This window comes from Rhinolophus ferrumequinum, chromosome 16 (assembly GCF_004115265.2).
Source record: "Rhinolophus ferrumequinum isolate MPI-CBG mRhiFer1 chromosome 16, mRhiFer1_v1.p, whole genome shotgun sequence".
Classification (NCBI taxonomy): domain Eukaryota; kingdom Metazoa; phylum Chordata; class Mammalia; order Chiroptera; family Rhinolophidae; genus Rhinolophus; species Rhinolophus ferrumequinum.
This window is the reverse complement of record NC_046299.1, coordinates 67,316,473-67,388,561: the sequence shown is the minus strand read 5'-3', so window position 1 is coordinate 67,388,561 and position 72,089 is coordinate 67,316,473. Positions and strand designations below refer to the sequence as shown.

The window sequence follows — 72,089 nt, the reverse complement described above, 5'->3', positions numbered from 1 at the left end:
ATACAGATAAAGTAGTACCTGGAGGGAAATTATTCCATCTCTTTAAAAATTCCCCTGGGGCCGGCCCGGTGGCTCAGGCGGTTAGAGCTCCATGGTCCTAACTCCGAAGGCTGCCAGTTCGATTCCCACATGGGCCAGTGGGCTCTGAACCACAAGGTTGCCGGTTCAATTCCTGGAGTCCCGCAAGGGATGGTGGGCTGAGCCCCCTGCAACTAACAACGGAACCTGGAGCTGAGCTGTGCCCTCTACAACTAAGACTGAAAGAACAACAACTTGAAGCTGAACAGCACCCTCCACAACTAAGATTGAAAGGACAACAACTTGACTTGGAAAAAAGTCCTGGAAGTACACAGTTCCCCAATAAAGTCCTGCTCCCCTTCCCCAATGAAATCTTTAAAACAAAATAATTCCCCTGTATTTCCCCTCTGTAGTTAATCATTCCCTTTCCCCAAATCCTGGCAATACTGATCTGTTGTCATCCCTATAATTTTGTGTTTTCTGAATTGTCATATGAATGAAGTATTTTGAGGGTGGCTTCTTTCACTTAGAAAAATGCATTTAAAATTCATCCATGTTGTGTGAATCAATAGCTCATTCCTTTTTAACACTGAATAATATTGCAATGTCTGGATGTACCACAGTTTGTCCTGTTGTCCCTCACCTGTTGCTTCACTTTTAGGTGATTATGAATAAAGCTGCTACAAACATTTGTGTACAAGTTGCTGCATGGACATAAGTATCAAATAGGGTTTCTGGGCGGGAATTCCCCCTTTCCCCCTTCTCGTGAATATTTTTCGCTTTCCCATTTCCAAATCCCGAGAAAAGTTGGTTGGGAAAGCGGGAAAATTAGCTGCTTGAATCCAGTAATACCCACAATGGGAAATAAACATACTACTCACAATGTATCTCTTAGACATTTTTCCTATTTATCGCTAGGGTTTCCAGGCAGGAATTCCTGCCCATTCTTGGGATTTTTTTTCGCTTTTCCATTCCTGAATCCTGAGAAAAGTTGTTCGGGAAAATCGGCTCCATGAACCCATGTGGTTGGTAGTATCGGCCGTCACTTTGTGTAAATGATTCATTGTGGAGAACAGAAAACAGTTTATTTCTCGGGATTCAGGAATGGGAAACCGAAAAAAATTCCTGAGACTAGGCGGGAATTCCCACCTGGGAACCCTAGTTTCAAAGCAGTTGGCTAAATATCTGGAAGCACAATTGCCATATTGTATGGTAAGAGTATATTTAGCTTTGAAAGAAATTGTCAAACTATTGTTTGGAAAACTGAACAGATACATGAAAAAAGAAAGAAAGAAACTAGACCATTTGTGTACCATATACAAAAATGAACTCAAAATGGATTAAAGATTTAAATGTAAGACCTGAAACCTTAAAACTCCTAGGAGAAAATATAAGAAGTAAACTCTCTGATATTGCTCTTAGTAATATTTTTTTGGATATGTGTCTTTGGGCAAGAGAAACAAAAGGAAGAATAAACAAATGGGACTACATCAAAATAAAAAGGTTTTGCACAGCAAAGAAAATCATCAACAACATGAAAAGACAATCTACTAAATGGGAGAAGATATTTGCCAGTGATGCATCAATAGGGGTTAATATCCAAAATATATAAATAATGCATACAACTTAACACCAAGAAAACAAACAATCCAGTTTAAAAATGGAACTGTCATACACTATTGAGTGGGAATGTAAATTGGTACAGCCACTATGGAAAACAGTATGGAGGTTCCTTAAAACATTAAGAATAGAATTATCATAATACCCAGCAATCCCTCTCCTTGGTATCTACTCCAAAAATCTGAAAACATTTATCCATAAAGATATATGTAATCCCATGTTCATTACAGCATTATGTATGGTGGCCAGGACATGGAAACAACCAAAGTGTTCTTCAGTAGATGACTGGGTATAGAAGATGTGCATTATGAACTGTGATCAAAACCTACAGTGAATGTTTAAATTTTTAAAAATGATTACAGTAAAAGACAAATTGCCATTAATGCCCCTCAAAATACTTCCCCTCACTTCAAACACACTTATCCCATTTTTCTTGCCACTTTTTGAAGCAGTTCTGGAAGTCCTCTTTTGTGAGGGTCTGTAGTTGCGCTGTTGTGGCTGCCTCAATGTCCTAAATCATTTTGACTTTGGAGAAGAGCCAGAAGTCACATGGTGCCAGATCCAATGAATAAGGTGGATAAGGACACAGCATAATGTTTTATGCTGTGTTCAGAAATTGCCATATACCAGAAGCAATGTGTGAAACGGAGCGTTGTCATGATGGAGGATGATTTATGGCACACTTTAAAACACACCTTCTCTCAACTGTAGCTCACACCCAACTGACTGCATTCAACAAATTAAAACTTGTCACACACTGTTACTAAGGTTTGATGCGCCACTTCCTTTCCGTTGGAAGGCACTCGGCAGCAGCATTCACTGTATTTTTTGACCTTGTATATACACAATGGAATACGACTCTGCCATAAGAAAAGATGAAATACTGCCTTTTGTGACAACATTGATGGATCTTGAGATGATTATACTAAGTGAAATAAGTCAGACAGAAAAAGTAGAAAACCACATGAGTACGACTTCACTCTATATGTGGGATATAAAACTGAAAGCAACAAGGGAACAAGACAAACAAACAAAAACTCATAGACACAGACAATAGTTTAGTGGTTACAAGAGGGTAAGGGAGGGATGGTAGAAGAGGGTAAAGAGGGTCAAATATATGGTGATGGTAGCATTGATGGCTACGGGGGAAAGACTGTGACTGTGAAAGCTGTTTCCTTACCACTGGGTATAGGAAGGCTTCCCCCTCGTACCTACAAGGTTTATGTCTCCCCCGTTCCGGAGTATATTCTAGGGGTGCATGTGCTACATGGCCTCAGCTTACAGACGTCGGTAGGAGAGTTCCATCTCCGGATCCGGGTGGTGGAAGCGGTGACATGCGGGCATTGAGCCATTGACCACTAACATAACTGCCGTGGCTGCGTTGCGGAGTCGAGTAGAGGGGAGTCCAGGAGAGTCAGTCGGTTGGCAGAGAAGTGGACAACAGGTCGCACGTCATGTGAATCCAACCTCCAGTGAGACTATAGTGGTATGACTCCTCCCCTACCTATGGCTCCGTGGGTGTTCCTTTTTGGCCTAGCCACATCATGCGTTCTTATGTGGGGAGCGGGAGCAGAGACCCCACAAGCCGCCCCACGTTACAAGAACTTCCCAAACTTGTGGACAGAACTGAATACTCGAATCCCAGAAACAAATAGAACACCTAATTACCTCAATCCCAACAGGCCTTCTCCAAGGCACATTGTATTGAAGCTGTCTAAAAACAATGACAAAGAAAGAATCCTCAAGGCAGCCAGGGAAAAGAAGACGGTAACCTACAAAGGAAAGCCCATTAGATTATCATCAGATTTTTCAGCAGAAACTCTACAAGCCAGGAGGGAGTGGAACCAGATATTCAAATTATGAGCCAAGAATAATATATCCAGCAAGGATATCCTTTAGATATGAAGGAGAAATAAAGACCTTTCCAGACATACAGAAGCTGAGCGAATTTTCTAATACCTGACCTGCACTACAAGAAATGCTAAAGGTGGCTATTTGACCACCATCAACAGGGACAATTTGTGGCAAGCAAAACATAAAAAGGGGGAGAGTAAAGGCCTCAACCGGAATATGGGAATGGAGAAAGTAAGCGTGCTGAAGAAAATGAAACACTCTAAATATCAAACTTTCTTTTACATAAACTTAAGGGTAACCACTCAAAAAAAATCCAGAACTGAAATATACACTGTAATAAAAGAACAAACAGAGGGAAACATCATAGAATACCACCACACAGAAATAATAGACAACAACAAAAAGGCAAAGAAACAATGGAGACACAGCCTTACCAGAAAACTAAAGATAGAATGACAGGAAATCCTCACATATCAATAATCACCCTAAATGTAAATGGACTGAACTCACCAATAAAAAGGCACAGAGTAGCAGATTGGATCAAAAAACTAAACCCAACCATATGCTGTCTCCAAGAGATACATCTCAGCTACAAGGACAAGCATAGACTCAAAGTGAAAGGGTGGAAATTGACACTCCAAGCAAATGGTATACAGAGAAAATCAGGTGTAGCCATAATGATATCAGATGAAATAGACTTCAGTGTGAAAAAGGTAACAGGAGACAAAGATGGACATTTCATAATGGTAAAGGTGACTATACAACAAGAAGACATAACATCAATATTTATGCTCCCAGTCAGGGAGCACTGAAATATATCAAGCAACTACTAACAGAACTAACGGGAAAAATTGACCAAAACTCAATTATACTAGGGGACTTAAATACATCATTGACAGCTATGGATAGATCATCCAAACAGAAAATAAATAACGAAATAACAGCCCTAAATGACACATCAGATGAAATGGGCATAATTGACATATATAGAGCACTTCATCCTAAAACATCAGACTATACATTTTTTCCTAGTGTACATGGAACGTTCTCAAGGATAGACCATATATTGGGACATAAAACTAACCTCAGCAAATTTAAGAAGATTGAAATCATACCAAGCATATTCTCTGATCACAAAGCTTTGAAATTGGATATCAACTACAAAAACAAAGTAGGAAAAAACACAAATACATGGAGATTAAACAACATACTTTTAAAGAACGACCGGGTCAAAGAAGAAGTTAGAGGAGAGATCAAAAGATACATAGAAACAAATGACAATGAAAATACATCCTACCAAAATTTTTGGGATGCAGCGAAAGCAGTTTCAAGAGGGAAATTTATATCATTACAGCCTATCTCAAGAAACAAGAAGAATCTCAAATAACCTCAAATAACGTTACACCTTAAAGAACTAGAAAAAGAAGAACAAATGAAACCCAAGGTCAGTGGAAGAAAGGAAATAACAAAAATCAGAACAGAACTAAATGAAATAGAGAACTAAAAGACAATAGAAAAAATTAATGTGACAAAGATCTGGTTCTTTGAAAAGATTAACAAAATTGAGAAACCTTTGGCTAGACTCACTAGGATAAAAAGAGAGAAGACAGTAATAATCAAAATCAGAAGTGAAAACGGGGAAGTTATCACGGACACCATAGAAATACAAAGGATAATCCAAGAATACTATGAAGGACTATATGCCACCAAATTCAATAACCTAGAAGAAATGGACAAGTTCTTAGAAACATATAGCCTTCTTAGGCTGAACCATGAAGAACTGGAAAATCTAAACAGACCGATCACCAGTAACGAAATTGAATCAGTCATCCAAAACTTTCCCAAAGCAAAAGTCCGGGACCAGATGGTTTCACTAGTGAATTCTATCAAATCTTCAAAGAGGATCTAATACCAATCCCACTCAACCTCTTCCAAAAAATTGAAGAAGAGACAGTACTCCCTAACTCATTTTATAAGGCCAAAATTACCCTGATACCAAAACCTGGCAAGGACAACATAAAAAAGAAAACTACAGACCAATATCTCTTACGGTGTGATAGGTCTTTTGAATACAGATGCAAAAATCCTAAACAAAATTCTAGCAAATCGAATACAACAATGCATTAAAAAGATGATTCATCACTACCAAGTGGGGTTCATCCCCGGAGCACAAGGACGGTTCAACATCTGCACATCCATCAATGTGATACATCACATAAACAAAATAAAGAACAAAAATCATATGGTTATATCAATTGATGCAGAAAAAGCATTTGACAAGATACAACATCCATTTATGATTAAAACACTTAATAAAATAGGTATAGAAGGAAAATACCTTAACATAATAAAGGCCATATATGACAAACCCTCAGTTAATCTCATAATTAATGGTGAAAAACTGAAGCCCTTTGCTTTATGTTCAGGAACACGACAGGGCTGTCTGTCCCCTATCACCTCTGCTTTTCAACATAGTGTTCGAAATCCTTGAAAGAGCAATCAGGCAAGAGAAAGAAATAAATGGCATCCAAATTGGGAATGAAGAAGTTAAATTGTCACTCTTTGCAGATGACATGATGCTATCTATAGAAAACCCTAAAGACTCCACCAAAAAGCTATTAGAAACAATCAACGAATACAGTAAAGTTGCTGGCTACAAAATCAACATACAAAAGCATTGCATTCCTGTATACTAACAATGAAATCTTAGAAAAAGAAATTAAAAAAAATAATTCCTTTTGCAATTGCAGCAAAAAGAATAAAATACCTAGGAATAAACTTAACCAAGGATGTGAAAGACCTATATGCTGAAAACTACAAGACATTTTTAAAAGAAATTGAACAAGACACAAAGAAATGGAAAGACATTCTGTGCTCGTGGATTGGAAGAGTCAACATAGTTAAAATGGCCATATAACCCAAAGCAATATACAGATTTAATGCAATCCCCATCAAAATCCCAATGGCATTTTTAAAAGAAATAGAACAAAAAATCATCAGATTTGTTTGGAACCACAAAAGACCCCAAATAGCCAAAGCAATCTTAAGAAAAAGGAACAATACTGGAGGTATCACACTCCCTGACTTTAGCTTGTACTACAGGGCTACAATAATCAAAACAGCATGGTATTGGCAGAAAAACAGACACATAGACCAATGGAATAGAACTGAGAATCCAGAAATAAAACCACATAAATATGGACAGATAATTTTTGACAAAGAAGCAAAAGACATACAATGGAGGAAAGACAGCCTCTTCAATAAATGGTGCTGGCAGAATTGGATAGCCACGTGCAAAAGAATGAAACTGGACTGCTATCTGTCACCATGTACCAAAATAAATTCAAAATGGATCAAAGATTTAAGCATAAGACCTGAAACAATAAACTGCATAGAAGAAAACATAGGTACTAAACTTATGGACCTTGGGTTCAAAGAGTCTTTTATGAATTTGACTCCAAAGGCAAGGGAAGTAAAAGCTAAAATAAATGAATGGAGTATATGAAACTTAAAATCTTCTGCACAGCAAAAGAAACCATCGACAAAATAAAGAGGCAACAAACTGAATAGGAGAAGATTTTTGCAAACAGTGCCTCTGATAAAGGGCTAATATCCAAAGTATACAAGGAACTAATGCAACTCAACAACAAAAAAACAAACAACCCAATTGAAAAATGGGCAGACGACCTGAAGAGACATTTCTCCAGAGATGACATACAAATGGCAAATAGACATATGAAAAAATGCTCAACATCACTAATCATCAGAGAAATGCAAATAAAAACCACAATGAGATATCACCTCACCCCAGTCAGAATGGCTATCATCAACAAGACAAATAGTAACAAGTGTTGGAGCTCTGTGGAGAAAAAGGAACCCTCATACACTGTTGGTGGGAATGCAGACTGGTGCAGCCGCTATGGAAGGCAATGTGGAGGTTCCTCAGAATATTTCGAATAGAATTATCGTATAACCCAGCAATCCCTCTCCTGGGTATCTACCCAAAAAATCTGAAAACATTTATCCATAAAGACACGTGTGCTCCAATGTTCATTGCACCTTTATTTACAGTGGCCAAGACATGGAAACAACCAAAATGTCCTTCGATAGATGAATGGATAAAGAAGTTGTGGTATATATACACAATGGAATACTATTCGGTGTTAAGAAAAGATGAAATAGGACCATTTGTGACAACATGGATGGATCTTGAGAGAATAATGCTAAGCGAAATAAGTCAGACAGAAAAAGCGGAGAACCATATGATTTCACTGATATGTGGTATTTAAACCATACACAACAAAAGAACACAAACAAATGAGAAACAAAAACTCATAGACCTAGACAATAGTTTAGTGGTTACCAGAGGTTAAGGGGGGCGGGGGGTGGGAGATGAGGGTAAAGGGGATCAAATATATGGTGATGGAAGGAGAACTGACTCTGGGTGGTGAACACACAATGGGATTTATAGATGATGTAATGCAGAATTGTACACCTGAAATCTATGTAATTTTACTAACAATTGTCACCCCAAGAAACTTAAAAAAAAGTATACCTGAGTCCTATGTAATTTTACTAACCATTGTCACCCCAATAAATTTAATTAAAAAAAATAAAATAAATAAAAATGGGCATTTCTTCAAATATGACATACAGGTGGCCAATAGACATTGAAAAAACGTTCAACATCACTAATCATCAGAGAAATGCCAATTAATACTGTAATGAGATACCACCTTTCAGCTGTCAGAGCAGCTATCATCAATAAATCAACAAACAAGTGTTGGTGAAAATGTGGAGAAAAGAGAACCCTCATGCACTGTTGATAGTATTGCAAATTGGTTCAGCCACTGTGGAAAACAGTATGAAGGTTCCTCAAAAAATTAAAAATAGAACTACCTTATGATGCAGCAATTCCACTTCTGTGTATTTATCCAAAGAAATTCAAAACAGTAATTTTAAAAGATATATGCACCCCTATGTTCATTGCAGCATTATTTACAGGAGCCAAGATATTGGAGCAACCTAAGTATCCATTAGTAGACAACTGGATAAAGAAGAGGTGGTACATATATACAACGGAATATTACTCAGTCAAAAAAAAAAAAGAAATCTTTGCATTTGTGACAACATGGATGGATCTAGAGGGTATTATGCTGTCTTGCAGGGCAGCATGTGGAGTCTCTGGTCCCCACATAAGAACACAGGATATGGTGAGGCCACAAAGGAACACCCATGGAGCCATAGATACGGGAGTCATGCCACTATATTCTCGCTGGCGGCTGGGTTGGAGACACAGGAAGCAGGAGCTGCACTGTCCGCAACCCACCGTCCTAACTGCAATCCATGCTTGCCAGTCACCATCTTCTTGCTAGTCCCCATTTGCTGCTAGCGTAGCCATGGCAGTTATATTCGTGGCCAATGGCTCACTGGTTACAGCTGACGGCCAACTAGCCACAGCTGATCGCCATCCAATCACAGTTGATGGCCATTTACTAGCTGAGCCAGCACCTTTCGATGTGAGGCCAAGAGCCTGGAAACTGCTCTCTGGGGCTCTGTCCCCACATATGCTAAATGCAATAAGTCAGACAGAAAAGACATATACTGTATGATTTCACATATATGTGGAATCTAAAAAACAAAATAAATGAACAAACAAAAGATAGACAAATTGATAGATACAGAAAACAACCTGATGGTTGCCAGATGGGAGGGGTTTAGGGGCTGCGTGAGAAAGGTGAAGGGATTAAGAAGTACAAATTGGTAGTTACAAAATAGTCATGGAGATGTAAGGTACAGCATAGGGAATATAGTTAATAATATTGTAAGAATTATGTATGGTGTCAGGTGGGTACTAGAATTATCAGAGGGCTGGATGATAACCTTGTAAGCTATATAAGTGTCTAACCATCATGCTGTATATCTGAAATGAGTAGACTATTGAATGTCAACTGTAATTGAAAAATAAAAAATATTCTTAAAAAACCTATAGGCAAGTAACGTGTAGACAAATAATTTACACAAGATCTCACAGCTAGTAAGTGGTGGAACTAAGATGTTTAATTCCCTTATTCTTTAGTAACTGAAAAAAATATATAAACAATCCAAGATACTATAACAGTGTTCCTTAAATATGAGAAATGTGCGAACCTCTGTTAAAGGAATAAAAAGGTTCTCACAGATTTCATCATCACAACATCCAGAGTCAACGTGTAAAAGGGGTGACATAGTAGACCTGAGAATCTCAGGGGGCAACATGGCAGGCCTGACAAGCTCAGTGACCGAAAGTAACCACACGAGATGGTCTGATCATAAATTACTAACTGGGCAAGGCATGGTGGGTAGTCACATCCAAGGCCAAGAGTTTCCTTAGGTCAATCTTTACCTTAAGTGAACCCTGTTCATTGCAGCCCTTATGCATCAAGGATAACTTATCTTTCAAATGTCAAAATCATTTTCTTTTCCAGACCCCTTGGACGCACAGCCGCTGAAACCAAAGCATAAGACCATGGAACTCCTCATTGTTATCTTGTAGATGTTAAATTTAGCTATCCTATACCCACCAAAGTAAAAGAAGTATGTATCTTTCCACTTTACTTTTTATCCAGTCCTAGAAGTTTCCCCACTTTGCTTTCTCCTGCCTCCCTAATCTACCACCCATGGATTTCAGGTAGATCTTTTGTTCTCTTCTTTGATTCTACATGCATTAAAAAAAGTACAAAACTGCCATTCGCAGGAGCATTTTCTCAATCCTTTGAAATCTTGCTTGCAGGCATGTCCTCATATTTGGCTTGAATAAACTCTTATAAAAACACTCTTAGTTAAAAAAAGGAATTGCCAAGCTATCTTCCAAAGTGGCTGTATCACTCTGCATTCCCAACAGCTACAAATAAGCCTCCCTGTTGCTCTGCAACCTCACCAGCATTTGTTCTTATGATTAAAAAAAATTTTTTAAATCATTCTAATATGTGTGTAGTGGTATCCTGTTGTCATGGTCGACTTACTTTTGAAAATAATTTGTCAGTATTCTACAAGCTAAAGATATAAATATGTATTATGATCGGGCAATTTCATATATGTACCGTGTTTCCCCCAAAATAAGACCTAGCCAGACCATCAGCTCTAATGTATCTTTTGTAGCAAAAATTAATATAAGACCCAGTCTTATTTTAATATAAGACTGGGTACAATATAACATAATATAATGTAATACAGGTCTTATATTAATTTTTTGCTCCAAAAGATGCATTAGAGCTGATGGTCTGGCTAGGTCTTATTTTCGGGGACATGGTACTAAGGAGACATTGTTAAGAGCAAAATAAACAAAACTGGGAGCAACCCAAATGTTTGTAGACAGGGGAATGAACAAATTTAAAATGTTCTATTAATATAATAATAGAATACTATGTAGCAGTCCAAAATTATTTAAAACTTAATGTATTATTTATGGAAGTGTACATAGCAATAAAACTGTAATGAATATTTGGGTAATGATAAACACAGAATTATAAATAGTGGTTATTATTTTTCAGGACTTTTTTTGGGAGGGGTACACAGAGAGCTTTAAAATAATTGGTTATGAGTTCTGACAATTAAATTCACGAACTTATCCTAGAAAAAGTGCTACATACCTCATTGCTGAATATCACTATGGTCACCTTCCAAGTACTCCCCTTGGGAAGCTATGCACTGATGCCAACGCCTAGTCCATCCTTCAAAGCAATTTTGGAACTCTTTTCCTGGAATGGCCATCAGAGCTGTTGTCGCTTATTACCATTGATGTCCTGAATGTCATCAAAATGTCTTCCTTTCAATAATATTTCCTTAAGCTTTTGGTAAAGAAAGAAATCATTGGGGGCCAGATCAGGTGAGTAGGGAGAGTGTTCCAATACAGTTATTTGTTTACTGGCTAAAAACTCCCTCAAAAACAGTGTCGTGTGAGCTGGTGCATTGTCATAATGCAAGAGCCATGGATTGTTGGCAAAAAGTTCAGGTTGTTTTCGTCTTTTTCACACAGCCTTTTCAGCACTTTCAAATAGTAAAGTTGGTTAACTGTTCAGTTGGTACAAATTCACAATGAACAATCCCTCTGACATCAAAAAAGGTTAGCAACATCATTTTGACTCTTGATTTGAACTGATGGAACTCTTTTGGTTGTGGAGAATTGGCTGACTTCCATTGTGCACTTTGACGCTTTGTTTCAGGGTCATATTGGTACACCCATGTTTCATCACCGGTGATAACACAGCCCGAAACATCATCTTGCCTCTCCAAAAGGTGTTGGCAAACTTCAACTCTCCTTTGCTTTTGTTCATCAGTGAGCTCCTTTAGGACCATTTTTGCACATACCTTTCTCATGCCAAGATTTACAGTTAAGATTTTCCTAGTAACTGTTTTTCTATCAATGTTTATTTGATCTGCTACGCTTCTCACAGTCAGCTGACGATTTTGATGCACAACTCGACGAAGTTTTGCAATGTTTTCGTCAGATCTGCTCGTTACTGACCGCCCTGACCTCTCTTCATCAGTGACACATTCTCTCCCCTCAGAAAAACGTTAAATCCATTTGTACACTGCCGTTTTCTTCATGGCATTATCCCCATAAACCTCGACTAACATGTCCCTGATTTCACTTCCACTCTTGCCACGTTTAAAAGGAAATGGAATGTTTGTTTGTTGCTCTAATTCAAACTCAGACAGTCTTGCAAGAGCACACAAAAACATGCAACAACAATAATAAACACCTCTCAGCAAGACTGCCAGCCGTTTACATGAACACAGCTGTGAGACACTGATACGCCAAGGCTACGAAACCCGAACGAGCTGTTTGTACAGCGCTGCCCACGTAAGCGCACCGTGGCAAGTTTGCAGACTTAATTGTCAGACCTCCTGTATCATTTTCCTTAAGTTAGATCATGTGTACACTGGTGTTTATTTTATTCTTTGTATCTTATACACATATTATTTACATTGCAGGACGTTTTTATAGTGGAGGCCAATGGCACTGCATTATTTCATAATGAAAAGAAAGAAGTAGGGCCAGCGGGTGGCTCAGCTGGTTGGGGCGACATGCTCCTAACACCGAGGTCGCCTGTTCGATTCCCACAGGGGCCAGCGAGCTGCGCCCTCTACAGCTAAGATTGTGAACAACGGCTCTCCCTGCAGCTGGGCTGCCGCGAGCTGCTGACGGCTGCTGTGTGCTGCCGCGTGCCTCCATGAGCGGCCGGTGCCCAGTGTGAGTGGCCGGCAACTGCCGTCAGCTGGTGTGTGCTCCGTGGGCTACCGTGTGTGGCCAGCAGCCAGCGTGAGTGACTAGCAGCCAGTGTGAGCTGCTGTGTGCTGCTATGAGCTACCGTGTGCTGCCATGAGTGGCTGGTGGCCAGTGTGAGTGGCCGGCAGCTGGCATGAGTGACCGGCTGCCATCGTGAGCAGCTGGGGATGGGAGTGGGGGTGGGGAGCGCAAGGCTCATAACACCAGCAGCATGGGCCAGGGAGCTGTGTCCTACGCAACTAGACTGAGAAACAATGGCTTGAACCAGACTGGGGGTGGGGGAGGTGGAAGAAAGGGGAGGAAAAAAAAAAGAAAAAGAAAAGAAGTGAGTCGAGTAGGTCCAGCTCACACTCAAGGGTGTAGTCCAGGGCATGAATACCAGGGCGTGGGGGTCCTTGGGGCCACGTCAGAAGCTGCCTACCACTTTTTCATTTTCAAGTCCATTCATTATTCAACAAATAGGTATCAAGCGCTTACCATATGCTAGGCAGTGTTCTAGTCACTTGTGATACGTCAGTGAATAAAACAGACAAAATGGCCAGCCTGTAGGAAGGAGAGAGAGTTAATTACATGTATGTAATTCAAGGTGATAAATGCTATCAAACATAGGGCAGGGTAGCAACACTGGGAGAGTTAGGGGTGAGGGTGGGGAGTCAGGAAAGGCCTCATAGAAAGGGGCAATTGAACAGAAGCTGAAAGGAGGTGAAGAAGTTCGATACATGGGTATCTGGAGGTACAGGAACCAGTGCAAAGACTGCAGGGCAGGAACTCACTGGCATCTTTAAGAAAAAGCACGGAGGCCACTGGCACCGAAGTCCAGCAAGGAAGGGCAGTGTAGTAGGAGACGAGGTCTGAGAAGGAAGGGCCAAAACCTGCTGAGCAGGAGGGTATCATAAGGATTTTGACTTTTTCCTGAAATGAAATGGATGCCGTCAAAGTGTTTTGAGCAGAGGAATGACATCATCTTATATATTTTTGTTTTATAAACTTAAAAAAATTAAAAGACTATACACTCAGAAAGCACATAAAACACAAGTGTATAGCTTAATAAATATTTACCAAGTGAACAATCCGTCAGCTAGTACCCAATGAGGAAACAGCATCACCAGCACTCCAGAAGCTGCCCACATGACCCCTCCCGGTCATACCTCCCTTCTTCTACAAAAGTAACATTATCTTGACTTTTATTGCCAGATACCAATTTTGCCTAATTTCAAACTTTATATAAATGGAATCATACATGTTCTCCTTTGTGTCTGGCTTCTTTTGCCAAACCTCATCAATGTTGTTGGTCATAGTAGTTTATTTTCACTGTTATATATTGCTCCATTGTATGAATATACCAGCTTAGTCATGCTTTTGCTGCTGGTCTTTTGCAGTTTTCTCAGTTTGGACAATGCTATGAACATTCTTGTACATGTCTTTCAGTATATATCTCTGTCACTGGCTATAGGTATACATAATAAATAGGCTGGACCATTTTCCAAAGTGTTTGAACCCGTGGTGTTTAGATTCCCAGTGGTGCTTCATGTTTTAACAGGATCACTCTGGCTGCTGCACTGTGAAGTGAATGTACAAGGGGAAGGGTGGAAAACAGGAAGACTGATCAAGAGGTTTTCCAGTCATTCCTAGCAGTGATCAGGTGGGGTTCAGCCCAGAGTGGTATTACTGGAGATGGTGACGATAAAAGGTTGGGTTCTGATTATATTTTAAAGGTAAAGTCAACAGGAATTTCCTGACAGGATGGATATGGAGAACAGAAAAAAGACATGGGGCAAGGATGTGCCTGAGGTGTTTGGCCCAATCAACTTTATGGATGGAATTGTCATCAACTGAGATAAAAGCTGTGCAGCCAGTTTGAGAGGGAGGATCAGGAGATTTGACATGGGCATGTCACATCTGAGATTGCCTATTAGCTATTCAAAGGGATGTGTCAGGGAGGCAGCTGTCATTCAAGAGAGAGGCCTGAGTCATTGATAGAAATTTGGGAGTTGTTGGAAAATTGGAGTGGAAAGTTGTTGGAAAGGTTGGAGTGGAAGGCTTCGGGAGTTGCAGTCCTTGGACCTGACAAGGTCTAGGGTATGATCACAGGGGAATGGGACTGAGCTAAAACAGAAGACAAGAGTGGGATTCATGGAGCCAAGGAGATGTTAGGAGTATAACCTGTATACTGAAATCTCCAAGAAGTAAGAGGGGTAGTGCTGGAGTTACAAAATTCTAAGCTCATCACCGATGAGGGAAGTCTGTGCCCTGTAGGGTAGCCTCCCTAGCAAAGCAAAGTGTATAGTGAAGCAGAGTGAATACCTGTGGGATGCTGAGGGAGAAATCAAGCTTGCTGTGAAGGGCGTGCATGGGGGGTCTCCGTTAGTATAGTTCTGTGGGGCAGAAGAACTGAGCCCTGAGGAGGCACTGGTAGGATTATATTGAAAAGAAAAACCTCCAAGACAAGAGGGAGATACAAACTCTGAAAATGTACCTAGTTTTGTAGGCACAGGGCATCCACCTCACCTGAGATGGGGGCTAGGAAAACTCCAAGACAGTCCCTCAGGTGGGACTGGGCAAACCTGTGCTAGAAAACTGCAAGAGGTTGCGTTCTCCATGCAAAGTCCCTTCTAAGAACAGAAAGGCCGAGGCACTTCATGCCGGGTTAGTTCGTCCCTGCCCTCAAAGTCTGTTGGTCCTGGTAAAGGAGGGAATTATAACACTAAAAGAGCCCGAGAAATGCCCAGTTCTGCCATCGGTAAGTATGAGCAAGATGACGAGCCACAGCGACTCCCGGTCGAGGGACACTCCTTTAGGCCAGGCGGGAGAGGTAGTGCCTGGGGCTTTCGGAGGGGACGGGAGCGGGGGCCAGGCCGCACGGTCGCCACGGCCCGCGGGGGGCACGCCGGGACGCGCAGTGCTGGTGCTCAGAGTCCCGGCTCTGTACACAGGACTTGCTGTGGAACCTCGCTTCCCGCCCGGACCTGCGACTCCCGGTGCGCGGCTCCAGGTGGAACACACCGCGCAGACGTCACGTGTGCCCACCCTCAGCCAATCACGAGTCTTCCTTCCGGCTTTCCCCGAAAGTCTTCCCTTCCCGGTCTCTTTCTTCTGCCCCAGCCTTGTTTCCCGCCGGCGAGTAGAGTACCCGCGTTGGGTGCCTTTCCGTTTCCGGCGTTGCCCATGCGGGCCTGAGGAGGACTGGCAGCTGTGAACCCGGTAAGGGCTGTGGGCTTGGGGAGGCGGCGGCAGTAGGATCTCCCGGGCTGGGGCTCTGGGAGGATCGCGAGTCGCGCGCATGGTAGGGTCTTCATTCGGTCTCTCGGGCAGTCTGTCTCCGAGGAGTGCCTCAGGCGCTGGATAGACACAGTTCATACCTGCCGGAGATGTACTCCCAGGTCTTTGGGGGACTGGCTGAATGAATTCGTGCTGAGAGAGGAGGTGGTGGGGAGAGTTAACAGGTGGTTTCGGGCCTTGGTAATCGTAGCAGGTAACAACTGAGTCAGGTCTGTTGACTTCAAATTGTGCTTTTTCTCCTCCCATCCCCCACCCCAAAAGGAGAAAGGCATCGCGGACGTACAAGTTCAAAACCCAAATATAGTAGAGAAGAAAAGTAATGTCCTGAAATCACATAGGTATTTATTTTCAAAGCGTTCCTAGAACCCAGCTCTCCCAACTCCCTGCTGGTTCATGCTGGTGCTTGTGGACTTTATTTCCGCTGGCGCGAGTCTGGGGGAAATCTGACTGAGCTGCGGTGCAGCCTTCTGATGTGGCCCACACTGCCTGGCACGGAAGACATTAGTTTGAATTTCCTCCGCTAGTCAGAGCATAGCTGTAGCCATCTCCTGGCACAGTGCCTAGCACATCATAGGCAGACACAAATATTTATTGAACTGAAATTAATTCAATACCTTAATTGAATGACGTGACCTCCCAATACCCCCCGCCCCCACCCTTTCCAGCGGTTCTCAGGTTATGGGCCGTGAATTCCTGGGACGCTCAGAAATCCTTGTAAGAGGTTCTCCAAATCCATGTGGTCTCCAGGCATTATCCACAACCAATCATATCTCACACGCAGATATTACTATTTTTTTAAGTGTATATAGGTGATTGTTATAATTGAAAAGTTTTACAGAATCAAACTAAAAGTAATACCGCTATCATGTTGGAGTGTTACTGAAATTCTTTATTTTTTTAAATAAAATACCTTAAAAATAGTTTAAGTTTGGAAGCAGCTGATATTTAGGGCTGAGCTGTCCAGTATATGGTAACCACTAGTCACATATGACTATTTAAATATAGAGTTGCATTAAAATTAAATTTCAGTTTCTCAGTTTCATTTGGTACATTTTAAATTCTCAGTAGCCACATGTGGCTACTGTGTTGAGAAAGTGTAGCTATAGAATATTTCCATCATTGCAGAAATGGACAGTGCTGATGTAGACACTTAAGATGAATAAACAGTAATCTAAGCAGATGTAACTAATCTAATTTATAGCATAACAGAGGAGTGAAATTGGGGATAATATTAAGCAGTTTCTACCCCTGTTAGGTCAACAATTGCATATCTCTTCATAAAGAAATAAATGTATTGTTTTTCCTTGGTTGTTGTCTAGAGTGTAAAATGCTTTCCACCCCTTCTCCCCGCATTCAGTGTAGTTTAGGGTTACTTGTGAATTGGTAAAAAGCCACTATGGAAACGAAGGACCAGAAGAAACACAGGAAGAAAAACAGTGGGCCTAAAGCTCAGAAAAAAAAGAAACGGCATCTGCAAGATCTCCAGCTTGGAGATGAGGAGGAGGATGCCCAAAAGAGAAATCCCAGAGCTTTTTCAGTCCAGTCTGCTGTGCGGATGGCTCGATCCTTCCATAGGTATGTGAGCTGGATTCATGTTTTCTTTTTAAACAGTAGGAGCCTCTCCAGATGATGTTTGGATTCAGTTCTAAAGGACATGGAGATGTGTGCCATATTTTTTTTACTAAAGCATGAGGAGTTTTTCCTTTGGAAGCTCCCTTGCCTCCAGCATCTGCACAGTGATGGCTTTTTTTGCCCAAGAGAAAAGCTGAGGAGTTTTTCTTTACAGAATTTGTTTGCAAACTTTAAACAATTTTTGTGGTAATGCCCTGTTTCCCCGAAAATAAGACCTAGCCAGACAATCAGCTCTACTGCATCTTTTGGATCAAAAATTAATATAAGACCCAATATTATATTATATTATATTACATTACATTATATTATATTATAAAGACCCGGTATTGTATTATATTATATTATACCTGGTCTTATATTACTATAAGACCCAGTCTTATAAGACTGGGTCTTACATTAATTTTTGCTCCAAAAGACACATTACAGCTGATTGTCGGGCTAGGTCTTATTTTCGGGGAAACACGGTAGATGTGCTTGTGCTTTTTTTCCCTGGATATGAGTCATATAATTGTAATATATATAGTATTAAATAGCTTTATTTAATGAATCCTAATATACTAAGTAGTATACTTTAAACATTATTGAATTGAATTCTCCCAGTAAGAGGGTCACATTTAACCCCAAAGCCTCTGCTCTTACTCATTGTGATACACTGCCTCCATGTTGGCCTTTTATTTTCCTTTTAAACTATTATAGTCAACTGAAAGCAATCAGATTTAAGGTCTGTATAGTTTTCATTCTACTAATGAAGTCAATCTGTTATATCTGTTATATGTTTACTGAAGTGGTTATTTGGATTGGAGCCAGAAGTTAATAAGTTAATTGTATCCATATACTGCGTTTCCCCAAAAATAAGACTGGGTCTTATTTTAATTTTTGCTCCAAAAGATGCATTAGGGCTTATGTTCAGGGCCTGTCATCCTGAAAAATTATGCTAAGGCTTATTTTCGGGGAAACACGGTATTGTCCTACTCTCTTTAAAATCTTTACTTATAAAGGTAATAACTTTTATATTTTGAAAATGAATTTACTTTTTTTTTTTTCATACAATTAGGACTCAGGATTTGAAGACAAAAAAGCATCACATTCCAGTGGTTGATCGAACTCCACTAGAGCCCCCACCAATAGTGGTGGTAGTGATGGGGCCTCCAAAAGTCGGAAAGAGCACGTTGATCCAATGCCTCATTCGGAACTTCACCAGGCAGAAGCTGACGGAGATCAGAGGCCCTGTAACGATTGTGTCTGGTACGTGGCAGGTGTTGTCATTTTCTTGACTGATAAATGTTAATATCGTCACTTCGTACTACCTCTCTTGTAGTTTTACTAAGTTGGCTGTAGCTTCAGAAAAAGATAGATTCCCAGAGATAATAATGATGTAGCTGTATACCTTGTTCTGACTGCTGTATGGATTTGCCAGGTGTGTTCTTCTGAAAGGCTTGGCAGGCCTGGGCACGCTGGCTTTGTTGTGGTGAGCACCTTATTTAACAGCGAGTACCTGCTATGTGCCAAGCATGCCTGCTTTCCCTCATGAAGCCACAATCTTGTGGAAGTGAGGGAGTTCTCTCTTTTTCCTGTGGGACTTATCTGTTCTGGGAGATGGTGACTTTTCTCAATTTGAGGGAAGATGAAACAAATTTCCAAAATGGCAGTGATAGAATCTGAAATCTCTTGTTAGAGCAGTAACGTACAGTTTACCCTTGACCTGCATTGGTCCACTAATATGTGGATTTATACAGTTGGCTGTCTGTATCCCTGGGTTTTTGTAATGACGAGCAGGGAAAAGAAGGAGGAGGGACACATGCTAGAGTGGGGCTAATGAATTTATTTAGCAATATCTAATCAATTATTTAGCAATATGTAACAGTAAAAGAAAAAGGCAATTAATAAAATATGTTAATGTCAGAAAGTATAGGTGGTTAAAACTAAACTATATACATTGATAACGAGGTCATGTTAAAGGAGTACACATACATGTAAGTTTAAGAGATCCCAACATATGTTTACTATTGATCAAAAATCACTTGGCTAAATATACAAATAACATCAGTGAGGAGTATCCAAAAGCAGTAATAAGCTTTATAGGATAGTAACTATTACAGTAGATGCCAAAAGCTCACCAAACCGGGGGAGAACAACACTGGAAAAGTCATAAATCAAAACCTTGCCAGGTCTGTAGCTGAGACAAACTCAGGCCTCTCCCACATTGGTGTTTGCTAGTTCCCAGGAATGTTGCTACTATTGTCTTTGATTTTGTTAGAAGTCAAGCTGTCTTCTGATGTTATAAGCTACATGCTGCATATAAGTTTTTAAGGTGTTAACAATCTGAAGAACGTTGCTGGTGGTGGTGGTGGTGGTGTTGTTGTTAGAAGTTAGGACGTCTTCTGATGTAAGCTGCAAGCTGCATATAAGTTTTCTAGATGCTGACAAGTTCTCAAGAAGGCTAACCGTGGGGAACAACACTGGAGAGGTCGGGAACCAGCCAGACCTCACCAGGTTCGCTGCTGAAAGTCAGGACATCCCCTGGTGTAAGCTGCATGTTGCTGGAAGTCTTCAAAATGTTAGAATGATGAGAAATCACCAATGACAAATGACCAAATAACGAAATAATAATAATAATGATAATTGTCAACTGAGGTCTGTCTTACATATTTTCTCAGATGTACCTTAGAGCCAAGTTCTTTGTTTTTGCCTTCCCCTCCGGGAATAGCCAGTTCCGGGAGAGTCCGGCTGTTACTAATATGAATGTTGTCCATCCGGCCAAAGGGCCAATTCATCTGGATAAGTAATATCTGCTGTTCTTGCTTGGGACCATCAGCCCAAGGTCTTCCAAAGCCTGTCATGTCACCCTGATATAACTTAGCTACTTCTTCACTTTGTCTGCTGATGTGGGCGAAACACACAGAACAAAGAGGGAACTCTCTCAACCCCGGATCAAGAATTTCTTTAACCCTAAGCTAACCATCACCTCACAACACAGACGGAACAAAACAACATCATCTCATATCTCCCCTATTCGAGAGAATGAGACCAAACAGAAAAACAACCTCATCTCATGTCTCTCCTGCTGGGCGAATGAGACCAAAGGGGGACAGAAAAACAACCTCATCCCATATCTCCCCTGCTCAGGAGAATGAGACCAAAGGGGGAATTTACTCAACCCCTGATCACAGCACAGAAATCACCTCACATATAGGAACAGACAAAAGCTAATAGACAAAAGCTCACATCAACCAATGAAGGCAAACTTTCCTCAACATCTACTCTACAGTTTTGCATCCACAGATTCAACCAACTGTGGATCAAAAACAGTATTTTTCAGTCTGCAGTTGGGAGTCTGCAGGTGTGGAGGGCTGACTATATGCATTGTTCTATACCAGTTTGTATAAGGAACTTGAACACCCACAGATTTTGGCATCTGTGGAATTCCTGGAACCCACCCCCCATGGATACCAAGGGAAGACTGAGGTTTTGGGGAAGTCAAAAGTTATATATGTGGATTTTCCACTTTGGGGAGGTTGGTGCCCTAACCCCTCGTTGTTCAAGGGTCAACTGTAGTTGGATTGAGGTTTTTCTTTGTCTTTAAGGCATTTGTAGCATGGTGAGTGATTTCTTTTAACTTAATTTAGAAATAATAATTGTTCCATGCACATTCGGTTACATTAGGTCTGGTGATGTTTTATAGTGATAATGGGAACTTTTGGTAGAGAGAGAAGCATTGGCCCACTGCTGAACAGCAGGATCAGCGTCATCATAAAACCTACTTGTCTGCCTATTCTAGTCAGAATGTTATCTGTTTGAGCACTTTATTCATATGAGTAGACTTTTGATATTTTAAAAACAGAGAACATAGTGAAAAAAACCCAAGAAGGAATATATTTGATCAGATTTCTCCTATAAAAATGAACTTTTGACATACTCTTGTAAGTGTGTATGGTGTTTTACTGGATGCAATTAAAAATGATAATTAGAGTTAATGGATATATTTTTTCAAGATTTGTTTAAAAATAAAATCTTTGTCTTTTCGATTATAGGTAAAAAACGCAGACTTACCATTATTGAATGTGGGTGTGACATTAACATGATGATTGATCTGGCTAAAGTAGCAGATTTGGTAAGTCAGTGAGGGCAGTGTGGATTTTCGATGGGGACTTACAAAAGTGTGGTAGGTTATTTATCTCATATTGACGGGAAGAAAGGTGTATGGTTATTAAAGGCATGGTGAGTATCATAAGGGATGAAAGAGATGTATTTGAATTGATGATTATGATAATTATTGTTATAATAAAAATGGAATGCGTACAATAAAATGTATTCTAAAATCTAAAAACAAGTACCACTTCTCGGACCCTCCCTGGGCACTGTGCTAACAGTTCTCTATATATTTAGCCCATCTAAGCTCTAGTGCCGTAGAGCTAAGTCGGTATTATCTCCCATTTACATATGATGAAAGCAAGGCTCCCAGAAGTTAAATAATTTGTCTGAGGATGGGAACTCTGCTCCTGATGGTGCCAGACCCTCTGTTCTAAATGATTATGATAAAATAAATACATGGATTGCCCTTGAGAAGTTGTCAGAGTTTATAATAAAAAATCTATACAGTACTTAGCATATGGAAATTGTGCCGCTTTGATTGCATTTACAGAAATGATAGTTTATTAATTATTTTTTAAGCTAGCAAAAATAAAGCCAATATGATAAAAAATAAGCCATATTGATTAGTAAGTGATACCTTGGTTTTTTTTTTTTTTTGATTCAACACTTCCTGGATAGTTGTTTGGTAACTGAGCTACAGATATTGTCCTTTGGCCCAGGAACTCTTCTAAAGTATAAAAAGTAATTTAATGTAGATGTTATGGCTATGCCATTTTAATATCAGAAAACTAAATACTACTCAAATTTTGAACATGTAATGCTACCATTAATAAATATAAGTGTGTTATTGTCAACACAAAATAGTATAAACTTATTAAATCTTGTATATTTGAAATGATTGAAATAGTTTAGCATATGAGTCATTAGTTTCTCTTTTTTGTAGAAGAGAAACTTGATATAAGTCCCTAATTTTGAAAGCGTGTACATATTAAGAAAGATGTCTTTCATATACATCTTTTTAAGATTTAAAAAGGAACACATGCCTTTGGTAAAATATTCAAACTGTGCTACAGGGTACATACAATGCATGTTTTGTCTTTTTTTTACTCTGACCCCTAATCTCTCAGTTCCCCTCAAAGCAGTATCTTTTCAGATACGTCTAAATACACATACAACCCTTTTAAAGCATGCACTGTTTATTATACACTGTTTTGTGCTTTGCTTTTTTCACTTAATATGTCTTGGAGGTATATAATAAGTACTATAGCTTAGCCTTATTCTCTTTCAGTATTCAATGTGTATACCTTAATTTATTTAAATTAAGTTGGCGTATGTTGATTGCTTTACTCTGGGTTGTTATAAAGCCTCCACATCACAGCAAAGGCACACATAATACATGGTTTGTGTATGCGTGCACACATGTGTGCATTGAAGGAGTAATATGGCCTTCATTTAGCTTTAGTTGATGCAGACTGTCAGAGAGGAGACTATTTGCCACCTACTCTGATCCTACAACTGATTGCTTGCCTCTTGGTACTCCATGGAGTCCGATGGGGGGTAGGGCTGTCCCACAGCCAGCCCACTGACTTCAGCCTGCTCTAGTGCTGCACAGCCCTGTGTGTGGCTTAGCCTCTACTCAGCAGCAGCAGCCATGCCTTTCTGCAGTGCTCCGTGGCCCACCTTCATGTATTTTGAATATTATGAATATTCTGTAATTTAATCAAAGACATATTTTTCTGGGTTTTTAAAACTACTTTTTGTTAGCTACAGAAAGATGAGAACAGAGATGTCTTTACTGTCTTAAAACTAAAAATCTCCAGGAATCAACTCTGAAATTATTTTGCATATTTGAAGAGTCATAAATTTTAAAAATTGATCTTCTTCTGTTTTCTTATAGATTACCATTTATAACTTCACTGTCTTTTGACTCAATTCTAAACTGGTAGCTTCTTTTTTTAGTTTTGGGGCAATTATATATTATAAATTAACATATAAGATAGAGCTTTCCTACTTCATACTTTCCAGCAAAAAAACTTTTTGAGAAGATTGAAACAAAAATGTTTGGTTTTTCTGTACATTTTTTATATGTTTCATTTATTACCACTTCCTCCCATTTTTTGGATTTCAGAGATCTGTTATTTGGTTTCCTTGTTAGAGACCTGTTATTTGGCTTAAAAACACCTTACGAAAAACTTAATTTCTTGAAGTGAGGACTTTTCAGGTAAGGGCCTAATTAGACCCAGCTTTTTCTGAGTTATTTCTTATACATCCAAATTCTTGAAATGGAAGTTTCTATCATGGTGGACATTTTCTCATGGTTGGATTTTAAGAGCAAGTCAAAGGGTGGGTTTTCTTCTGTGTCATGGTAATCCCTAACTAATCATTTGATTTAGTCTAGAGCAGGAGTTGGCACTTTTTTTCTGTAAAGGGCCAGATAGTAAATATTTTAGGCTTTGGGGGTCAGAGTTTGTGTTGCAACTACTTAACTCTGCAGTTGTAGTTCAAAAGCAGACGTCGGTAATAAGTAAATGAAATAACGTGGCTTTGTTCCGGGATAATGTGAGTTGGATTTGGTCCACATGCTGTAGTTTTATGATGATCTGTTTTGGGTAATTTCCTTGAGAAATTGTCTTCTGCTTTTAGGTTCTGATGCTTATAGATGCCAGCTTCGGGTTTGAAATGGAAACGTTTGAGTTTCTAAACATCTGTCAAGTACATGGCTTTCCCAAAATTATGGGTGTTCTCACTCACCTAGATTCCTTCAAGTATAATAAGCAACTGAAGAAGACAAAGAAGCGATTAAAACACAGGTTCTGGACGGAAGTCTACCCGGTAGGAGGAGAATAAATTATTGAATGCTAATATTGTAATCTTTTAAAAATAGATGGAATGAGTAAGAGAGATTAACAAGCATCTCTATAGGACTCACCCCCCTGAGTTTCCTTTATATATCTGTTCATAGTCCCTGGCATGTTTCCCCGAGGTAGTCTTTAGTCTGGACTGTTATTGTGTCTCATTTGTCTCTGTCTTCCCCAGCACCAGGCAGTGTTTGGCTCTAAGTGTTTTAGATTTGTGGCTTAGTGGAGTTCATCTAAAGTTTCTCACAGTTACAGGCCCGTTGGTCATAAGGTTTTTTTCTGTGCCCACAAACCTCACTGCCCTCTGTGTGCAATACTCCAGACAGATGCCACTGCTTGGTTGGAGAGCAGCCTTGGAACTAAATGTATTTGCAGTTCTGCCCCTATAGAGCCCTAGCAGGATGATTCCTGAAAGAAGCGAGAGAAGTTCTGGAAGCTTTGTCACAGTGGTTTGCTAGAAGTCTCCCTTTCTTAGGTTGCTTCTTGGTTAGAGGCCTTTATTTTGGTGCAATATTGAATTTAGTTGAAATTTATTTGTTTTTATTTTTTTTAATGCTTAGGGTGCCAAGCTGTTCTACCTTTCTGGAATGGTACATGGAGAATATCAAAACCAAGAAATTCACAATCTAGGCCGTTTTATTACAGTTATGAAGTTTAGGCCGCTTACATGGCAAACTTCTCACCCTTATATCCTGGCAGACAGGTAAAAAAGGAAATGTACATCTTTTTCTTTCTTGCCCATCTATTTCAAAGCTAAGAAGGTTAAAAAAAGAACAGCTTGTTTTATGCTTATTTTTGAATGGGGGGGGGAAAGGTGGTTGATGGAGATACCTACTTTTTTGTATCATTACTTAAAGATGCTGTGTTGTGGGAATACAGTATGAACTGTCTAGAAACGTGAGTACTTCAAAGCGTTTAAGGCTACAGGATGTGGCCCCATCCTGCTTTTCCAGCCTTAATTCGGACCACAGTGCTCCAGTCACTCAAAAGTGTTTGTCCTGTGCTTTCCTTCCTTTGTACTTTTTCTCATCCTGGAAGACCCTTTTTCTACCTTCCAAAACCCAAGCTACACTAAAAAACCCAGATCAAAGCTTAATCCTCCTCTATAAAGGGTTTTTCTGGACATGTTCTATATGTTTCCCTGACCCAGATGCGTGCATTTCCCATTTCTGATGTCTTACTTATGGAATATATATCACATAGACCCTAAGAGAGACGCAGCCATATTTGCTCCTTTTCCTTTGGTAGGTGGTGAACTGTACTTCCTTTTTCTGTTTTTTCTGTAATTTTCCAAACATGTTTGGTGAACTAGTGAATGTGATGAATTATTGAGACGTGAAGTGAGGTGCAGGAACTTTGGCATTCATTTCTGCCATATGATTGGGTTTTATTTTTCTAGGATGGAAGATTTGACAAACCCAGAAGATATCCGAACAAATATCAAGTGTGATCGAAGAGTGTCTTTTTATGGTTATTTAAGAGGAGCACACTTGAAAAATAAAAGCCAAATTCACATGCCAGGTATCCTTTTGTTGTAAAATGTCTTGTATTTGTAGAACTCTTGGGAAAACTGAAAAATGGCCAACGCAGACGGGCCACCTTGCTGAGGTTTTTAGAGTAGCACAGCATTGCGTTGGCAGCAGAGGTATTGAGCTGGCCAGTCCCCTGCTCCCACTGTGCAGTTTAGCTAGAGAGGCACAGTACTATGTCAGATGAGACCCTTGTCGTGGGTGAGCCTTCTGACTGGGCCATTTCTGCCACCAGTTGATAGACTTGTCAGCTGAAGCCATCTTCCTGCCTCTGTCCTCCAGGTGTAGGAGACTTTGCTCTGAGTGACGTCAGTTTTCTTCCCGACCCCTGTGCCCTTCCTGAACAACAGAAGAAGCGCTGTTTAAATGAAAAGGAGAAGTTGGTTTATGCACCTCTCTCTGGAGTCGGTGGGGTGCTGTATGACAAAGACGCTGTCTATGTTGACCTTGGTGGCAGCCATGGCTTCCAGGAATCGGTGAGAAGGCAGTTACAGGAAGTAATATAATCAGCTTTTATTTACTGAAGCTTTTTGTCTCTGTTCATATTTCTGAGGAAGGCCACAGTGATCATGTAAATATGCAGAACACCTAATTGCACGGAACAGAAAGTAAAAGTTATGTCCTCCACGTCCCCCGTCCCCTCCCGCCGTTCTGCTGGGATGCACAGAGATCAATCCCAGGTCTTCCCAGCTCGAGCATTGCAAGCACTCGGCACCTGGACTCTCTCTTTACACAAAATCAGTGTTTTCTAGGCTCTCTGGTCTTTTTCTTTTATTTCTGTTTCTTTCTAAACATACACATAATTTTTTAGGTTATGTTACATATGTTTATATTATTATATATTGTGTGTAAATACTATACATGTGGTATTTGTGTGTGTGAGAGAAGTATTATTTGTTACATGAGATCCAACTATATATGCTTTTACACCTTCTGGGGGCATCTAAGAATGTACGATTGCATTGCTCCCTGTTGGTATTTGTGGAGCTGCTTCCATCCATGTACAGCGGTGCACTACTTCATGGTATGGACAAACCTCATTTACTGAGCAACCTTTGGAGCACTGAGGGGCTCACCCCGTTCTCCTTGTGTGAACAGTGCTCCTGGTATGCAGCGAGCACCCTTGCCCGTGTAGCTCTGTTCACTGGGTGGGATCTTTCTATGCAGTAAATTCCTTGAAGTGAAATTTTTGAATCAAAAAGGAGCAAGTTTTTTTTAAATGGACTCTAGATTTTTATTCTTTTATTCTCTTGAAAGGGATATGATTGGGCTAAGTGCTTTCTGTAGCTTTGGCACCTAAGGTTTTTCTAGCTAAGCATTTAGGTTATCAGATTGTATATTCTATGAACTTTGGAAAAGCTTAATGAAGACAGAGATCCATTTTAGGCTTTGTTGTAAGAATTTTGTTTTATTTTTTGAGGCAGTTGGAAGGGTTCTCAGGCACTATGTTTAAGGGTAATTTTGAGAAAATAATGGACAGCAGTGTGTCTTCAGGATCCTTGTGCATTCCTCACTTTCCGTTTCTTGGTGACCTTAACAGGGCGAGGCTAGACCCACCCATGAACTGGTCCAGAGTCTCATTTCCACCCATTCCACTATTGATGCCAAGATGGCTTCGAGCAGAGTGACACTTTTTTCTGATTCCAAAGCACTGGGGTCAGAGGATATAGATAATCAAGGGTAAGTTTGCTATTTTTCTATTTTTGATTAAAAAATATTGTATAACAGAAGATTATATCACCTATAACTGCCATCATAACACACTTTGGTCGTTCCAGGTTTTGTTTAGCTTTGCTTTGTATATGTTTTTTTGTTTTGTTTTGATTTCTATTGAGGAAGGACAACAGGACTTTACTGGGGAACAGTGTGTACTTCCAGGGCTTTTTCCAAATCAAGTTGTTGTCCTTTCAATCTTAATTGTGGAGGGCACAGCTTAGCTCCAGGTCCAGTTGCCATTGTTAGTTGCAGGGGGCATAGCCCACTGTCCCTGGTGAGAGTTGAACCGGCAACCTTTTGGTTGAGAGGATGCGCTCCAACCAACTGAGCCATCTGGAGCTCAGCAACAGCTCAGCTCAAGGTGCCGTGTTCAATCTTAGTTGCAGGGGACGGAGCCCACCATCCCTTGCCGGAATCAAGGAATCAAACCGGCAACCTTATGGTTGAGAGCCCACTGGCCCATGTGGGAATCGAACAGGCAGTCTTCGGCGTTAGGAGCACAGAGCTCCAACCGCCTGAGCCACCGGTCTGGCCCCCTGCTTTGTATATAGAGGGCTCTTCACTTAGGTGACGTTGCACAGAAATATTCTTGAAATAATATGCAGAATTCAGTTTTTAACAGATTCACAGTATTCCTCAGCTGTCACAAAACCTTTTCCATAGGTTGTTTTTTACTTAGGAGACCTGAGGCCACTTGGCTTTCTTTTAGTGGTCAGAACACAGAACAGTGGTATAGGCAGCGTCAGGGAGCTTGTTCAGATGGCTCTCCAGAGCCATAGACCTTGTGTCTAAGAGTTTTACTCTGGTTGTTTTGTAGTGTCTCCTGGGGTCCACTTCTAATATCTGGCTTATCTGAATTATTTTCAGTCTTGGTTGGGACTTTGTATGCCTTGTACATAGTGGGTGTTTTGGTTTTGTTATAGTGATTTATGACTCCCAATAAAAATCAATCTGAAAATGATTGAGATTATCTAGTTTATAATTTATTACAAATATATACAAGTGAAGGAAAAAATCATCTGCTGCCCTCTAGCTAGTAGATCGTACAGCATGGTAGTTGAGTGCAGTATAGGTTATACTAGTTTGGGGAAATCCTCTCTCTAAGCCTCAATTTCCTAATATCTCATAGGAGTTTTGATGATTGAACATAATAGTGTACATAAACTATTTAGCATGATGCAGATGACAAGTATTCAGTAAAAAATGCCTGCTATGATCAGTGTTAATTTTTTGAGTATTCCTCTATTCATTGTTGTCCGCGGATACTTTTTCTAACGTAGTTACAATCATAATACATGTAAAATTTCTATATATTGTGAGCATTTCCTTTTTCTATAGTCATTTTTAATACTCGTAATTTTGTTATTATGGATGTATTCTAACCTGTCCTTTCTCTTTCATTTTCAGTACAATTTTTAGTACTTTCCTGATTGCTTTTTTCACACTTTTATATAAACTGCTATATTAAGTGGCTTCATAATTCATCCCGTGGTTTTAGCATCTCGATGATGATTCTTTATCAAGTATTGCATTGGTGACTTGAAAATGGCAATATTCTTAATCTATTACTCTTGTACATTTGTTAGCTGGCATTCTTTAACAAGGAGCTTTCACTTCCACCCCTTATTTTAGTATTACTGTTGACTAATGGACTTTTGTTTATTCCAGTTGTTCTTGTTTCATTTCCTGTCATTATTCTTTCTGATGCCTATGTTGTCCTTTCAGTGTGTCTCCTGTGTCCTTTTGGCACATTCCTAGGGTGTTTAAGCACTCCTGGCTTTCTGACACAAGAGGACGTTCTAGGTTTACTTTGTACTTTCTCTGCCTTGGACCTGGAGTCAGCCATTTCTCTAAGGGTCATCTGTTTCAAGTTTGGAAATGATCAGTCTTCTGAAAGATTTGTTAAACATTCACTTGCGCTTTGAAGTTATCTCTATTCTCTTAAGTTCTTTTGAAGAGTGTTGTTAGGGAACTGTGCATGAGTTTGCTTATTAACTATTCTAGTATTTATCAAATCATTACTTCCTAGGCTATGTCATTTAAAACCATCCCTTGACATTTTCTATTTCTTTGCATGTTTATTGACTTGCCATTTCTAGATTAGTGGATTGTCTTACAAATTGAATTATTTTGCATTTACTTGGTAATATAGGCTGTGGATGCCAAAAGAGGAAAAGCATGTAGATTTGAAAACTGGTCGAGTACGTCGGAAAGCCATTTTTGGAGATGAAGAAGATGAGTCTGGAGATAGTGATGATGAAGAAATGTCTGAAGGTGACAAACTGAAAAATAGCTCTAGTGATGAGGAAACAGAGGAAGAAAGAGATGCTGAAGTCTCTGATAAGGTGTATGTGACTGGCAGAGGTGTCAAACGGCAGAGACTCGAGGAGGTGGAAGAAGACGCTGAGGTGGATTTGCCAGCATTTGCTGACAGTGACGATGACCTTGAGAAGAGCTCCGAGGGTGGAGGAGAAGCAGAGGAGGCTGATGAAAGCAGTGAAGAAGAGGAATCCAGTGTGGAAGGAGAGAGGCATGCTTTAGAAGCTAAGGCTGTAGAAGGAGGCGGCAAAGCAGGTCTTTTACAAAGTAATGGCGTGAGTGGCAGCTTGAATGTGGAGAAAACAATGAAACAAGCAACCGTCACGATTTCCGATTCAGGTCATTGCACAGCTGAAGAGGCATTTGCATCTGAAGATGAATCTGAAGAAAGCTCCTCTCTCAGTTCAGAGGAAGAGGATTCAGAAAACGAAGAGGTTGTTAGGAAAAAGTTTCGAAAGCCTTTTGCAGCGGTCAGTGGTCAGAAACTGGGGTCAGAAAACTTAATTGATGAGACCAGTGATGTGGAAGACTTACTCAAAGAGGAAGAAGATTACACAGAAGAAAACAATTTTTCCATAGGAACTTCAGGTATGCTACAATTTAATTCAACTGATATTATAAACTCGGCACTGAAAATGTTCTACAAGTAGAATGTCTACATTTGGGGATCTGCTGTTTTGGATATTGTTAACTGTTCAAATATTGCACCTCATAAAAGGATTTCAGGATGAATGAGCAGTGAGCTTGTAGCAGAGACGACAGATAAACTGACTTCACTAATGTTGGCGTTGTCCTTTCAGGTGCCCTCAAGTGGAAGGAAGACCTTTCCAGGAAGGCAGCGGAGGCCTTTCTGAGGCAGCAGCAAGCAACTCCAAATCTGCAGAAGCTCGTCTATGGGATAGGTAAAAGAGCTCTGGTCACGTCTGGGTGCATTTTAGTTTCTGAGATTCTTTTCTAAAAAGGAGATGAGGAAATTGGTTGGAAGTTTTGAGTGGTACTTGTGATACTCAGATATTTCTGGCTGTTAGAGTTTACATTTGATACATGTTTCTAATCATCAGCTCATGAAGACCATAAATTGGTCGTATGAGATAGATATATGGCCATAAAACTTTTAATGAGAATACTCCCTATTATGTTGTTTTGTGCCCCCTATACAAAGTCCTTCATGAGAATTTCTTGGTAGAATTTAGTGCCAGAAAAATACAAAGTGATGATCTTTATATTGTGGTTCCCAATTACTACACGAGTAGAGCAACGCCAAAGGAGTATATGTGAGCTAGGAAGTCGAATCAGAGGTGGTGAGTACTCATTTCTGTTCAGGTTTTGACTAAGTACTCTTAGTGATTAGAGACTCAGCATTCTTCCTGAGAAACTTTATAATTGAAAGCTCGGCCTATAAGTATGTCCCTTCCCTTCCCCATCCCCCAGTATTCCCCCTCCTCAATGGACTCTTTGTGGCTGCCTTAAAGGAGGGCAGAAGTTCTCCAGAAATGTTGAGCAGAAGTTTCCTGGCTTTTCTGTGGCTCATGTGCTCAGGGGCACACCATACCTACCCCAGACAGGGGCCCTCAGTCCCATGTCCCCTAGGGTGTACATTTGTTCTCACTTTTCCATCATGGTGGTGTCTTTAGTGACAGAGGATAATGAAGAAGATGGTGATACACAGGAAGAGCTTGGAGGGTTATTTCGTGTCAGCCAGCCTGCCAGAGAGAGGAAGCACAAGGCTGACTCTTTGGACTGCTCCAGGTTTCATGTGGAGACGCCCCATGACTGGGATTTAGACGAGGTAAGGCTGACTATGAATAGCATGTTTGATTTGTGAGAGAATTAGACAATTGTTCTCAAAGATCGTGTGATTTCAATATTGCCTGTCTGTTGTATTAGCTTCTTATTTTAATAAGGTCACAGGGTATTTTCCTAGATATTGGAGTGGCTATCTCATGCATCCTTAGCAGCAACACGTTCTGAGTTTAGTCAGACCATGGGCACGTGTTATGGAGGAGAGGAAAATGTTCAAGTTTTAGTGTGGATAGTAGTGTCAATCTTTAGTTTGAAGCATTGCACATAAGTTTTATACATTTAAAAAAATTGTTTTGTATTAGGATAAGCCTAGTGTCCCTGAGTTAGCATTTATAATTTCTGCTATTTGTAAACAAATCTACAGCACTGCTAAATTTTCTTCTCTGGTCACCACTACACAGTCACACTGGAATTGATTCAGTTCTCAGATTTGCCAGGCTTAATCCCATCTTAGACCTCTTGCCCCTCTGTTTTCTCTTCTGGAATGTTCTTCTGCTCTTCCCAAGGCTGGCTTCTTTTGATCATTTAGTTTAGCTTAAGTGTCACTCCTCAGAGAGGTCTAGCTAGTCACTATCACATTACCTGTTTTAATTCACTGAGTAGCACTTACGCATTTTATGAAATTGTATGTAACCATTTTTTATGGTGACGTTTAATACAGATTTTAGAAGACCATATAAAACAGTTGTTTAACTTAATAGGTTACCAGGTGAGTACCTTGTACCCACCATGTGTCCGTCCTAGTTCTAGTCCTCTCCCTCCCTGCAGAAGGAGCCACGACTGTTATGTTACAGTGATTATTTTCTTCATAATTTCACCCTTCAAGATTGCATCAATAAACAACATCGTTTATTTTTACCAGGTTTTTGGGGATTTGTTTTTCGCTGTGCCTTTTAAATCTTTAATTATATAACCCTCTTCTCCAAGTATCTTTTTTTCATCCCTTGTATTTAATTTGTTTAATAATTCAAATATTTGGTGTAGAGACTTTCTCATATTCTGGATTTCGTGGATTCCATTGCATCCCTTTGTGCAGTTTATCAGACTCCTCTGTCCTCTGTTTTCTATAGATCAGCACAGAGCACTAGCAAAACAACTCCTGATGATGGAGATGACACACATGTGAGCTGTTCGGTACGGCTGCTTGTGGCTGTGGAGCACTTTAAATATGAGCCAGAACTAAATTTTTAATTTAAGTTTTATTTAATCTTAATTAGAATTTAAATAACCACCTTGTGGACAGCTCATCTGGAAGTTCGATTGGATTTAGGTTTGATTTTATTTTATTTTATTTTTTAATCTCGGCAAGACTGCTTCCTAGGTGGTGGTGTTCTTTTCTTTAGGAGGCACATAAAATCATCTTTTGATGTTAAAAGTTGTTGATCCTCTGTGCCTAGATCCATTAACTAATAAGGATGTAAAGTAGTGATACTCTGTTCAGATTTCTCTGTAGTATGTATCAGCTGGCATAGTTCTATAAAGAGAAACTTCCCCTCATCTACTCTTTGGTTACCCAGTCCCATGTAAGCAGGATAAATGTTTGATTCTTTTCATCAGTTTCAGAATGATTATCCAAAGGCTACTCTTTTTTTCAAGCATTTTGAACTCATGGAATTTAAACATAGTTGAGTGTTTCCTTCACTGTACTTGTTATCCTTATTGATGCGAGCTTCGATTTTTTTCCATCTGCAGCCAGTGGGAGTCTCTTCACTTTGGTCCCTGTGTTCTCTTGACGTGATCCTAGCCATCCTTGATTGCTTTGTTGCTATCTGACAGGATAAGGTGTTCCAGTATCATCTTGTATTTCTGATGCCAGACTTGGAGGCAGCCATAAGAAGTCCTGATTTGTTTTAGTACAAAATGGGATTTCAGCCTCACAATCTAGGCAAAGGAATACTCATTGCTGTGGCTTGTGACCAGAGTTAGAAGTTATACAGATATTTCCAATTCAGGTTCAGAACTTCAGGGTTTTTCACTTAACCTCTTTTATCTTGCATTTGTAACTGTTTTTCCATTGGACAGTTAATCTCCTGTTTGAATCTGAAGATGAAGAAGTTACAAAATTTGCTTTATCCAATATATTACACATGAAATAATGTCAGCATAACATTACACATTACTATTACTATTACTGGAAACAGTTAAAGTTTTTTTCCGTATATGTTTTCCTGTTTCTCTTTTCAAAAGTGGCTATACCATTTTACGTTCCTACCAACAGTGTGTGTGGCTTCTGATTTCTCCACATCCTCACCAAGACTTATTATTGTTTTTTTTTTGTTTTGTTTTGTTTTTTTTTTTAATTATAGCCTTCCTAGGGGTATGAAGTGGTATCTCATTATGGTTTCTATTTGCCTTTCCCTGATAGCTAATGATTGTCAGGCATCTTTTCATGTGCTTATTGTCCATTTGTATGTATTATTTGAAGTTATGTCTATTTGTTACATTTTCCTATTTTTAAAAATTAGGTTGTCTTTTTATTATTGAGTTGTAAGAGTAGTTTATATATTCAGGATAGAAGTCTCTTATCAGGTATATGATTTACAAATATTTTCTTTCATTCTGTAGCTTGTCTTTTCTGTGCCCTTTGAAGCACACGTTTTAAATTTTGATGAAGTCCCAGTCTATATTTTTTTGTTTGTGTGTTGGGTGTCATATCCAAGAAACCATTGCCAAATCCAACATCATAAAGTTTTACTCCTATGTTTTTGTCTAAGAGTTTTATAATTTAGCTCTTTCATTTAAGTCTTTGGTCCATTTTGAGTTAATTTTTGTATTTGGTGTGAGATGACTCCAACTCCATTCTTTTGCACGTGGAGCTCCAGTTGTCCTAGCACTATTTGTTGAAAAGACTATTCTTTCCCCAGTTGCATTGTCTTGGCACCCTGGGCAGAAAAATCACTTGGCCATAGATACATGGTTTTATTTATGGACTCTTACTTGTATTCCATCGATCTCTATGTCTTTCATTACACCAGCACGATAGTGTTTTGATTACCATTGCTTGGTAGCAAGTCTTGAAATTGGTAATTGTGAATCCTCTGACTTTGTTCTTCTTTTTCAAGATTGTTTTGTCTATTCTGGATCTTTTGGGTTTTCTGTATTTTAAGAGCAGCTTTTCCATTTCTACAAAGAAGCCAGCTGGGATTCTGATAGGGATTGCATTGTCTGTAGGTCACTTCGAATAGTACTGATTATCTTTAACAATTTTATGTCTTCTTATCCATTAACATGGGATACATTTCCATTTATTTAGATCTTTAATTTCTTTCAAGAATATTTTGTAGTTATCAGAGTATAAGCTTTGTACTTCTTTGTTGAGTTTATTCCTAGCATTTTATTCTTTATAAAAGGAATCATTTTCTCAGTTTCATTTTTGAATTGTTCATTGCTAGTGTATAGAAATCAAGGTCATTGTTGTATATTAATCTAGTACCTCACAACCTTGCTGAACTCATTTATTAGTTCTGATTGTTTTTCAGTGGATTCCTTAGGATTTTCTATATACCAGATCTTATCATCTGTGAATAGAGATAATTTTCCTTTCTAAACTCGGTGCTTTCAATTTCTTGCCTAATAGCTCTGGCTAGAACAGCTAATACAACGTTGAACAGAAGTAAGAGCAGGCATCCTTGCCCTATTCCTGGTCTTAGGAGAAAAGCTTTCATTTGAATCACCATTAGATATGATGCCAATTGTGGGTTTTTTAATGGATGCCCTTTGTCATGTTGAGGAAGTTTCCTTCTATTCCTAGTTTGTTGAGTGCTTCTGTCATGGAGGTTGTATTTATTTATGTATTTTATTTGTTTGGCCTTTGGTTCTCCTGAGTTGATTTTTAAGCTTCATGAAATTAGGATCTCCTGGAAACAGTTTCCTTACAGAGCTTCTCGGCGTAGAGTAAGTGTTCAGGAAGTGTTCAGTGAGTGACAGCAGACATAAAGGAGTGAGTAAATGAACATGTGTGCTTTTGCATCCATTGTAATCATGCTAGCCTCAAGGCTACCCTTTGAGAGTGAGGTTGTGTGTGAAAAACGTGATTCTAACCAAAATGTGACTCAGGTGAAAGCCAGGACCTCTACGACTTCTGTAAGTGTGCTTTTGTGCCCTTGGCAGTGCATGACATGTGCTGTCTTAGGTCAGGTGCAGCCAGCATCCGCTGCATGTGCACAGCAGATGATTGAGCAGATCCGACACGGGGACACCTTCAGCCCTCTTCACACGACTGTGCTCATGCAAGACATCTTGTTTTTGTCAGAATAGTATCATTGGTCAAAGAAACTAAGTTTTCAAACAGCCACGAGAAGTCTGAAGTAGCAAATAGCAAGATCAGCTTTCTAAAAATGCTGCTGTCTAACTGTATTGCCTTAATACTAATATGCTTTGCAAATCAGTTGAATTGGTAAAGACCAATTGATATATGAGGTCAGTGAGCTGGTAGCGCTCTCCCTGTCCACTGTCAATTAAGTGCCGGCTTTTCTGTGTAAGGTTATGAACAGCATCAGAGATTGCTTCGTGACTGGGAAGTGGGAAGAGGATAAAGATGCAGCCAAGATCTTAGCAGAAGATGGTAAGTAAAGGGCTGTATTGTTCAGAGAAGCCTGCCTTCTCTATTCTTTATTTTCTTCCACATCTTTGATAGTTGAAAATAATAGTCAATTGTGAAATGCTTTGGGGAGCTCTGACAGGAGTTATGGGTCATATTCTGGTTCTTCTTTCATGGTGATCTTATTTTCCACCTTTGGTTAACTGACTTATTAGATACAGACCTTGAAAAAAAGTGGAAGTTTTCCATAAATTTTATCATGTATTTGTTAAAAATAAATTTTTTGTGCGTGAAAAATGTACTCGAATAACATTTGTATTTTTCTTTTAATGATAAAGATAGTATGCATTGTAGAACATTTAGAATAAAAAGTTACTATGATACCATAAACTCTACTTTTGTTAACCTTTTCAGGTATTTCTTTCCTGTCATTTAAAAATTTTATATATATGTATATATAAACTTTTCTACTTATAATCATATTTTATGTAAATTGTGTCATTAAGTTTTTTTAAAGATTTCCTGTTTATGATTTAAGTGTTCTATCATATTAAAATTCAATTTATAGTTTTATTGTTTGATATATAAGCAATTTGTTTTGTCCATATTATAAATAACTGCACTGGACCACCTTGAATAACTCTTGTATCTCAGTTTTTATTTTCATAAGATAAATTCATAAAAGAATTGTTATTTTTATGGGCCACAGTTGCCATGAAGTTTTTCAGAAAGTCCTTCTAATTATGTTCCCCTGAGCAGTGCTGCTTGGTCCTTATCAGTTTATTGCTTTCATTCAGTATTTAGTGCTGCCCATAAAAAATGTTTTTTTTTCAATTTGATAGATGAAATGGTTTCTTGTATTTGTAACTGACATTTTTGATTAAATGTAAGTGAGAATATTTAAGCTGTGTTGGCTATGGCATTTCTTTGGTGAATTCATTGTGTCCTTTGTCCATTTTTCTGATGGTATGTTAATGTGTCTTTTTACTGATTTGTAAAGTTAATCTCTAAAGGATATTTATCCTTCATTTGTTTCATGTGTTTTCCTGCTTTTTATGATTTAATTTAAAGTTTTGTTTAGTATTACAGGAACCAGACATTTAAAAATATTGTGTAGTTAGTTCTATCTGTCTTTTTGGTGAGATTTCATTACTTTTATTTTTTCTATAGACATTTCCTTTTGCATTACTGCAAGAGCTGGGGCATTTTTATAGGTTTCCATTATTAAAAATCACACATCCCAAAATGACAGGACTTTCAAATCTATAGTTTATTACAGGAAAAGGATGCAATCTAGCAGCATCAGTACAGGCTGCCACACAGCCCAGGGTCTGCAGAGGTCAGGTGCAGCTGTAGCCTTCTTCCTCAGGGAGGGCCGTTGGCAGCATGCACTTCCATTGAACACCAGGAACCAGCGAGCCCAGCAGTCCTGCCCAGTGTTTGCATGTTGCTTTTCTCAAGAGGCCTCTCATCTCACCTCCTTCATCTCATTATCAATAAACAGTGCTCCGGAGCAAACGGCCCCCAAACTCCCCTGGTTCTAAAGCAACACTGTTGATCTATTCTGATCCACGTGTTGACCAAGGGTGCTTGTCTTCAGGGAGCTTTAGCCAAAGAGCTCAGGCCAGCTCCAGGCCCTTGAATGAACCCTCACAACACAGTCACTGAAGCACTTAAATCTTGTCTGACGAGCCCTAGAATCGTTTTTATACTTTGATTTTGTACATTTAACTTGATTCCATCTGGAACTTCAGTAAGAATCAACTTCATTTTATTTGCAGATCGTCATTTTTCTATCACTGTTGGTTCGATAATGTTGGTTTATGATGCATTCTTACTGTGTGTGTGCACGTGCGTTCACCTATAGATGTGTACATATATCAGGGTCAGTTACAAGGTCATCTCTGCACTATTGGGTGATTCTTATCGTGATTTTCATGCTATTGTCCTAGTATTTTCTCTGTTAAATCTTTATGATACCTTTTGAAATCTAAGGCAACTCACTTCCTTTTCTATTTTCTTAATTGCCTTCACATTCACACCTGTTCTTTTAGATTAACTTCTATTTAATTTTTATATTTTTGTTTAAATAACAGTAACAGCAACACTTGCAGGTTATTCAAACACAAAAACTTTAAATATGGGAATGTGGAAAGGACAGAATTGCTGAGTCCTCCTTCCCTGCCATTCCCAGCCTGTGGAGGTGTAGTCACTGTGGTATCATTTTTGTTTCTATAAAAATGCTGTTTAACCAAACATGTTGTATAGCATGCTTGTTTTACTCGAATACATGTGACATAGACATCCTGTATTTGGAACAACCTCATTCCTTTTCATGGCTGTGTGTTGTGTGGATGTGCCATTACTTAGGGAACATTGACTATCATTCAGTTTTTGTTCAGTTTTTTATTCTTAAAAATAAAGTCACAGTGAGCATCCTTATATTTTGTGGAAATATTTCTGTAGAGCAGATTTTTAGAAATGGAATTACTTTGTCAAGAGTATTTACATTTTAATTCTGAATTTAAGCTGCCCTAGACAAATGTCCTGAATTTCATATACCTACTTACGACAGCATATAAGAACAGTTTTCCCTGTATCTTGACCAAAACTGGATATTATCACTTATTTTTAGTTTTGACAGTTCATAAGTCAGCAGTGGTCCAAATTAACTTTGAAAACCACTTTGGTAAATTATAAAACATATTTTGTTTTTTAATTGGTATTACATTAAACTGAAAAATTGCTTCAGGAATAATTGAAATTTTATGCAGTACTCAGTTCTCTCCAGGAACACATTCTACCTGTTTAAATCTTTTCTATGTCTAATTATAGTTTTGTGTGTCACCATATATTTCTTATTATTATTCATAGGAATTTGATAGTTTTGACTAATTTTTAATGCCTTTTTGTCATCTCTTGAGTTACTGTGTTTTTTCCTTATTAAACTTGTTGATGTAATTTATTATATTAATAGACCTCCTACCCCAAATTTGGTTTGGATATTGAGACAAATGACAGCACATATGCATCAAGAGGATGTGGACTCACATAACGAGGCTTTGCTTGGAGTAGGGCAAACTTCCCAGGCTAGTTCAGATACAGCTTGAGAGAGCACGTTGGGGAAGGAGACGCGCTGGGGGTATTAATGGTGGTTAAATGTGGAGCTTGGATGACAGCAGGGGTGTGTGTGTGGTTTCATTGCATATTTCCCTAATGGCTAGTGAGGTTGAGCTTTTTGCATGTGTTTATTTGCCATCCGTATGTATTCTTTGGTAAAATAGCTATGGATGTGCTTTTTCCTTTTCCTAATTTGATAGGTTTTCTTTGTTTCTTTGTTTTTTTACTGTTGAATATTGAGAGTTCTTTATATATTTTATTCCATTGTTTGTTTGCAGTGATATGTGGTTTGCAGATATTTTCTTCTATAGTTTGTCTTCAGTTTCTTAATAGGGCCTTTCACAGAGAAAAAGTTTTTAATTTTGATGAGGTCCAATTTATCACTTTTGTTTTAGGGATTGTGTAATTGGTGTCAAGTCTAGGAACTATTTCCTATTCCTAGATCCTGAAGATTTTCTCCTATGTCGTTTTCTAAAAGTTTTATAGCTTTTCTGTTTTCTGTTTATGTCTGTGATCTATTTTGATTTTTTTTATAAGGTGTGAGGTTTAGATCAAGGTTTATATTTTTGCCCGTGGGTGTATATGCGTAATTGTTCCAACACTTTTCATTGCATTGAATTACTTTTGCACCTCTGTCAAAAATTATTTGAGCATTTTTGTATAGGTCTGAATTTCTAGGTTTTTCTGATTCATTCATTCATTCATTCATTCATTCATTCATTCATTCATTCATTCATGTGTTAGTCCCTCCACCAATACCAACTATCTTAGTTACTGTAATTATGTAATAAACATTAATATCAGGTAGAGTGACTTCTCTCGCTGGATTCTTTTTTAAGGTTGGTTTATCTGTTCTAGGGCCTTGCATATAAATTTTAAAATAAGCTTGTCTGTGTCTGCAAGAAACTGCTGGGATTTTGATAAAAGTCACATTAAAGCTATAGATCAATTTGGGGAGAATCTTTACTATTTTGAGTATTCTAATCCAGGAACATGGTATGTCTATCCATTTATTTTAAGTCTTCCATGTGTTTTCTCAGCACTTTGTAATTTTCAGCATACTAATGGGGAATATTTTTTGGTAAGTTTATGCTTCTTTTATTTTGATTAATTTGATTTCATCTTCATTGAATTTTTTGTGTGTTTGCCTTTTATTCTGCTGAACTCACTTGTTCTAGGAAGGTTTTTTTTTCTTGTAGATTACTTAGGATATTCTACATAGACAATTGTGATGCTGCAAATAGAGACACTATTATTTCTTCCTTTTCAACCTGTGTGTCTGTCTTTCTATATTTTTAAAGTTGTTTTTCTCTTCTTGTAATGGCTAGGACTAATACTAAGAGTGAAAATCCTGCCTTGTTCCCAGTGTTTTTCACTGTTATGTATGATGTTTGGTTTTTCTGTAAGATGCTCTTTATGTGCTCTATTCCTAGTGTACTGAGAGATGTTGTTGGTTTGTTTGTTTTTTAAATCATGAATGGGTGTTGAATTTTGTCCAAATGCCTTTCAGTGTCAGTTGATAATATCATGAATTTTATTCTTCACACTTTTGATATAGTGGTTACATTGATTAATTTTTGAATGCTGAACTAACCTCGCATACTTGGAATAAATCCCACTTAGTCATGGCATGTAATGCTTTTTATATGTTGTTGAATTTCATTTGATAGTATTTTGTTGAAGAATTTTGCGTTGAAGTTCATGAAAGATACTGGTCTGGAGTACTGTTTGTTTTGTTTGTACTGATTCATCTGGTTTTAGTATCAGAGTACTACTGGCCTCATAAATTGACTTGGAAAGTGTTCCAAATTTTTCTGTTTTCTGGAAGAGATTGTGTAGAATTGGGATGAATTCTGTAAATGTTTGGTATAATTCTCCAGTGAAACTGTCAGGGACTGGAGATTTCCTTTTGGGGAGATTATAATTACAAATTTTATTTCTTTATTGCTTATAAGACTTTAGGTTATCTATCCCATCATGCCTAAATTTTGGTAGGTTATGGTTTTCAAGGAATTTCAAGGCCTATTGAGGAGGTGAAAGTTCCATTAAGTGCCTTCTCCAGAGCCAGGTTGGGTATTCTGAGTGCAATGTTCATAGTAGTCTCTTAATACCCTTTTAATAGTTGGAGGATCTATTGTGATAATCCTGTTTCATTCTTGATATTTGTGATTTGTGTCTTCTCTCTTTTTATCTTTGTCAGTAAGGTTTATTAATTTTGTTGATTCACCCCCCCAAAATAACCAGCGTTTGGTTTCATTGATTTTTCTCTGTTTTCTAGTTTTCAGTTTTGTTGATGTATGCTCTTTATTATTTCTGTTCTTTGCTTGTTTTAAATTACATTGGACTTTTCTTAGATTATTGGTTTGAGAGTTGTCTCATTTCTAATGTGAGTGTTTAGTGCTGTAAATTGCCCTCTCAGCACTGTTTAGCTGTTCCCCAAAAGTTTCATATTGTATTTTTATTTTCATTCACTTCTATGCATTTTTGTGTTTTCTTTGACCCATGTATTATTTAGAAGTGTGTTGTTGAATTACCAAATGTTTAGAAATTTTCCTGTTGTCTTTCTATTATTGATTTCCAGTTTAATTACGGTTTTCTTTTTTTCCTTTTTTTTTTTTTATTTATTGGGGTGACAATTGTTAGTAAAATAACATAGATTTCAGGTGTACAATTCTGTATCACATCATCTATAAATCCCATTGTGTGTTCACCACCCAGAGTCAGTTCTCCTTCCATCACCATATATTTGATGCCCCTTACCCTCATCTCCCACCCCCCCACCCCCCTTACCCTCTGGTGACCACTAAACTATTGTCTGTATCTATGAGTTTTTTGTTTGTTTGTTTGTTTGTTTTTTTACTTAGATGTTTCTCATTTATATCCCTCACACTGTGGATCCCCTGCCCCCCATCCACTATCTCTCTGACATCGCACCGAGCCATCCCATTTCCACTATCTCCACTCCCAATGCTGTACTCCGCCTGTTGTAAATGTATACATACCTATATATACATACATACATATATATATATATATATATATATATATATATATATATAATATTATAGTTGGCATTCATTATTGTTCAGATTCAGGTGTACAGTGCAGTGATCAGGCATCTACATCTTCCCTGAGATGATCTCCCAAATGGGACACGTGTCTATCGGGTACCCTACAAAATCTTATTGATTATGTTCCCCAGATCAATTTTCAAAACCCTGTTGCCATCTTGTGGTTACCGACTGTTTTCTAATCCCCTCACCTTACCCCTTACCCCCACCCCCCCCACCCATCTAGCAACCCTCAGTTTTTCCTCTTTGTCTCCAAAACTGTTTCTGATTAGTTCATTCACTTATTCTTTGCTTTAGATTCCGCATATAAGTGAGATCATATGGTATTTGTCTTTCTCTGTCTGACTTATTTCACTTAACATAATGTTCTCTAGGTCCATCCATGTTGTTGCAAATGGTAAGATTTCTTTCTTCTTTATGGCTGCGTAATACTCCATTGTATAAATGTACTACAGTTTCTTAATCCAGTCATCTACCAATGGCCATTTCGGTTGTTTCCATGTCTTGGCTATTGTGTATAGTGCTGCAATAAACATAGGAGTGCATAAAGATTTTTGAATTGGAGTTTTGGATTTCTCCGGATAGATACCTAGGAGTGGAATTACTGGATCATAGGGTAGTTCCATTTTCAGATTTTTGAGATACCTCCATACGGTTTTCCTTAGTGGCTGTACCAATCTGCAATCCCACCAACAGTGCACAAGCGTTCCCTTTTCTCCACATCCGCGCCAGCACTTGTTGTTTGTTGATTTATTGATGATGGCCATTTTGACTGGGGTGAGGTGGTATCTCATTGTGGTTTTTATTTGCATTTCTCTGATGGTAAGTGAGGTTGAGCATTTCTTCATATGTCTGTTTGCCATCTGTATGTCCTTTTTAGAAAAATGTCTCTTCAAGTCCTCTGCCCATTTTTTAATTGGGTTGTTTGTTTTTATGGAGTTGAGTGAGTTTTTTATAGATTTGTGATATTAATCCCTTATCAGATATATCATTGGCAAATATCTTTTCCCATTCAGTAGGATCCCTTCTTGTTTTATTGATGGTTTCCTTTGCTGTGAAAAAACTTTTTAGTTTGATATAATCCCACATGTTTATTTTTTCTCTTACTTCCCTCGCGCAAGGGGATATATCAGTAAAAATCTTACTCCGGGTAATGTATGAGAAGTTTCTTCCTATATTTGCTTCTAGGTATTTTATGGTTTCAGATCTTACATTTAAGTCTTTAAGCCATTTTGAATTTATTTTTGTATATGGTGTAAGGAGGTGGTCCAGCTTCATTTTTTTGCATGTGTCTGTCCAGGTTTCCCAGCACCATTTATAGAATAGACTGTCATTACTCCATCGTACATTCTTGCTTTCATTGTTGTAGATTAAATGGCCATATAGGCATGGATTTATTTCTGGACTCTCTATTCTGTTCCATTGATCTATGTGTCTGTTTTTATGCCAGTACCATGCGGTTTTGATTACTGTGTAGCCTTGTAGTATAATTTGAAGTCAGGTATTGTTATACCTCCCACTTTGTATGGACATTTTAACTATATTAATTCTTCCTATCCATGAACATGCTATGTGTTTCCATCTATTTATATCTTCTTTCATTCCTTTCTTCAGTGTCTTATACTTTTCTGAGTACAGGTCTTTTACTTCTTTGGTTAAATTTATTCCCAGGTATTTTATAGTCTTTGGAGCAATTGTAAACGGGATTGTTTTTTTAATTTCTCCTTCTGATGTTTTATTATTGGTATATACAAATGTAACTGATTTCTGAATATTAATTTTATATCCTGCTACTTTACTAAATTCATCTATCAGCTCTAATAGCTTCTTGGTGGAGTCTTTAGGGTTCTCTATATATAGTATCATGTCATCTGCATATAATGATAACTTTACTTCCTCCTTACCGATTTGGATGCCTTTTATTTCTTTTTCTTGTCTGATTGCTGTGGCTAGAACTTCCAGCACTATGTTGAATAGAAGTGGAGAAAGTGGGCAACGTTGCCTTGTTCCTGATCTTAGGGAGAATGGTTTTAGCTTTTCCCCATTGAGTATGATGTTAGCTGTTGGTTTGTCATATATGGCCTTTATTATGTTGAAATATGATCCCTCTATGACTACTTTCTTAAGGGTTTTTATCATAAATGGCTGTTGGATTTTATCAAATGCTTTTTTCTGCATCTATTGATATGATCATGTGATTTTTATTTTTCATTTTGTTAATGTGGTGTATCACATTAATTGATTTGCGGATGTTGAACCACCCTTGCATACCAGGGATGAATCCCACTTGATCATGGTGTATGATCTTTTTAATGTATTGGTGAATTCTGTTCGCTAATATTTTGTTGAGGATTTTTGCATCTATGTTCATTAGAGATATCGGCCTGTAGTTTTCTTTTTTTGTGGTGTCTTTGTCTGATTTTGGGATCAGGTGATAGTGGCTTCATAAAAAAGTGTTTGGGAGTCTTCCCTCCTTCTGGATTTTTTGGAAGAGCTTGAGGAGAATAGGTGATAATTCTTTTTTGAACGTTTTGTAAAATTCACCTGTAAAGCCATCTGGTCCAGGGCTTCTGTTTGTTCGGAGATTTTTGATTACTGATTCAATTTCCCTGGTGGTAATCAGTCTATTCAGGTTTTCTGTTTCTTCTTGAGTTAGCCTTGGAAGGTTGTACGCCTCTAGAAAATTGTCCATTTCTTCCAAATTGTCAAATTTGTTGGCATATAGTTGCTCATAGTAACTTCTTAAAACTTTTTGTATTTCTGCGGTGTCTGTTGTCACTTCTCCTCTTTCATTTCTGATTTTATTAATTTGGGTCCTCTCTCTTTTTTTTAATGAGTCTGGCTAAAGGTTTGCCAATTTTGTTTGTCTTCTCTAAGAACCAACTCTTGGATTCATTGATCTTTTGTATTGTTTTTCTGGTTTCTATTTCATTTATTTCTGCTCTGATCTTTATTATTTCCTTCCTTGTGCTCCCTTTGGGCTTATTTTGCTGTTCTTTTTCCAGATCCCTTAAGTGTGACGATAAACTGTTGATTAGTGATGTTTCTTGTTTATTTAGGTAGGCCTGCAATGCTATGAATTTCCCTCTTAGGACTGGTTTCATGGCATCCCATAGATTTTGGGTCGTCGTGTTTTCATTTTTGTTTGTCTCGAGATATCTTTTGATTTCTTCCTTGATCTCCTGCTTGACCCATTCATTATTTAGTAATAAGTTATTCAGCCTCCATGAATTGGTGTGTCTTCCAGTTTTTTTCCTGTAGTTTATTTCTAATTTCATAGCATTGTAATCAGAGAAGATAATTGGTATGATTTCAATTTTCTTAAATTTATCAAGTCTTGTTTTGTGGCCTAACATATGGTCTATCTTGGAAAATGTTCCATGTGCGCTTGAGAAGAATGTGTATTTTGCAGCATTGGGGTGAAATGCTCTGAAAATATCGATTAAATCCAAATAGTCTCATGTATCATTTAAGGCTGTTGTTTCCATATTGATTTTCTGTCTGGAAGACCTATCCCTTGTTGTCAGAGGTGTGTTGAAGTCCCCTACTATGATAGTGTTACTGTTGATCTCTGTCTTTATGTCAGTCAGTACCTGTTTTATATATTTAGGTGCTCCTATGTTGGGTGCATAGATGTTTACTAGGGTTATGTTCTCTTTTCAAATCGATCCCTTTATTATTATATAGTGCCCATCTTTATCTTTTAATATGTTCTTCATTTTAAAGTCTATTTTGTCAGATATAAGTATTGCAACTCCAGCTTTTTTCTCATGTTCATTTGCATGAAATATCTTATTCCAACCCTTCACTTTCAGGCTGTGTGTGTCTTGTTCTGAGGTGAGACTCTTGTATACAGCATATACAAGGGTCTTGCTTTCTTATCCACTCAGCCACCCTATGTCTCTTGATTGGAGCATTTAATCCGTTTACATTTAAAATGATTATTGATAGGTACATAGTTATTGCCATTTTTAAATTTGTAGTTAGATTGTTTTGATCTTCTATTTACAGAAGTCCTTTTAGTATTTCTTGCAGTACTGGCTTGGTTGTAATAAATTCCTTTAGCTTATTTTTTTCTGGAAAGCTCTTTATCTCTACATCAACTTTAAATGATAGCCTTGCTGGATAAAGCAATCTAGGTTGTAGGCCTTTGTTTTCCATCACTTTAAGTATCTCCTGCCACTCCCTCCTGGCCTGCAATGTTTCTGCAGAAAAGTCATTTGATAGTCTTATAGGAGTTCCCTTGTATGTAACCCTCTGTCTTTCTCTTGCTGCTTTTAGGATTCTCTCTTTGTCTTTAAGCTTTGCCATTTTAACTACAATGTGTCTTGGTGTGGATCTGTTTGGGTTTATCCTGGTTGGAACTCTCTGCACTTTCTGGGCTTGTATGTTGTTTTCCTTCATCAGGTTGGGGAAGTTTTCAGACATTATTACTTCAAATATGTTCTGGATCCCTTGCTTCCTCTCTTCACCTTCTGGTATTCCTATGATGCGCATGTTGTTGCGCTTGATGTTATCCCAGAGCTCTCTTAAGCCATCCTCATAGTTTTTTATTCTTTTTTCTTTCTGTTGTTCTGTTTGGGTGATCTCTGCTAACTTGTCTTCTAAGTCGCTGATTCGATCCTCTGCTTAATCTAACCTGTTGGTAATTCCTTCAAGTGAGTTCTTAATTTCGGTAATTGTGTTCTTTAGTTCTAATTGGTTGTTCGTTATGATTTCTACATCTTTCTTTATGTCTTCTCTAAGCTCCTTAAACATTCTTATCACCAGTGTTCTGAACTCTGTCTCTGAAAGGTTGGTTACCTCTGCTTCATTTGGTTCCAGTTGTGGAGGTTTCTTCTGTTTTTTTATTTGGGACGTGTATCTTTGTTTCCCCATTCTGGCTGACTCTCTGTGTTTGCTTTGATGTATTAGGTAGATCCCCTAGAGTTCTTAGTTCTTGCTAGGTTATCTTATGTAGTATGTATCCTTTATATTTGACTTGCACTACTTCGTTCTTCTCCTCTGCGTGTGCTCCAAAGATGACTCTTGTGTTGTGTATATTGTGCTGTTCAAGAAGATCTTTAATTGCTTTTTGCTTGTGAGTAGGTGGGGTTAACTCCTAGGCTGACTCGTTGTGAGACTTGGCTCTGCCCACCGCAGGGCATTCTGCTGCGTGAGGGTTGACCACTTAAATGTGGTTTCGCCTCTTTGGGCTCTTGTGCCTGCAGAGAATTCCCTCTGGGTGTGTGACTTGTAGGTCAAACCCGGTGGTACTCTGGTTTGGTCTGGAGTTGGCCTCTGGATATGTTGTTAATTATGTTCTATATTAAGAACATATTCATGATTTCAAACCTTTAGATTTGTTGTGATTTGTGTTATTAACCAGAATGGGCTGTGTCTTGGAAGATGTACTGTGGGTGCTTTAAAAATTATATATTCTGCTGTTGTTGGGTAGAGTGTTCTATATGTGTCAGTTAGATATTGATGGGTTGACTGTGTTCACATCTGTATCTTTACTGATTTTCTGTCTAGTTTTATCAGTTGCCGAGCGGAAGACGTTGAAGTCAACAAGTATAATTGCAGATTTACCTATCCTTTTAACTCCGTCAATTGTTGCTTCATATATTTGAGACTTTGTTTGGTATATACACATTTGGGATTATGTCTTTCTGGTGGATTGATCCTTTTGTAATTATTTATTACAATCACCTCCTAGTCACCCCCTCGGTGAGGGAGGGATTCCAGCCCTAGGATTATACGTGTAGCAGAATGGCTAAAGCTGACAGTGGCCGAATGAGATCAACAGCAGTTTATTAATCCTGTGCACTCATGACCTGAGGAAAGAGGACACTGTGTGCCATGCAGGGATTGCATTTGGGAGGCGGACTTTGTACTTAAAGGATCCTGGGATGACCATTGGTTCCCTTGGGGAGATGTGCTTAGCTTCTCTGAATAAATTCATGGGCTGGCAGAGAGGAGAAGTGAGACTTCTCTGTTAGGGTGAGGACTAGCTGAGAGCATCTGTCCAACTGATAAAAGAACTAGTTGGGTGAGGATCCTTTTTCACAGGGTAGAGGCATAACTGGCAGGCCTGCTCACAGCTAGGCCTTTGGGGCCTGTGAGGCTCAAAGGTGTCAGGGAATTTTAAGTCGTACAGTTCAGTAAGTCCCACTCTGGCTCTGATAATTTTCTTTGCTCTGAAGTTACTTTATGAGAGCACTTTTAGCACTTTTATATATACCACTTTTGCTTTTTTAAAAGATGAGTTTGCATGGTATATCTTTCTCCATCCTTTTACTTTCAACCTGCTTAGGTCATTAAATCTGAAGTGAGTTTCTTGTAAATAGTGTATAGTAGGGTTATATGTTTTTATCCTCTCTGTCAATCTGTCTTTTGGTGTGTTTATGCCATTTACATTTAAGGTATTGTTGATATGTAATTGTTTAAGTCTGATATTTTAATATTTTTTGTCTGTTTATTCTGGTTCTAGTTCTGTTTTTTTTCCTGTTTCCCTTTCCTTCTATCTTGATTTGTTTACAGTATTTTTGAGTGTATTTCCTTGTACCATGTTTCCCTGAAAATAAGACCTAGCTGGACCATCAGCTCTAATGTGTCTTTTGGATGCATTATACCTGGTCTTATAGTAAAATAAGACCGGGTCTTATAATACAATACGATACAATACAATACAATACAATATAATATAATGTAGCCTAGCGTAGCGTAGCATGACAACATAACATAACATAATATAATACCATATCTTATATTAATTTTTGCTCCAAAAGATGCCTTAGAGCTGATAGTCCGGCTAGGTCTTATTTTCGGGGAAACATGGTATGGGTTTTGAGTGTTTGCTCTGGGTATTACAATATTCATGTTGTAATACAACAGCCTCTTGGTACCAGCATTTTACCACTTTGAGTAACATGTGGAAACCTTTCTTTCATTTTGGTTCCTTTACCTTCCATACTTTTAAATCATTAAATATAATTTCAAGAGCTCATAAGAAAAAGGATAGTTTACGTGTCCATATTTCTGGTCTCTTTTTATTTTTTATTTTTTTCCTGATGGTCCCAGATTTCTCCTTTTATAATTTCCTTTCTGCTTAAGAACTTTCTTTAGCCATTTTTAAGGGTAAATATGCTAATGACAAATTCCTGTAGTTTTCCTTTGTCCGAGAATGTCTTTCTTTCCCCCTTCATTTCTTAAGAATAGTTTCACCAGATACAGAATTTGTAGATGACAGATCTTTTTGTTCAGCACTTGAAAAATGTTGTGCTACCTCCTTCTGATCTCCATGATTTCAGAGGAGAAATATGCTATTATTTGAATTGGTGTGGCCCTACAGGTAATCTTTCATTTCTGGCTGCTTTCAAGACTTTTTTTCTTTGTATTTAGTTTTTAGAAGTTTGATTGGTGTGAATTTCATTGGGTTTACTCTGTTTGAGATTTGCTCAGCCCCTTGAGTCTGTAAGTTTATGTCTTTCACCAAATTTGGGAATCTTGAGGCATTATTTCTTTCAACCTTAGTCTCTTTGTGACACTCTGATGATATAAGTGTTGAATATTTTGTTTCTGTCCCACATGTGGCATGAGGTTCTGTTTATTATTTTTAGGCTTTTTTTCTCAAGGTTGTTCAGACTGGCTGAATTCTGTTGATCTGGCCTCAAGTTCTCTGATTCTGTTCTCTGTCATCTCTACTCTTATTATTGAGCCCATCAGTCTAGTTTCTCCTTCCTTCCTTCCTTCCTTCCTTCCTTCCTTCCTTCCTTCCTTCCTTCTTTCCTTCCTTCCTTCCTTCCTTCTTTTCTTTCTTAGTGTATTTTTCAGTTCTGTAATTTCCATTTGGCTCTTCAGTTTCTTTCCTGAGGTTTTCAGTTTTTTGGTTGTTGCCATAGGGTATACAGTTACTTGCTGAAGTATTTTTATAATAGCTGCTTAAGATATTAGTCAGATAGTTCCAACAGCTGATTCATTTCCATGTTGGTGTCAGTCAGTTGTCTGTTCATACTCAAATTACTACAATTTTCCTGGTTGTGCATATGACAGGTGATTTTCTGTTATATACTGCACATTTTGTTTGTTATGTTAGGACAGTGTCAGCCCTGTGTAATTTTTTTACATTTCAGCAGGCATCATCCAATTTAGGTTGTGTGCAGGTCCTGGTTTACTTTGTGGGCTGGGGTTCCAATGACAATTGAATTTCAGAGCCTTTGCAGAGCTGTTCTTGTCTGCTTCATTGATCTGGTACCACCAGTCCCTTGAGGGAGCAGAGGAGCTTCCCCAGTCTCGGTCATCTGATGCGGCTAGGTGAGAGAAGGTTGTCTTGGCTTATGGAGCCAGTTTGCTTGTTGTGGGGGACTTCCTTTACTGGTCTTGCCCAGATACACATTGTTTTAGGTGGAGGAAGAGAGTCTCATGCCTGTGGCATCCCCCCTTGCTGATAACCCTTGGTCACCTGGTATGGATATCTTGGTGAGGGAAAGGAGATTGAGGCTCCTCAGGGAAGGTGCGCACTTTTCCTCTCACTTATTGTCGCGGGCCTCCTGATCCATGCCTTCTGCCACTGCTGCCTAGGGTACCTGGTATTGCTAGCGAGGTTGGTTTCATCTGGGAGGAAGAGTGAGCCTATCTGGGCTGCCCTCTATTGCTAGCTTTCGGGTTGAGAACACTGACCCAGAGTCGCTTTTCTGTGGGTTTGGTGTAGTGAGACACTGGCCACTATGTCATTTCTCTAGTGCTGGGGACCACTGCCAACGCATCTTTTACTTTCTACCTTTGGTTGTCTCTTATGCTTTTGTGTTATTTGTGGAGCTGATGGTTATATGTAGTTGGTAGCAACAAAGGAAATGTGTAGATACCATCTTGTCCAGATCAGAAATCGTTGGTGGTTTTTTCTCTTATAACTGTGTCAAAGGATTGGTGGTGTCTTACTGATACTGAGTCTTCCTTTCCTAACACATGGCAGTCTTTATCTGTTCAAGCAGATGATTATTAATAATGCCTTCTTCATTGGGCCGTGCTGAGGAACGTAGGTAAGGCATACAAAGCACTGAAGAGTGTTCACTAATGTTATTTCCTAGGTCTTTGGTACCTTAGTAAAGCTCTTACAATTTTTGGAATAAAGATCCAGCACATTTCTTATGCATTCTTAAGTATGTTATCCCTTTTTGTTTTTATTACAATGAAATCTTCCCAACTTTTATATATTCCTTGGCTCTTTGGTTCTTGGCTCTTACATGAAAATGCTTTAATACCCTTCTAAAGTTGTCTCCCAAAGGAGTTTTAAGTTGTCTATTTCTGTTAAGGGTAAGACCCATAACTAAACTTAGAGCTCCAAAAATGAATGAATGAATGAGTGAATGAGCAAGCTCTTCATGTGGATTCAGCACTGTTTTATGTACTACTCTTACTCTAAATGATGTCTTTTATGTAATCTAAGGTTTTCCCTAGGTATGTCACACGTTTATGTTGTGTTGATCTTACTGTTGAGACTCTTTTTCAAATGTGCTGTTATCTAAGTGGCTTTTCAAGTTACTTGTTTTCATATTTTTTATTAGTTTCAGGTGTACAAAACAACATAATGATTAGACATTTACACCCCTCACAAAGTGATAACCCCCCTTCCAGTCTATGACCCCTCTGACGTTGTATACAGCTGTTACAGTACCATTGACTGTCTTCCCTATGCTGTACTTTATACCCGTGACTGTATATACACAGGGTGCCAAAAAAATGTATACACATTTTAAGAGAGGAATAAACTGTATTAAAATTGTAATACTCAATATATATCGATAACAAAAGATGAATACAAGTCACGTTTGGCTTCTGCAATTACAAGAGGTGCTCAAAGAGGTTACCATCAGCATCCAGACATTTCTGATTACGGCGAACTGCTGCTTGAGCAATGTTAACCAAAGTGTCCACGCGTATACATTTTTTTGACACCACCGGTGTTTACTTACAGTTGACATTCAATGTTATTCTACTTCAGCTTCAGACGTGCAGCGCAGCGGGCATCTACACAGTCTGTGACGTGATCCCCCTGATAAGTCCAGGGCCATCTGCCACCCTATATAACCTTTACAACATTGTGGATGATACTCCCCACACTGGATTTCATATTCCTGTGACTATCAATTTGTACTTCCTAATCCCTTCACCTTCTCCCCTACCCCCACTCATCTCCTATCGTTACTCTTTGAATTGTGTTAGGGTCTCACCTACAGGGCCATATAGGTCATTTCTGTGCGTCCCTGTTTCAGTGTCTATTAACTACACTGGGAACATGTCTATGTGGGATGTCAAAGTGAAGTATAGAAATGTGGACTAGGTGTGTTTACTTAACCTAAACAGATGGTGATACAGTGTAACAAAAAGAGAAGTCTATGCAAGGGCAGCAAGAGGAACAGTAAAAATGAAGTTTGGGAAGCAGAATGCACTGTCCCCGGTGCTGGGTGGTACTAGAGTGTCACGTGCAGACCCTACTCACAGAGGAGCCATGTGGGTGTTCTTTTTCCAGATGAGCTCTATGGTGACTTTGAAGACCTGGAAACAGGGGACATGCACAAGGGAAAACCAGGCCCGGTCACTCAGGTATGACTTTTTCTGTGGCCTGCTGCCAACCACGGGTCCTTGATCTGTTTCCGTGTGTCCTGAGAGAGGCCTGTTTTGAGAAATTCACATCTTGTTATCTGTAGTTCCCAGACTGAATGGAGTCCTTCCTAAACAACGGAGGGTGGGGACAGATTAGAGGCTGTTGGTTTATTTGTTATTCTTGATCTTTTGGTCAATACCTATTACTTCTTTTTGTCATGATTCTTCAGTCACTGAAAGTTTTAGCTCCTGAGTCACTGTCTTCCTCTCCACTATTCCTTCTGCCATCATTCTCCTCTTCTTAAATTTAAGTGCCATTTGGAAAAACTAATTCCCTGTTCTCCCTAAGATTTCCATAGAACAGTATCTGGGAGCACCTAGGCTGGGGACACTTGCTGTTATTTTTATTCACGTTTAGCATCCCAGACAGATTAAGGAATGGCAATTAGTTGTAATGCAGATGTCTAAATGTCTCTTGTAGCAATGCATGTTATTTAGAGCTGAAGGCTTTGGTTTGTTTTATGTTTATGATGATCATAACTAAGGTTTTTGCAGCTCAAATAGATCTTTTGATATCTGGTTTAAGTTTTAAAAAACGATCTCCACAAACTTTTACAAAATTTTCTCTTCTGGAAATTTAAGATTGAAGATGTAGAGGAAGAAATTAAGGAAGAAATTGACCCAGAGGAAAGTGCCAAGAAAAAGCATTTGGATAAGAAGAGAAAATTGAAGGAGATATTTGATGCAGAATATGATGAAGGAGAAAGCACATACTTTGATGATCTTAAAGGAGAAATGCAGAAACAAGCGCAGGTAAGAAATGAGATCTGTCAGCCTCATTCCAAGGCTGTAATTCAGGGTTGTTGATGCCTGACCTTCCTCAGATCTCTGCTCCCTGGCCTGCCTCTGTGCCTCTCATTTGGACCCTATGCCAAGATGCAGGTGAGTGTTTACTCATGCAGCCATCTACTTGTTTCTTCAGCCAGAAGCTCACCAGAAAGACCTAAGCAGTAAGTGCTGAGGAAACAAAAACGGCTGAGACATTGCTGCCTCTATTGAGAATCTTACAGTGTAGTGACTTGAGGTAGCATGTTTATTTAAATGCCAGCATTGCCTTAACCTTCTGATGCCCTGGAGCCATAATTAAATCATTTGGATGAGCAGGTGATTCTAGGTCTGTGTGGCTTATGCACACACCAGTGCTCTCTAGGAAAGGTGTCCTGAAAACTCAACCTTGGTCAGAGTTCAGGGAATATTTCGAGTTAAGGGCAGATGTGGAGAAAAAAAGAGCATGTGGAATGCTGAAAGGGAGAGAGTGTAGCCCTCTTGTCTGGGTGTGCTGAGAAGGCTGGTGAACTCACTCTGAAAGACACATGGAGATGCGTACACAGGTGATGGTGAGTGTGTGGGTTGTGCTTTGACAAGTGGGACACCAGGAAGTTCTATAAGCCGGACCATACTTGATATGCCTTGTGCAAGATGAGCGTGTGAAAATGTCGTCCACAGGCTCTGCTCAGCCGCGGCCTTTGTCAAGTCAGAGGAGCATCTCCTGCTTAGTCACTAAGTGGTTCCGAGTCTGTGCTAACCTTTGGCAGAAGTGACCAGGATATGTAAAGCTAGTTCTGAAGTCTTTGCTTCAGGCATTTACAATGTAAAACCACCTGGAACCTGTGGGCGTCCTAAATGACTTTGACTTTTCACTCTGAGTGAAATGGAAGTCCATCTGAGCAGAGGAAAGACATGTGTGACGTAATTACCTCTTAGAGGAGTGCTCTGGTAGAGGCCAGCAAGATTAAGGGAACTCACTCTGGGGGTGGGGAGGCTTGTGGCAGGGGAGCTGGAAGAGGCAAGTTCTGGGTGTACTTTATTTAAAAGGCAGACCAGTGGGATTTCCTGGTGGCTTGAATGTGGAATATGTGAGAGAAAATCAGGATGACTTACTGGAAGAACTGGGTTGTCATGAATAAGACAGAAAGACTTCTAGCTGGTATAGGTTTGTCCAAGAAGATGAAGTTTGGGTCTGTTAGGTTTGAATTATCTTTCAGACAATTAGGGTGTCAAGTAGGCAGTGAGGAGTTGTGGAGAGAGCTGGGGACCAAGGACTTAGCTGTGCAGTTCTCAGCGGCTAGAGGCTCCCTGGCGCTGTGGCAGGGATGGGGTGACTTGGGAGCTGGTGCAGACAGGAGAGGGGCGGCCCAGGACTGACACTCGGCGCCCTGTGTAAGGAGGCTGGGTGGCGAGGTGGACGCAGCAGTAGGGGCTGAGTAGGGCTCAGGAGACTGAAGAAATCTAAAAGAATATGAGGTGTGCCAGAAACTACTATAGATGGAAGTGATTAATTGTTTTAAATCTCGCGATATGTTTATGATTAAGACAGAATTGACTCCTGGATTATGAACGCGGAGGCCTTTGAGTTACTTTGGCAAGCATTTTATGGAGTGTGGGTTAATGACCTGTTTTAAGAAATTTTAAGAGAATGGGAGCAGAGGAACTATAGAAAAGTTATGTGGGATTTTTCTTCAGAGAGAAGCAGAGAAATGGGGGACTAGTTGAAGGAAGTGGAGTCAAAAGGTTTTAAGATGAGAGGAATAACAGGCAAGATATGTTGGAATAAAGTCCAAGAGTGGATGATTTCTATCTGGTGTGCAAGTGAGGCTTGACATTAAATAGAGGTGTTGAAAAATAATCTGTAAGAGCCACCAGTGGAACTTTCTGTGATAAGAAAAATGTGTATCTGTGCTGTACCGTATCGTAGCCACTAGCCACTTGTTGATACTGACCACTTGAAATGTGGCTAATGTGATTAAGGAACTGAACTTTTTTATTTTTTACTGAATTTTAATTAATTTCACTTTAAAAAGCCATGTGTAGCTACCATATTGAACAGTGTAGAGCTATAATAAAAGGCTGGATATGGGTGTAAACCCTGGTAGGGAGTTGGCTATGGAAGTTCTTTTAGATTGCTTAGTTTTTGAGTGAATTAGGAAACAGTCAATAGCTAAGAGTGAAGATGGGGGGTAGGTACTGGGTGTTTGAAGAAAGGAGAGAAAGTGGAGTAATTGTTTGGAGAGTAAGAAAAGAAAGTGTGCCCTGGGGAAGTTGACGGTGTTTGCTCACGGCATTATGGGGCCCTGTCAGAGTTGTTCACATTTGCTGTACCCTGGAGTGACTGAAAAGAAAATTGTTGGGACATATCTGGAACAAATTTTGAAGATGAAATGTATATTATTAGGATAAAGCCTACATAATTCTGTTCATGGGTCCTTTATTTAGAAATTGCTCATTTTTAAAATGTCCATCTTACATTTATCAAAGATAACAGCATTTTGGGTTTTTACTGTTTGTTCCCCCTCTCATGTATAGCTTAACCGGGCAGAATTTGAAGATCAAGAGGATGAAGCCAGAGTTCAATATGAGGGCTTTCGACCTGGGATGTATGTCCGAATTGAGATAGAGAATGTCCCTTGTGAATTCGTGCTTAACTTTGATCCCCATTACCCAATTATTTTGGGTGGTTTGGGCAGTAGTGAGGGCAACGTTGGATATGTACAGGTAGGTACCCTTGCTTCATGCTCGACAGTTAGTTGGGCTTTTGGACTTACTTCCACTGGTAATCTTACTGAAATCTCTTCTTCCCTCAGGTGCGTCTGAAGAAACATCGTTGGTATAAGAAAATCCTCAAGTCCCGAGATCCAGTCATTTTTTCTGTAGGGTGGAGGAGGTTTCAGACAATCCCACTCTATTATATCGAAGACCACAATGGAAGACAAAGGCTTCTAAAATACACCCCACAGCACATGCATTGTGGAGCAACCTTTTGGGGTAAATGATTAGAATAATTTGCTTTTAGGTTAATTAAAACCTTTTAGGCTTTATCATTATAGTTTTGTCTTTCTCCTTTCATAAAATTCCAATTCATAGATTTTTCTCTTTTTTGGATTGGAGCTTGTATGTGAAACAGATTCCAAATTTTCTGGTTCATTATATATTTTTTCTGTTTTATTTAAGGTCCTATCACTCCACAAGGAACTGGGTTCTTGGCAGTACAGTCTGTCAGTGGCATAATGGTAAATATCTTAGATGTTTCATTTTACAGCTTGTGTTTCAGAAATATGTCTTGAATATCGACTATGTACCTGAAACTTTAAGTTAAAAATTACTCCTTTTGAGTGTATAAGTTAATTTCTTTGCTTTTAATTTTTCTAAAGTAGGTTAGAATCTCTTAATCTCTTTAAGTAGGTTGTGGGAGTGGAGCGGGGGTAGAAGAAGAATTGTGATGGTATTGATGACATATTTTTATGTACTTTTTGGACTTATTTTTCTAAATATATTTAAGCAGTGCTCGCCATGTGCTAACTGCTGTCCCAGGTTCTGGGGGTGAATCAGATACCAGCTGGACATGCAGCTAGCCCCGTGATGTCAGGTTAGCAAAGTGTGTTCACACAGTCTTGATCTAATCAACCAGAGCAGGTTTCATTGGTCCCATTTAACAGAAAAGAAACAGAATAACAAGCAGATGGAATCCACCCTGGAGGTCCAAAATTAAATTTCTTAAACATTGTAACCAAATTTTTATAGTCCTTTTCATTCCAAATAGGTCATTGTTGTGAAATTATGTTACTATAAAATCACCCTCAGGAAAATACTGAAGATGTACATTGTCACTAGTTGGGCTTATGTGTATTATAGTTTCAGATTACTTTTGTTAAAATACTGTTCTGCATATTCAGATATTCTTTCTTGTTCTTTCGTAGCTGATTGTAAGTGAAATGTACGTAGGTAACTTGTTGTATCACAGAGAATTGTAGTTTTTCTCCTGCTGATGTTATTCCTTTATTCAAATTTTGGGGGTTTCCTTTTTAGCCTGATTTCCGGATTGCTGCCACAGGAGTTATCCTTGATCTGGATAAATCTATAAAAATTGTGAAGAAATTAAAGCTAACTGGTTATCCATATAAAATTTTCAAGAACACTTCATTCATAAAGGTCTGTTTATCTGTATACTCACATATCTATAAATTGTTGAAGGAGGAATGAAATACTTCTAAAATATAGGCCTAAAGTTTTCAGAAAAGTATTTGAAATCTTTTATAAACTTGGTCTTTGATATTTTTAGTGGTCTCTCTGTATTACCTAAATATGTTCAGAAATCTTAAAGTGAAGTGAAATAGAGATATTTAGTAATTGAGGCTGTTACTTATTACTTTCATGTGAGACTATCACAGAGCTAACACTGAAATCTGATTCACTGGTTTTGTTTCCTACCTTTTTGGATTGTGTTAAGAAAGGGAAACTCATAGGTTTGTCAAACAGATGAGTAGAAAAATAGACAAAGCAGTTCTCAAAATACTTGTTGGCAGCGGTATAGAAAAATGGACACGTGTAATATAACATGGGAGGGTGGTTTGAGCGACATTTATTGAAAATTTCATTAGTGGGGATGTTTCCATTAACACAGAGCTAAGATGATCATAAAATGTTCTTATAACGCAACATTTATCTAGCTCTTTTTGTTTTCCTGAGTGTGTGCACCTAAGTAATAGAATATGAGTTGCAGGCCAGCCCTGAGGCACTGCAAAGGCTGTCTAGGCCAGGTCAGGCCAACAGATGTCTTTCTGACCTTCTCGTCTACAGAGATAGCAGTGATGAGTGTGCTAAGGCACCCACAGTAGTCTTGATTAATGTTATTTTGGGGAGAATATAGAGTCGTAGTGACTTAGTAATTCCACTTTGGGGGGGAGTGGAATACATTTTGATTATCACCATTATCACGCTTCAGTGAGTTGCTTTATGTTTTATAACAAGGATGTCTTTATGAACTAAGTGGTAACGTATCTGATGTGTGTGTGTGTACTTTTTATATATATGTATCTATATATACCTGTAGGGAATGTTTAATTCTGCCTTAGAAGTGGCCAAATTTGAAGGTGCCGTGATTCGAACTGTCAGTGGAATAAGGGGACAGATCAAGAAAGCACTCCGGACTCCAGAAGGAGCATTCCGGGCCAGCTTTGAAGATAAGTTGCTGATGAGTGGTAAATATCCTTTTTGGTGTGTTCATACAGTATGTCACCATTCACTATTGATTTCAGAGGTTGTCGTTTAGGTTGTTAGAAAGTGGGTGTCAGCTCCAAGCCCCCCGGTTGGAGTGTCTCGACGCGCATGTGCTAGGTCACACATCTGGGCCATGTGGTTCACAGCCAGCACCAGTTTGGTGATATCCAGGAGTATTTCATGTGCTGAAATCTGTCGTTACGTACTGTGCAACCAAGCAGCTAGAGAAGTTCGAGGCGTATTCTTCTGTTTGACAGATGGGTGTGAGTCTTCTTTTGAAATGTTAAATTTCCTCTTTTTTCCAGACATTGTCTTCATGAGAACTTGGTATCCTGTCTCCATTCCTGCCTTCTATAACCCAGTAACATCTTTGTTGAAACCAGTTGGTGAGAAAGACACGTGGTCAGGAATGAGGACAACTGGTCAGCTCCAACTCACCCATGGGATCCGACTGAAGCCCAACAAGGACTCTCTGTACAAGGTACCATCACGCATGTGCTCTGTAGATGGGCATCCAGAAGCTTTGTATGTAGTGTCTTCTGGGCTTTGAATTTCCAAGTAGAAAGGCTAACATTAAATGTAAACGAACACACTGGATATTCATAGAATACTTTGGAAGGAAAAGGAAAGTGGTAATAATTTTTTCTGTGGCTTGGAAAGGAGACTTAAAATTTTCATTATATATTCTTTTCTCCACTGTATACATATATTACTTTTAAAAACAATATGCTAATTCTCACTGAAGCAGTGTGGGTTTTGAGGAAAGTTTTAACAATTTTTTTTTCTGATTAGTTCATTTCTTTTCTTTAGATTCCACATATAAGTGAGATCATATGGTATTTGTCTTTCTCTGTCTTATTTTACTTAACAAAATGTTCTCTAGGTCCATCCATGTTGTTGCAAATGGTAAGATTTCTTTCTTCTTTATGGCTGCGTAATACTCCATTGTATAAATGTACCACAGTTTCTTAATCCAGTCATCTACCAATGGGCATTTCGGTTGTTTCCACGTCTTGACTATTGTGAGTAGTGCTGCAATAAACATAGGAGTGCATAAAGTTTTTTGAATTAGAGTTTCGGATTTCTCCAGATAGATACCTAGGAGTGGAATTACTGGATCATAAGGTAGTTCCATTTTCAGATTTTTGAGATACTTCCATGCTGTTTTCCCTAGCGGCTGCACCAATCTGCAATCCCACCAACAGTGCACAAGCGTTCCCTTTTTTCCACATCCTTGCCAGCACTTGTTGTTTGTTGATTTATTGATGATAGCCATTTTGACTGGGGTGAGGTGGTATCTCACTGTGGTTTTTATTTGCATTTCTCTGATGTTTAGTGAGGTTGAGCATTTCTTCATATGTCTGTTTGCCATCTGAATGTCCTTTTTAGAAAAATGTCTCATGTCCTCTGCCCATTTTTTAGTTGGGTTTTTGTTTGTTTGTTTGTTTTTGTTTGGAGTTGAGTGAGTTTTTTTATAAATTTTGGATATTAACCCCTTATCTGATATATCATTGGCAAATGTCTTCTCCCATTCAGTAGGATCCCTTTTTGTTTTATTGATGGTTTCCTTTGCTGTGAAAAAACTTTTTAGTTTGATGTAATCCCACATGTTTATTTTTTCTCTTGCTTCTCTTCCCCAAGGGGATATATCAGTAAAAATCTTACTTTGGGTAATGTCTGTAAAGTTTCTTCCTATATGTTCCTGTAGGAATTTTATGGTTTCAGATCTTACATTTAAGTCTTTAAGCCATTTTGAATTTATTCTTGTATGTGGTGTAAGGAGGTGGTCCAGCTTCATTTTTTTGCATGTGTCTGTCCAGGTTTCTCAGCACTATTTATTGAATAGACTGTCTTTACTCCACTGTAAATTCTTACTTCCATTGTCGTAGATTAAATGACCATATGGGCATGGATTTATTTCTGGACTCTCTATTCTGTTCCATTGATCTACGTGTCTGTTTTTATGCCAATACCATGCTGTTTTGATTACTATATAGCCTTGTAGCATAATTTGATGTCAGGTATCGTTATACCTCCCACTTTGTTCTTATTTCTCAAGATTGCCGAGGCTATCCGGGGTCTTTTATAGTTCCATATAAATTTTAGGATTATATGTTCTATTTCTGTGAAAAACATCTTTGGTAGTTTGATAGGAATTGCGTTGAATCTCTATATTGCCTTAGGCAGTATGGACATTTTAACTATATTAATTCTTCCTATCCATGAACACGGTATGTGTTTCCATCTATTTGTATCTTCTTTCATTTCTTTCTTCAGTATCTTATAATTTTCTGAGTACAGATCTTTTACTTCTTTGGTTAAATTTATTCCGAGGTATTTTATAGTCTTAGAAGCAAATGTAAATGGGATTGTTTTTTTAATTTCTCCTTCTGATGTGTTGTTATTGGTATATACAAATGCCACTGATTTCTGAATATTAATTTTGTATCCTGCTACTTTACTAAATTCATCTATCAGCTCTAATAGTTTCTTGGTGGAGTCTTTAGGGTTCTCTCTCTATAGTATCATGTCATCTGCATATAATGACAATTTTACTTCCTCCTTACCGATTTGGATGCCTTTTATTTCCTTTTCTTGTCTGATTGCTGTGGCTAGAACTTCCAGCACTATGTTGAATAGAAGTGGAGAAAGTGGGCAACGTTGCCTTGTTCCTGATCTTAAGCGGAATGGTTTTGCTTTTCCCCATTGAGTATAATGTTAGCTGTGGGTTTTCATATATGGCCTTTATTATGTTGAGATTGTTGATTACCGATTCAATTTCTCTGGTGGTAATCAGTCTATTCAGGTTTTCCGTTTCTTCTTGAGTTAGCCTTGGAAGGTTGTATGCTTCTAGAAAATTGTCCATTTCTTCCAGATTGTCAAATTTGTTGGCATATAGTTGCTCATAGTAATTTCTTAAAATTTTTTGTATTTCCGTGGTGTCTGTTGTCACTTCTCCTCTTTCAGTTTGGATTTTATTAATTTGGGTCCTCTCTTTTTTTTGTCGATTTTGTTTATCTTCTCTAAGAACCAACTCTTGGATTCATTGATCTTTTGTATTGTTTTTCTGGTTTCTATTTCATTTATTTTCACTCTGATCTTTATTATCTCCTTCCTTGTACTCCCTTTGGGCTTATTTTGCTGTTCTTTTTCCAGATTTCTTAAGTGTGAAGATAAACTTTTGATCAGTGATGTTTCTTGTTTCTTTAGGTAGGCCTGCAAAGCTATGAATTTCCCTCTTAGGACTGCTTTCGCGGCATCCCATAAATTTTGGGTCGTTGTGTTTTCATTTTTGTTTGTCTCGAGATGTCTTTTGATTTCTTCCTTGATCTCATGGTTGACACATTCATTATTTAGTAACAAGTTATTTAGGCTCCAGGAATTGGGGTGACTTCCAGTTTTTTTCCTGTAGTTGATTTCTAATTTCATAGCACTGTGGTCAGAGAAGACAATTGGTATGGTTTCCATTTTCTTAAATTTATCAAGACTTATTTTGTGGCCTAACATGTGGTCTGTGTTGGAAAATGTTCCATGTGCGCTTGAGAAAAATGTGTATTCTACAGCTTTGGGATGAAATGCTCTGAAAATATCGATTAAATCCAAGTGGTCCAATGTGTCATTGAAGGCCATTGTTTCCATATTGATTTTCTGTCTGGAAGACCTGTCCTTTGTTGTCAGAGGTGTGTTGAAGTCCCCTACTATGATAGTGTTACTGTTGATCTCTGTCTGTATGTCAGTCAATATCTGTTTTATATATTTAGGTGCTCTTATGCTGGGTGCATAGATGTTTACTAGGGTTACGTCCTCTTGTCGGATCGATCCCTTTATTATTAAATAGTGCCGATCTTTGTCTTTTAATGTATTCTTCATTTTAAAGTCTAGTTTGTCAGATATAAGTATTGGAACTCCAGCTTGTTTCTCATTTCCATTTTCAATAAATGCCTTACTCCAACCCTTCACTTTCAGTCTGTGTGTGTCTTTTGATGTGAGGTGAAGTCTCTTGTATACAGCATATGCAAGGGTCTTGCTTTCTTATCCACTCAGCTACCCTATGTCTTTTTTTTTTGGAACCTTTAATCCATTTACATTTAAAGTGATTATTGATAGGTATATAGTTATTGCCTTTTTTTAAATTTGTAGTTAGATTGTTTTCATCTTTCTTCTATTTACAGAAGCCCTTTTAATATTTCTTGCAATGCTGGCTTGGTGGTAATAAATTCCTTTAGCTTATTCTTTTTGGGAAGCTCTTTATCTCTTCTTCATTTTTAAATGATAGCCTTGCTGGATAAAGCAATCTAGGCTGTAGGCCTTTGTTTTCCATCACTTTGAATACCTCCTGCCACTCCCTCCTGGCCTGCAATGGTTCTGTAGAAAAGTCATTTGATAGTCTTATGGGAGTTCCCTTGTAAGTAACCTGCTGTCTTTCTCTTGCTGCTTTTAGGATTCTCTCTTTGTCTTTAACCTTCCCCATTTTAACCCTAATGTATCTTGGTGTTGACCTGTTTGGGTTTATCCTGGTTGGAACTCTCTGCAGTCCCTGGGTTTGTATGTTGGTTTCCTTCATCAGGTTGGGGAAGTTTTCGGACATTATTACTTCAAATATGTTCTTGATCCCTTGCTCCCGCTCTTCACCTTCTGGTATTCCTTTGACGCGCATGTTGTTGTGCTTGATGTCATCCCAGAGGTCTCTTAAACCATCTTCATTGTTTTTTATTCTTTTTCCTTTCTGTTGTTCTGTTTGGGTGATCTCTGATAACTTGTCTTCTAAGTCGCTAGTTCGATCCTCTGCCTAATCTAACCTGCTGTTAATTCCTTCAAGTGCGTTCTTTATTTCAGTAATTGTGTTCTTTATTTCTAATTGGTTGTTCATAATGATTTCTCTATCCTTCTATATGTCATCTCTAATCTCCTTAAACATTCTTATCATCAGTGTTCTGAACTCTGTCTCTGATAGGTTGGTTATCTCTGTTTCATTTGTTTCCATTTCTGGAGGTTTCTTCTGTTCTTTTATTTGGGATATGTTTCTTTGTTTCCCCATTCTGGCTGACTCCCTGTGTTTGCTTTGATGTATTAGGTAGATCCCCTAGGGTTCTTAGTTTTTGCTGTGTTATCTTATGTATTATGTGTCCTTTATATATGACTTGCACCACTTCCTTCTTCTCCTCTGTATATGCTCCAAAGGTGACTCTTGTGTTCTGTATATTGTCCTGTTGAAGTTGATCTTTAATTGCTTTTAGATTGTGAGTAGGTGGGACTGACTCTTAGGCTGACTAGTTGTGAGACTTGGTTCTGCCCACCGCAGGATGTTCTGCTGCTTGAGGGTTAACAGCTTAAATGAGGCTTGGCCTCTATGGGCTCTTGTGCCTGCTGAGAATTCCCTCTGGGTGTGTCACTTGTAGGTCCAACCCGGTAGTACTCTGGTTGGTTGGGAGTTGGCCTCTGAGTGTATTGAATCTTGTGCCTCTTGAGCTGGGCCCTGGTGTAGGGCAATTCAGAACAAAGCAAATCACCAAGTACCACAACATCAACAACAACAACAAATGAAAAAAATCACATACATTCACATGTAAAAACAACCGATAACCCACACTCAACACAGGCAAAAATATCAGATATAAAAACAAAACAAAACAAAAAAAGCAGTGCCAGTCTTGGCTTAAGCCCACCAAGTAATCTCCAGGTCGTCCTCTGCTGTACCAAAGAGTCCTCTGCGTATTGTGCAGGCAGAGCCGGTCACCTGGTGCCCGGAGTGACCTTGCGACTGCAGATTTAGATGAGTGGGGCTAAGGGGTCTGGATGGTAGTTTCTACAAAGTCAGTGCAGTTTCTGCTCTTGCCTGCACATATGCACACTGAGTAACACAGCCAGCCCTGTGCCCAGTTTTCCTGAGTCTTAGGGCACTTCTTCCATGCGTGCGTGCGTGTGGCAGGCGGGAGATTTCTGAGCTGCTGAAAGCCCAGATCTGCCTCTGCCGCCTACTGCTGATCCCTGGGAGTGCCTCCGCAGTTGTAATTGCCCTCCCCAGCTGGAGGTCTCAGCTGAGGTTACTACCTCAAAAGCTGGACATACTGTTCTCTCGGCCGGAGAGATTAGCTGTGGGTCCCAGGGAAAGAGCCCACCTCCTGGCTTTTGTGGTCTGTGTTCTGTCCTGGGACCACTTGCTTCTCCGCAGCCATGGATGTGGCTGCATCTCCACTCCGCTCCCTTCCCTCTTCCCCTGCTCGTCCAATTTGCCCACGTTCATGTAATCCTCATACGAGTCTCTTAGCTGTTTTGTGTGATGAACAGACAGTCCTTTGATGGGTTATAGATGTTCAATTTGCTCCGGAGGAGAACTCAAGAAGTCCGCCTCGCTGTCGCCATTCCTATGACGTCAACCCAAACAATTTTTTTTATTGAAGTGTCAACCTACGTACAGAAAAGTACACAGATCAGAAATGTACAGCTCAGTGAACTTCAACACACCCAAAGTGCCATCACTTGGATGAAGCCACAGAATCACCAGCAGAACAGAAGCCTCTGTGACCTCTCCCGGTCACTACCCCTCTTCTACCATAGAGACAGCTACTCTCCTAACTCCTGATGTGTAAATTAGTTCTGCCTGTTTCTGAGTTTTATAAAATAGAGCATATGTTTTGCCTGGCTTCTTTCCATCAGTATTACGAGGTTCATTCACGTTCTTGTAAAGAGCAGACATTGATCTGTTGTTGAGTAGAATGTTCTATGACGATGTCAGTTTATCTGTTGACGGAGTTCAATTCCAGTATTTGGCCATTACGAATGCTGCCCTGAGCACATCTGTGCAACTCAGGTGGTGTGCGTGTGCACACACTTCTGTTGCATGATTCTGTAGAATGGGACTGCCAGGTTACATGGTATGCATGTGGTCACCTCACTGTGTGACGCCTGCAGTGCTCGGGAGTCACACCAGCTTAGAGTCTACCAGCAGTTCTCAGCTCTGGTTGTTCCATAGCCTTGCCTGGACTTGGCTTCATCAGTGTTTTTTTATTTTACATTCTCAGTGCCTGTCTGGACTCTCATTTTCATTTAGATTTTGGTCTCTGAGAACTTTCATTATTTTTTTCACAGTTTAACAGTGCATTTGAAATGATTTGTTTATTTTAATGCAGGATATTTAATTGTGTTGTAATAAGATGGTAGTTCAGGATATCAGTCTGCCATTCTGCTAGAGACAGAAGTTTCCCAGGCATTACTTTTTCTATAAAATAGTAATAAAATTTGAGTCATGTTACATGAATTTCCATTAAAACACACTTTAGGACATGGTACCTCTTGTCATTTCTGAGGCAGTTAAGAATATTGGCCATCTCAACTTAAGCATAGAATTTAGATTACCTTAGAAACTGAATGTAGAGAGTGCTTTGCCTCTTCTGTTGTTTAAATCTCATTTTTCTCAGCATGTCTTCCATTAGCAACAGAATAAAGTTAAATTTCTCAGTGAGAGTCAGGGATGGCGACATTGGCTGCTGATTAGAGGAAGAACTACGGCCTCAAATCCAGAGAAGTTGATACAGCCAAGTTGAACAGCTAAATTTTTCTCGTGAGTCTAAAAAAACACCTCAGTGCCCCAAAGATAAGGCCTGATTTTCCATTAAAAGAACCTTTAGATCTATGTATCTGCTATGTTGAGACTCCGATAATCTGTGCTGTAGAAACAGGCACTGTTGTTCTTGGAAGAATTGTAAATATAGTCTATGTATTTCTCTGTTTTGCCTGGAGCTGTTCCTGTCACTTGAGGCAATCCGTGCTTGATGAGTGACTGAATCCTTATTTCTGATGGTCAACAGATTCTGCTGTTACCGGTCTTGTAGAAAAGCCAATCCATCGAGTGGATTTCATGCAAGTTTTAAATGCACATAGACCATAATTCAAGTATTCCACAGTTTTTGTTTTGTTTTGTTTCAGCCAATTGTGAGGCAAAAGAAGCACTTTAATTCACTGCACATTCCGAAAGCCCTGCAGAAGGCTCTGCCCTTTAGGAACAAGCCCAAGACCCAGGCAAAGGCAAGCAAGGTGCCAAAGGACAGGCTGCGGCCAGCCGTCATACGGGAGCCCCAGGAAAGGAAGGTATGTCAGTGGTGGCTTCCTGAACTGCATTCAGATGTGAAATAGTGATTTCAGCAGCAGCACCTTTGGCATTTCTACTTGCCTTCTCAGTCTTCAACAGGAAAGGATAAGGGCCAGACTTAGGGCACTGGAACTGGAAGTTAGGGGAAAGGCCAGAGTCCGTCCATTTCTCTCCTCACATTTAGTCACACTCTGCCTTGAGCATCTTACTGGGGAGTAGCAGGCATTGAGCTGGCGGGTCCCTCTATCTTGAGTAGTTGTGCACAGTGTCCAGGCGGTTTTGTGGTGAGGGCCATTTTTTAGTATTTTGCCAAATAAATGGGCTCCTACTTAATATCTCCATGCAAATTATGATTTCGTAGTTCAGAATAAATTTTTCACTTGGTTAATATTCATTTGGATCATGAATTGATCCTGGTTTTGCAGTCCCTCCGCTGAGGTGTTTGGGCCCCTGGCACTTAGCAGGCAAGCCTGCTGTAATTGTGAGAACATGGGTGCTCACTTGTTCTGCTCCCCCAGGTCCTCGCCTGTTGGATGCACTGAGCTCCGTGCATCGGCACAAGGTGAGGAAGGCCAAAGAGCAGCGGCACCTGCACAACAGAGAGCATTTCAGGCTGAAGCAGAAGGAGGAAGAGGAGAAGCTGAAGCGACAGAAAGACCTCAGGAAGAAGCTCTTCCGAATTCAGGGTCAGAGAGAAAGGAGAAATCAGAAGTCCAGCCTTAAAGGGCCTGAGGAGCAATTGAAGTGAGCTGCAGACACACAAATTCGTTTGGATCTGCAGAGAGGGGTGGTTTCTGGCGTGATAGTACTTGAGAAGGACAGGCCAGCAGACTGGAACCCAAAAGGACTCTGCTGGATGTGTCTCCCAAACTATGCCTTTGAGAAGAGAAGTGCAAATGTGCTGATAAGACCCCTGTGTATTCTGAGCATCTAGATTATGCCAGATTTAAAGTGACATAATTTATGGTTTTGTAGATTCCCTCACATGTCTCAGTGTAATTATTTTGTGCTACAAAGATATCATTAAAATATTTTCCTGTTAATTTTGGCTTAGAAGTAATGTTCATTAGGGGTGAATGCTTAAAGATTGTGGATAATTCTACCACCTTGATGATGAGTCTTCCAGAGGGGTAAAAAGAGTAACTTGAAACCTCAGCTTTAAAGTAAAATTTTAGAGGGGGCGGGGGTTGTATGGTACAGTGCACAGCTGGGTTTCCCGGAGGCCACATGATGTGCAATAATGCAACAGCCGACTGCAGATGCAAGAGTCCAGCTTTGTCTAGTAAGCCGGACTTAAAGAGATTTGGAAACTAATACGGTGCTACTTTTGTATAAATTGCTTTTGCTTTGGAAAATATTCTTCACAAGAATATTCTATTTATGTTACCATATAATGGGCCATTTTTGTTAAAACAAATTAATAGAAAAATACTTTAAATTTTTCTTATCTCTAATTTATTATATAGTAAGAATCGATAGATACAACCCACCTGAAGAAACAGTCTCTGAGGTCCTTATTTCTAAGAGTGTAAAGATGCTGAGATCCAGATGTCTGGGAACCACTGCCCTGAATGTCCTCCTGTGGTGGCCCCCACGCTGCTCGTCACCATGTACCCAGAACCTAACAGACCGGTGTTGGGTACCTTGTAGATGTGCACAAACAGGGATGAATAAGTGCCTGCTCTGTGAGAGAGTGCTTCGAGGTGCTTCGATTGTTCCGTCCTTGCCAAGACTCAGTGGCCTGGCAGCAGCTGCATAGGAAGACAGGAGCTGCTATCAAGTGTTTTGACCCTTCCCTGTGCCATTCCGACACACTTCTGTCATGCAGGGTCTCTGGTCCCACTCCCCGCACAAGAACTCAGGACATGGTGAGGCCGAAAAGGAACAACAATGGAGCCATAGATATAGATAGGGAGTCATACGACTGCATTCTCGATGGTGGCTGGCCGAGACACAAAACTCCAGTACCCCAACGAGGGGTCTTCCTGCACCCTCATCTCGCTGGTGGCCAGGCGAAACACAGGAAGTAGGATCAACACAATCCGCAATCCACCGTCCGCTCTTGCTAACCGCAATTGGCTTGCTAACGGCATTTGCTAGCCGCCATCCACCGTCCGCTTCTCTGCCAACCAGCCAACCCCCTAGCGTAGCCACAGCAGTAATATTAGTGGCTAATGGCTAACTGGTTACAGCCGATGGCCAACTAGTCACAGCTGATGGCCATCTACTACCCGAGCCAGCACCTTTCCACATGAGGTCAAGAGCCTGGAAACTGCTCTCCTGGCTCTGTCCCCCACACTTCACTTGCCCAAGACCTTAGATGCAGTTGATGGCTTGCCAGTCCTGGGGGAGGGCGGGCGGCGGTGGTGGTGATGGTGGGGGGGCTCGAGTGTGATAATGTGCTTTAAAAACCGTAAGTTCTGGTAAAATTAATGTGTAAGACCTTAGTAGGGAAGTTGTTACCTAGGTAGAGCTATTTTCACCCATCGTCTTCAGTTTCCTTTCCCTCCGTGGAATCCTGACTGGAGAGAGAGAGAACAGAAGATGGGCCCCAGTGCAAAGGGACTGGCTCGACTTGAGGAGACAGAGCCCTGGCCGCACAACCCACCGCTATCTGCTGAGGGACGCAGCCAGACCCCAGCCCGAGGGCCTGCATGCCTTCTAAACGATGCCCTCTGGCATGCCCTTGAACAGAGTACAGTGCTACCACATCGACAAAACGAAAAAGGCAACAGGTGAAAAGAATTTTAATATTTTTAATTTTAGGCCAATATATCTAAAATGTTTGCAATATATAATCAATGTAACAATCATTGGAGGGAGCCCACAGATAAGTCCTGAAAGGAGTGCTGGAGGGGGAACTGGTAGGTGCTGGGGCTTGAAGAGTTAACATGGAGGTATAGTGGGTCTGGGGCTTGTGAGGAACCAGGGTTTTCAGGGATGACCCAGGAGTCCCAGGTGTCTGACCTGCAGTGGGGACTGACTGAGCTGGCGGGGTGCTAAGTAGAGTGATGAGCTGGGTTTTAGGGCATGGTACCTGTGAGGTGGCCATGTGGAGACATCTGAAGAGAGCGTTAGGAATACTGTTTGAAGGTCAGAATGATACACTATCTGGGCTTAAAATGCTCTGACAGACGTCAACACCTATCTGGGAATGGATGGAATTATCTAGGGAGGGTCAAGACTGAACTCAGAGGGTTCTCAATCAGCATTGTTTCCATTAGTTGAGTATCTTCACACCTCAGCGATCACCAAATCCAAGCCACGTGTGCAGTCCAGGGCCCAGGTGATGCTGCTCAGGTCCACTTGACTGAAAGCTGAGCAGGTTCTGCCGAGTAAGTGCGCACGAAGCCAGCCACAGACGTGCCATCCACAAAGAGGGAAGCCTGACTTTCCAATGTCTTAAGAATACTTAGTAACATGCATGCTTGACTAGTATCAGTGCTGAGATGCAGGGAGTTCTAGGTGGGGGACTCCAGGCTCTGCCACTCACTAGGGTGTGACTGGCCAAGTGCCCAAGTATCTCTGAGGTTCAGGTTTGTCTACTGTAAGATGGGGATTCCAGGTTTCCCAGAAAATGAGACCTACCCCAAAAATAAGCCCCAGTTAAGATCATCAGCCAGATGGACGCATTTAGTATGTTATGACGGATATTCCAGAAGAAGATGACATGACTGTATTTGAATAAATGTAGATTGTTGTACATGAAAAAATAAGACATCCCTGAAATAAGCCCTAATGTATTTTTGGAGCAAAAATTAATAAAAGACCCGGTCTTATTTTTGGGGAACATGGTAATAAACCCATCTTGCAGTTTGTGAGGATTTAACGAGACTTCATGTAAAGTAACTGGTACAGAACAGATTTTAAATTTTGTATTTCCCTCTGGTCTCATTTGTAAGCGTATATTGGTCTGAATAGATTCATGCAACCACCAGCAGTCAGAATACTTAGCAGCCCCCTCCCTCTGAAGCACTTGCTCATACTGTAGCCCAGCCCTCCCCCCAAACCCTCCTCTCCCAACTACTGATGTGTTTTTCATCACCATTCTCAGCTTTGTCATTCTGAGAATATGGAAGTGGAACCATGCGGTAGGTGATCTTTTGTAATTGGCCTCTTTCACTAACATCATGCTTGAGATTCACCCCACTTGTTCTCTGTATGAATGGTGTGTTCCTTTCAATTACTAAATAATACCTAAATGTACAGATAGACCACAGTTGGTTATCCATTCGTTAATGGAAGGACATTGTGGTCATTTCCAGCTTTGGGCAATTATGAATGTAGCTGCTATAAACACTTGTGAGGGATTTTTGTGTGAACATAAGTTTTTATTACTCCAGGGTGAATACCCAGGAGCAGGATTGCTGAGTCCACATGGTTTCGTAGACTTGTCAGACATTCCCAGAGTGGCTGTACCATTTTGCATCCCCCCACAATGAAGGAGGGTTCCAGTATGCTGCCCCTTCATCAGCATTTGGTTTTGCCTTGCAGATGACCCCCGAACAACGCGGGGTGAGGTGGTTAGCAGAAAGTCCATGTGTAATTTTTGACTCCCCCAAAGCTTAGCTACTAATAGCCTTACCAATAACAAACAGTGGATTAACACATATTTTGTATGTTTATATATTATATACTGT

The 72,089-nt window shown here is 39.4% G+C and overlaps 1 protein-coding gene across 3 annotated transcripts; it reads left to right on the top strand.

The window, feature by feature from the left end:
- The first annotated feature begins 15,866 nt into the window (after window positions 1–15,866).
- Window positions 15,867–68,492, top strand: BMS1 (BMS1 ribosome biogenesis factor). Of its 3 annotated transcripts, none has more exons than XM_033131041.1 (23): window positions 15,867–15,964; window positions 17,400–17,617; window positions 18,729–18,919; window positions 21,706–21,785; window positions 24,410–24,598; window positions 25,185–25,327; window positions 26,024–26,145; window positions 26,436–26,629; window positions 27,694–27,833; window positions 30,022–30,776; window positions 30,989–31,090; window positions 31,823–31,977; window positions 36,474–36,555; window positions 53,233–53,306; window positions 53,949–54,119; window positions 56,670–56,858; window positions 56,948–57,128; window positions 57,315–57,373; window positions 58,170–58,292; window positions 59,194–59,341; window positions 59,666–59,841; window positions 67,287–67,448; window positions 67,968–68,492. In XM_033131041.1, the coding sequence occupies exons 2-23, from the start codon at window positions 17,439–17,441 to the stop codon at window positions 67,989–67,991; spliced, it is 3,639 nt and encodes a 1,212-aa protein (XP_032986932.1). In that variant the 5' UTR covers window positions 15,867–15,964; window positions 17,400–17,438; the 3' UTR covers window positions 67,992–68,492. The 3 variants fall into 3 exon arrangements, with proteins under 3 accessions (XP_032986932.1, XP_032986934.1, XP_032986933.1); XM_033131043.1 differs by having other exon boundaries at window positions 67,287–67,452; XM_033131042.1 differs by lacking the exon at window positions 15,867–15,964 and adding an exon at window positions 16,304–16,380.
- Window positions 68,493–72,089: the final 3,597 nt, after the last annotated feature.

Coding starts and splice junctions, on each gene's coding strand:
- BMS1 (XM_033131043.1), top strand. CDS start 17,439: ATGGAAACGAAGGACCAGAAGAAACACAGGAAGAAAAACAGTGGGCCT. Junction 57,129..57,314: donor TTGTGGAGCAACCTTTTGGG/GTAAATGATTAG, acceptor GTTTTATTTAAG/GTCCTATCACTCCACAAGGA. Junction 59,842..67,286: donor ACAAGGACTCTCTGTACAAG/GTACCATCACGC, acceptor GTTTTGTTTCAG/CCAATTGTGAGGCAAAAGAA.